At 38.8% G+C, this 69,039-nt stretch overlaps 9 protein-coding genes across 13 annotated transcripts in view; 3 read left to right on the forward strand and 6 right to left on the reverse strand.

The window, feature by feature from the left end:
- The window catches only part of tomm40 (translocase of outer mitochondrial membrane 40 homolog (yeast)), a 4,328-nt gene extending 4,317 nt beyond the window's left edge, over positions 1-11 (reverse strand). The window contains exon 1 of the mRNA XM_067509536.1: positions 1-11. This exon is cut by the window's left edge and continues 206 nt beyond it. Coding sequence (XP_067365637.1) covers positions 1-11 — 11 coding nt within the window.
- Positions 12-1,266: 1,255 nt separating this feature from the next.
- Positions 1,267-14,078, reverse strand: LOC137129982 (probable ATP-dependent RNA helicase DDX6). Its single transcript, XM_067509520.1, has 13 exons — positions 13,924-14,078; positions 12,217-13,003; positions 10,962-11,025; positions 10,742-10,846; positions 9,329-9,458; positions 6,416-6,562; positions 5,881-5,975; positions 5,664-5,786; positions 5,461-5,589; positions 4,364-4,544; positions 3,790-3,891; positions 3,428-3,646; positions 1,267-3,053 (listed from the first exon to the last, which is right to left on the reverse strand). The coding sequence occupies exons 2-12, from the start codon at positions 12,408-12,410 to the stop codon at positions 3,435-3,437; spliced, it is 1,482 nt and encodes a 493-aa protein (XP_067365621.1). The 5' UTR covers positions 12,411-13,003; positions 13,924-14,078; the 3' UTR covers positions 1,267-3,053; positions 3,428-3,434.
- Positions 14,079-14,772: 694 nt separating this feature from the next.
- On the reverse strand, positions 14,773-30,103 carry bcl3 (BCL3 transcription coactivator). The gene is made up of 9 exons (XM_067509519.1): positions 29,297-30,103; positions 28,416-28,536; positions 21,347-21,455; positions 16,936-17,131; positions 16,387-16,475; positions 16,194-16,271; positions 15,725-15,892; positions 15,162-15,258; positions 14,773-15,074 (listed from the first exon to the last, which is right to left on the reverse strand). Exons 1-9 carry the CDS (start codon positions 29,820-29,822, stop codon positions 14,956-14,958), a joined length of 1,503 nt encoding a protein of 500 aa, XP_067365620.1. The 5' UTR covers positions 29,823-30,103; the 3' UTR covers positions 14,773-14,955.
- A 4,638-nt stretch (positions 30,104-34,741) lies between these two features.
- cblc (Cbl proto-oncogene C, E3 ubiquitin protein ligase) lies at positions 34,742-47,561 on the forward strand. Of its 2 annotated transcripts, none has more exons than XM_067509031.1 (14): positions 34,742-34,900; positions 35,593-35,973; positions 40,941-41,087; positions 41,191-41,347; positions 41,671-41,792; positions 42,133-42,270; positions 42,353-42,440; positions 42,603-42,734; positions 44,795-44,974; positions 45,487-45,639; positions 45,863-45,918; positions 46,156-46,236; positions 46,375-46,430; positions 46,922-47,561. In XM_067509031.1, the coding sequence occupies exons 2-14, from the start codon at positions 35,597-35,599 to the stop codon at positions 47,053-47,055; spliced, it is 1,821 nt and encodes a 606-aa protein (XP_067365132.1). In that variant the 5' UTR covers positions 34,742-34,900; positions 35,593-35,596; the 3' UTR covers positions 47,056-47,561. The 2 variants fall into 2 exon arrangements, with proteins under 2 accessions (XP_067365132.1, XP_067365133.1); XM_067509032.1 differs by having other exon boundaries at positions 44,798-44,974.
- A 159-nt stretch (positions 47,562-47,720) lies between these two features.
- Positions 47,721-49,789, reverse strand: LOC137129775 (trypsin-like). Its single transcript, XM_067509037.1, has 6 exons — positions 49,631-49,789; positions 49,302-49,458; positions 48,991-49,089; positions 48,705-48,868; positions 48,021-48,157; positions 47,721-47,944 (listed from the first exon to the last, which is right to left on the reverse strand). The coding sequence occupies exons 1-6, from the start codon at positions 49,668-49,670 to the stop codon at positions 47,792-47,794; spliced, it is 750 nt and encodes a 249-aa protein (XP_067365138.1). The 5' UTR covers positions 49,671-49,789; the 3' UTR covers positions 47,721-47,791.
- An 882-nt stretch (positions 49,790-50,671) lies between these two features.
- On the forward strand, positions 50,672-52,474 carry LOC137129776 (trypsin-2-like). The gene is made up of 5 exons (XM_067509038.1): positions 50,672-50,827; positions 50,908-51,061; positions 51,169-51,428; positions 51,860-51,996; positions 52,106-52,474. The coding sequence occupies exons 1-5, from the start codon at positions 50,788-50,790 to the stop codon at positions 52,256-52,258; spliced, it is 744 nt and encodes a 247-aa protein (XP_067365139.1). The 5' UTR covers positions 50,672-50,787; the 3' UTR covers positions 52,259-52,474.
- On the reverse strand, positions 52,102-57,749 carry LOC137129774 (trypsin-2-like). 3 transcript variants are annotated; one of them, XR_010914764.1, is made up of 9 exons: positions 57,628-57,749; positions 57,357-57,507; positions 57,021-57,271; positions 56,760-56,896; positions 56,528-56,629; positions 56,336-56,432; positions 55,131-55,230; positions 54,241-54,291; positions 52,102-53,717 (listed from the first exon to the last, which is right to left on the reverse strand). XR_010914764.1 is itself a non-coding variant. In XM_067509036.1 (6 exons), the coding sequence occupies exons 1-6, from the start codon at positions 57,701-57,703 to the stop codon at positions 56,373-56,375; spliced, it is 777 nt and encodes a 258-aa protein (XP_067365137.1). In that variant the 5' UTR covers positions 57,704-57,749; the 3' UTR covers positions 55,561-56,372. The 3 variants fall into 3 exon arrangements, 1 of the variants encoding a protein (XP_067365137.1); XR_010914765.1 differs by lacking the exon at positions 54,241-54,291; XM_067509036.1 differs by lacking the exons at positions 52,102-53,717; positions 54,241-54,291; positions 55,131-55,230 and having other exon boundaries at positions 55,561-56,432.
- An 809-nt stretch (positions 57,750-58,558) lies between these two features.
- mrpl17 (mitochondrial ribosomal protein L17) lies at positions 58,559-60,749 on the forward strand. Its single transcript, XM_067509040.1, has 3 exons — positions 58,559-58,954; positions 59,541-59,609; positions 59,718-60,749. Exons 1-3 carry the CDS (start codon positions 58,781-58,783, stop codon positions 59,970-59,972), a joined length of 498 nt encoding a protein of 165 aa, XP_067365141.1. The 5' UTR covers positions 58,559-58,780; the 3' UTR covers positions 59,973-60,749.
- Positions 60,750-61,213: 464 nt separating this feature from the next.
- Positions 61,214-69,039, reverse strand: part of tmem145 (transmembrane protein 145) — a 32,137-nt gene continuing 24,311 nt past the window's right edge. For both annotated transcript variants that reach the window (XM_067509034.1, XM_067509035.1), the window contains 4 exons: positions 67,357-67,529; positions 66,552-66,672; positions 65,926-66,114; positions 61,214-63,603 (listed from right to left, as the gene is read on the reverse strand). In XM_067509034.1, the coding sequence (XP_067365135.1) occupies positions 63,364-63,603; positions 65,926-66,114; positions 66,552-66,672; positions 67,357-67,529 (723 nt within the window). In that variant the 3' untranslated portion in view covers positions 61,214-63,363. The remainder of the gene's footprint in view (positions 63,604-65,925; positions 66,115-66,551; positions 66,673-67,356; positions 67,530-69,039) is intronic.

Raw genomic sequence — 69,039 nt, forward strand, 5'->3', positions numbered from 1 at the left:
ACATTTCCCATACTCTGAGGCTATAGCAGACTAGAAAAAGAGACAGTTTATTATTTATTAAATAAATTCATTAACCTTAGTCATTTACTGACACTGCCGATGCGCGGCAGTAACTCCAAAAATGGCATTGCCCACTCAACACACAATAGATCTAATGCCCATTAATGCACAGTTAACGTTAAGCTAGCTACCATTCACTTGCTAGCTACAGTAAGTCGTTTGTATCACTGTCCTGCCACTAACGTTACAGCAAGTTGGTTGAAGCGAAGGCCCAGTGTAGTTAAAGATACATAATAGATCGACACAAACCACCAGAGCTACTAGTGGCCTGCAGGGGACACACCTGGAGACAAGCTTGTATTCATTAAGACTCTTCGCTAGGCACCTTTGCGGTAACGTTGTCCAACCTGTGACGATAATGTAAGCCGTCGGGATTGGCTAGCTAGCGAGGGAGCTAGCTAGCCATGTGGTGTCAACCACGAGATGTCCTGGCCTACATGTGGGGAAATACTGTGGCTAGGGATACGATACGTAGACATGAACATTATTGTGTTTTTCCAATCGGAATAAAACCATGCCGTTTTATAGTTTAATACAGCTACTCACGCTAACGGTTTGCGTCCAGGGGTTGAACACCGGCAAAGTTCACGTCAACGTCCGTGACCGTGGCTAAGTGCTCGCCCATTTCCTGTGTGTTTATGGTTCGATTGGCTAATGTGGTTCTAATTTCAACCCCCATTGGGTGAAATTACACGACGCACAGCCCGCTCCCGCTGACGTATACCGGCCTTAAATTCTTTAATAGTAGTTTAATTCAATCTCCTGTTGAATGACGTTCCAAGGATTTGTGTGGTTTTTAAAGCCATGACCGTGCTATAATAACTTAATCTCTTGCAAAACTGAGGCCTCTTACTAAGCAATAATGTTCTTGGTGTGCAAAACTTTATCACGCTGAAACCTGGAACATGGTCCACACTACTATTTACCTTTGTGATAGTATCCTGTCTGATTTAGTGAACCGTGTATACCATGTAACAGTTTCAGGCACTTTACAAAGTCACATAATTTCATAAAGGACTTGTCTGATTAGTTCTAAATACATTCTGCAGCATGGCAATGACCTAAAATGATCGGAAAACGGATCCCGTAACGGATTGGCAGATCTGGGATTATATGAAGAGACAGACTGTTGAGCAGAAATCTACAGACAGAACTGAGACAATTCGAACGCAATTCCAATTTACAAATACACTGACACAAAGTGTACACAGATTAATAAATCAGTTGGACTTTAATTCATTTGAATTGCTGGCATTGACACAAAAAGATTCTTGGCCATCTTTCAGCTTAACAACATCTATTCATCTAGTCATGAAAGCATCCATTTCTCCAGAATGCAATGGTCCCTGGTTACCAATCTACCTAGAAAATGTCCTCATTTAAATAATAAGTGCTGTTTGCAGTGAGCCCATTCACCTACAGTAAATTCTTGAGACAACAAAGGCCTGAGTAAAGTATATCTGACATTAGACTACAGCACTGTGGAGTGGAAATACCTAGAAACACCTTAATATAACATTAAGAAAATGTCTCTCTTGTCTTGTTAGTTTCTAACCTGAGAAAATCATGCTATTGCTTTATATGGCTTAAAGACACTTTACAAATGAATACTGACTCACTGTTATCAGCTGTGCAGTGTCACTGTATAATTTCAATAACATCGTTTCAGGTGCTCTGTCCTGGAACATCACAGTAGCCACCTTTTAAATATCTTTCAAGCTGTCATTTTGGTTGTTGAAGCAATCTGCATTCTAATGCATGTAAAATTGGTCTCTTATGTTCTTTCAACTTTAAATGTTACACCAAATAATCTGGTTAACTAAAGTTTTGTACAAACTTCCCTATGTAATTACGACAAAATGGTCACAAAGTTCAGTGATTCAGGCATGACACTCAGGACAAAATGGGACATGAGCTGTCTTATACAAACATCTAAGAAGGTTGCAAAATGGACTTGTTAATGAGAAAGGTCAAAGACATATGGTCGTATTTTAAAGCAGAGGTATGCAGACAAAGCACCTGAGGCTAGTTATGAGGTAGGCTTATCAAAACTGCAAAACAGAAAATTGAACTTGGTCCAAAAATCTCAACTTGTGCTCCACCATACAGATGGTCACAATTAGATATAAATTCCTGAATCTATAAACATTTCAGCCCAGTGTTGTAATGATGCTGAGAATACCTTTTGGCAAACTTTAACTATTTCATTCAAACTGAGAAATGGTCAAATTCTAGCTACTGGAGTATAATTGATAACCATGTGCAGATTAATAGTCCAATGGCACTTTACAGCAGAATAACATCCCAACTAATAAGTGGCCTCCACTATCAGAGCACTTTTCAGATTTGGAACAAAATGTGCAGCGTGAATGGTCAGCAGACAATTCTAAAGCAACAGGTGAGGCTTGTTCATGCCAGCATGAACAACTCCCCAAGAAATGTTTCCACGCCCTTGTTGAAATCATACCTCAAAGAATTCAGGATGCTCTGAGGATAAAGATGGAGAGTGTGACCAAAACAAGGTGTACCTAATAAAGTGGCCACTGAGTGTGGAACTTTTTGTGTTCAAAATGCAAACATGGCAATATGTAGATCATCTGCACAACAGATACACATCTGCACTTCTTCCTTTATGTACACCTTTGGTTTCACATTTTAATTTTTACAGTACAAGTGCAATGTTAATCTTTTGTCAAAGGTGGCTTAGTTCAGTGACGGACTCCAGAAACTGCAAAATTCACATGTACAGTGACCATCTCTAGCAGTGTGACATAAGGTTAAACTGATTAAAGTGACACTTTTCTGTTCAGCAGAGACCAGTATTATTGGCTTTTCTCACACCTATACAGACAAGTGAAATGGTGATAAACTCAAACAGAAGTGAAAGTAATTCTAAAATTGACCATTTTGATTGCAAAGGGGCGATCAGAAATGCTCACGTCTTGCGGCTAGTAGCCAGTATTTGGTGATGAATGCCAGGCTTCACATTTACCCTGAAAAGAAAACCACAAAAGCAGTTAAAAATACTATGTGAATGAGTCAAAGCTTTAGTAAACTTATGTGTACTAATGAGGAACATCCAATTTTGTGTCGACTCCTGTGCTTCTAAAACGACTGTTAATCCTCTTGATAAAAGCGGATACTATACATTTGCAAGATTGCTAGTGTTTGCTCTACTTTAAGCGATGCTTACAGCATTATAATTACTGTAGCTATTTAATGATATCGGTGTAAGCAGTGAAGTACACTGAAAATTGACAAGCAGACAGTTTTCATTATCCAAAGGAGTTGATCAGAGTTCAATAATAATGGCTTTAAAAAATTTATTTTAAAGTTTTAACTATAATGGCTAGTTATAATAACTGACCATTCATTCAGGCAGCTCCCACTTCCTTGTTTTTAGCTCCCCCATTGCAGTCTTCAACATCTGGGTCAACACAGTGAAACTCCGCCACATACAGGCTCTTATCGATACTGCTGGGGATGGGCTTAATGTCAGTACCCAGCTGATCCTCAACAGTCTTCAGGTTGTAGCGATCATCTGAAGTTATCAGATTGATGGCCAGACCCAGGTGGCCAAAACGCCCTAAGAAAAAACAAAAAGAGTGTGATATGTATTATGTATTGGTAGTAGTATATATTGCAAACCTGGTTGTGCCAGATTTTGTTAGCTATAAACAAAAATTTACTGTTAACAGTGTGAGAAGTTATAAATAGCTTAATGTTTACCTGATCTTCCAATTCGGTGCAGGTAGGTTTCTGCACTTTTGGGAAAGTCAAAATTGATGACCACATTTACTGCTTGGATGTCAATTCCTCGAGTGAATAGGTCTACAAGAAAATGTGTTAAGTAAATGTATTGTGTTGTTCACAATCACCATACACTGAATTCAGTCTAGCAGTCTGGATTAGCTTGCTCATCTGTGTGGTAGATGTAAAAGCTATTAAAAACACATCTGCCAGACACGCAACTGTACTGAGTGACATGTTTATTTATACCAAATGAGATGATCCTTGTATTTTGTGCAATTGTTGCCCTGCATACTCCAAATTTGCATTTCCTAGTACTAGAGTGTCTGGTTGATGGGTTTTTATATAGTATTTTATAAGGTTTATTTCACAAAGAAACAACACCTTGTCAGTGATCCAAGCTTGCTGGCTGACAAGCAATGATACTAGAGTAGAGATGATTTAATCTTGGTTTTAGCCTCTTTGTGGAGAGTGTAGACAATATGATTTGATTAAAATAAAATGACCAAAATTATCCTTTACATCTAAACATTACATTTTATACTACACCTACCTGTGCAGACTAGGTTTCTGCACAATCCATTCCTGAAGTCATGGAAGACACGGTTCCTGTACTCCTGCATCATCTTTGCATGAATGTAGAAGCATGAATAACCCAGTTGGGTAATTTTTTTGGCCAGAAGCTCAACCCGCTGAGTGGAGTTGCAGAAGATAATAGACTGATTGATCTGAAGCTGTAACAGAAACATAACAAAAATATACAGATATAGATTTATTAATTACCAAAAAAATAAATTTAATTCTTCACACTCTATCTCTGGGTCTACCCAACCTATAGTTCGTGGGGGATGGCTTGCGAGGTAAATGAATGGAATAAACCAAATGTCTTTCAACACATATCAATGTGTTTTAAAGAATAACTTTGGCCATTTTCTAAATAACCTGTATTCTCCACAATCAGCCCACATATGCTAAGGCCAACGCTGAATCTTCACTACTCACATTTGGGTAGTTGACAGCCTGCAGTCTGAATTCACTCATGCCTTGATGCCATAGAGATCCACTGTTGTACAAAAACCTAATAAACAGATGTCAGCTAGAATAACTTAGAGGGTGGAATTACAGAGACTAAAGTGTGTGGACAATATTTACAAGGGTCATGGGTTTTGGAATGAAGAAACATGCAATCACCAAGAAGAATGCTGTGTGTGGCTGAAGTTTTAAGTAGTTTTTGGACAACAACAGAGGTGTATGGCATTAATGAAAAAGCATATCCACACTGTAGGTTGTCAATTAACTAAATTAACACTTAATTAAGTGAGTAGGGAAGATTTCAATGTTGGCTTTATTGTGGAATACACAATTTAGAAAAAGACTTTAGTTATCCAAGTATGTTGCCACAATCATTTGCAATCTAGAGATAGAAAATGTTATCAAAACTTGAATGACAAAATTTAATTTTATTTTGAGGTATCACTTAATGATTGTATATTTCTGTATAAATTAACGTAGAAACAATTTATCAATATTAGGGAAGTAAAACTTCCAGTTGAACTCTGAATTGGAATCTAAATGGAAATCTGTGGTTAGGTACAGAGTAAGAACTATATTTTATCACTAGGATTCAACAGACAAGTGTTAAATGCTCACTCTAGAAAAGAGTGTATTGAGGCAATGGACTTTCTGTCTTTCAGTCACATAGGCATAGTACTGGGTGATGCCTTTCAAGGTCAGTTCCTCCATCAGGTTGATCTCATAAGGCTTCTTCAGGTGGTTGCTCTGAAAAAGACCAAATACTGTTAGCAAGTATTTTAATATCTTCAGAAAATTAAATTGCTGTTTTGAGTTCTTACCATGAATTTCTGCACATTGACTGGAAAAGTGGCAGAGTAAAGCAGGATTTGACGATCCTTTGACAAAAAGCTGATAATATCTTCAATCAGGACTACGAAGTCCTGGGAGAGCAGCTTATCTGCCTGAAAAAAGGAATATTTACAGTAAGGTGTTAGAGGTGGAATGGTGCAAGTAAACCTTACCAACAGTCAAGATTGAAGCTATAAAAAGCCAAACCTCATCCATCACCATCATTTGGGTTTTATCCACCTTTGCCACACCCTTCTTGATAAGGTCTAGTAACCTGCCTGGTGTAGCAATCACTACATGTACTATAAGGATAGGAGACAAGCAAATCACAACAAGTTCTCCTTTAAACTTTAAATCATCTTTTGTATCAATTTTAAATTATGAGGAATAGTTTGGTTTATATTTATACATATGCAATAGGGTCTCACATGCTATTAATGTAGTTTTCCAAACTGGCCTTCAATGTTTACAACCAGAACGTGAGTATACAGTAAGAAATTCTTCTGTGCATAAAATGCACTTTAAGGTCCACCTAAGATTCATGTTATTTCAGCAGTCAAATGGAATTAATCAAAATAATAGTGTTTCAAGACAAATTTCACTCATTTCTCAGAGTGCTTGTGTTCTGGGTGGAAACAGTCAAGGACACTCTGGAAATATTTAGTTACTGAGACCCATTATCACATGCATAAATAGCATTCTAGTTCGTATCAAAAACAGCCTGTAACTGCATGAGAAGTACCTGTCTCATCAAGACGCATGATGTCATCCCTCAAGTTGGTACCACCTGTGGAAGCCATGATCTTAACCCCACTCAGGTGCTTGCTGAGCTGAATGCTGATTTGGCTCAACTGCAGGGCCAGCTCTCTTGTCGGCACTATTACCATGGCTGGATTGAAACAAAAATGGAAAAGGCCGTTAAAATGCTTTCTCCAATGAAACCAAGACTGAACCTTTTGGCCTCAATTCTAAATCTTATGTTTTCGGAAAAAAAAACATACAATCAAAAAAAAAAAAAAAAAAAAAAATTCAGGCCCCACTCATCACCTGCCCAATACTATCTCAACAGGGAAAAATTATGGCACAATCATGCGGTGAGGGTTTTTTTTTTTAACAGCAGGGACAAGGAAACGGGTCAGGGTTGAGGGAAAGCTGAACGGAGTAAAGTACAGAGATATGCTCAATCAAAACATGTGCTCCGGACCTCAGACTGGTCTGGGGGTTCACCTTCCAACATGACAACAGTCCTAATAACATAGCCAAGACAACAAAGGAGTGGCTTAGGGACAAAACTATGACTGTCCTAGAGTGGCCCAGCCAGAGCCCTGACTTGAAACCCATTAAACATTTCTGGAAAGACCTGAAAATGGCTGTCAACCAGTGGTCATCGTCCAACCTGAATGAGCTTGAGAGGATTTGCAGAGAAGAATGGCAGAAAATTCAAGGTGTACAAAGCTTTTTGCATCATACCCAAAGAGTCAAAACTGCAATTGCTGTCAAGGGTGCTTTAATAAAATACTGAGTAAAGGTTCTGAATACTTATGTACAACTCCAATTCAAAAAAAGTTGGGTCAATGTGTAAAAGATACACATTGATGAAACAACCCTTCATCAACCTCCTCTTTCTTGCACTTACATCTTATGAAACAAACACCTCTTCTTTGTTTTCTCCTTGACTTAGATTTTAGCTTGTACCTCATTTGAAAGTTGCTTTGGATAAAGAGTCTGCCAAATGATTAAATGTAAATGTACATTTCATTCACAATAGATAACATAACATAAAAAATATCACATGTGGAAACAGACGTTTTACTATTTCATGGAATATATTAGCTCATTTTGAATTTGATGGCAGCAAATTGGCTTGTTTAATTAAAAATTACTGTCTGTAAGCATCTGGGAAGTGAGGAGATCAGTTGCTGGAATGTCGTCCATTCTTGTCTGATGCAGGATTCTAGCTGCTCTACAGTCCTGGGCCTTTTTTGCTGGGATTTTTGTTTTATGATGTGCCAAATGTTTTCTACTGGTTAAAGGTCCAGCACCCAGACTCTTATCCTCTGAAGCCACACTGTTGTGATGGACGTAGTATGTGCTTTAGCATCATCTTGCTGAAATATGCAAGGCCTTCGCTGAAAGGGACGTTGTCTGGATGGGAGCATGTTTCTCTAAAACCTCTATGTACATTTCAGCATTGATGGAGCCTTTCCAGATGTGTATGCTGCCCATACATTAAACATCTTCACATTCGAGAAGCTCTGCCTCTCTGAAATGCTCCTTTATACCCCCTTATGTTACTGACCTGTTATAAATTAACCTAATTAGTTGTCAAGTGCTCCTCCATTTGTTTTTTTATTTGCAGCACTTACTTTTCAAGTAGAGTTAAAGTTTTAAAATGTTTATTTCAAAATCTGATGTTGTTTATGCTCTATTGTGAATAAAATATGGGTTGATGAGATTTGCTGTTTTGTATTTATTTCTGTATTTTGTATTTATGCTTTACACATTGTCCAAATGTTTTTTGAATTGGGTTGTACTTGTGTTGAGCAAATGAACCAGCATTATAAACTTCAATTCTGAGCAACTTAGAGGTTATGTTCATCTACAAAAACAGAGGACAACTGTTTTCTGTACTATTTAACTTTAGCTTGCAACACAGCTATAGTTGCTGAGAGGTTACTGGCAAGGTGGGCTTGTTTTTTACATGCTACTCAATGCACATGGTGAAGCGGTCAAGCCACCTTAAACACCTTTTAGTGTAACAACTTTAATCATATACATATCATATACATATTTTTATTGCTTCTATTGGACAATATAGACTTTACTGATGACTGAATCTACAAGCGCTTTCAAAAATCTAAATAAAATACAAGATCATGTTAACCTAAAAAAAACCACAAGGTGTTAGAGCTGCAGATTGTGTGCTCTAGCAGCACAACACCTTGTGGCCCCATGAGACTAACATCACAACCACCTACGCAAGAATTATGTCAAAGAGAACAGAGCAGAGATAAAGCCAGCCAAGAGCCTCTGCTTTATTTGCAGAAATTTCTTTTTCAGCCCTTTGTTGCCCCTGTTCCAACTTGCTGCCTTAAAATTCAAAATGAGCTAATACATTTCCATGAAATGGTAAAATGTTTCAACATCTGATATGTTGTTTATGTTGTATTGTTTATAAAATATGGGTTGATGAAATTTGCAAATCATTATATTTTGTTTTTATTTAGGTTTTACACATCGTCCCAACTTTTTTGAATTGGGGCTGTACATGTGATATTTCAGTTTTATTATTTAAAACATTTACAGACATTTCTAAAATTCTGTTTTTATTAATAACAGATAAAAATGAATCTAAACAACTGTAGTATCAGGCTGCAACAAAATAAAATTGAAGGGGGTCTGAAAACCTTCCGGCTGTACTACGTGTGCATGTGTGTGTATCAGAAAGAAACTCATAAGGGGTAAAGCAGCGAGATAGACTACAAGACAAAAGAAAATAAATCTGTGTCCAATGTGTTAACGTCATTCTGTATTTTCATAATATAACTATAATATTAGACATAGACTGTAAAATCAAGCCTTTCATAAAATTATTTAGATCAGAATGCAAAAGTTTCAAAATTAGAACTATCAGGCAGAGGCAGCAGAATCTCACCTTGGATGTGATCCTTCTTGTGGTCTATTCTCTCCAGCAGAGGAATAAGGTATGCTCCACTTTTTCCTGTGCCATTCTTGGCCCGAGCCAAAATATCTCTGCCTGACAGAGCTATGGGGATGCTTTCCTCCTTTTGGCAGACAGACAGGTCCAATTATTACAATAGTAGGCATCACTGAACATAACAGACTTGTTTGAAAAACAGCAATTATCAAGTGTAACTTGATAAAAACTCATTTGGTAAAGACTGACACTTTAGAATCCTGAATAGCTCTATTTAAGTATCAAGACCCTTTTGCTGTTGTAGAATTTTAAAAATGTAAATATATTTATATATTTTTCTCCACCGCTCAATCTACACAAAGTGTTTAATTAATAGCTGTATATATTAATAGCAGATTGGATAGAAACATAATTTCGCATTTCATTTATATTTTCGAAAGTGCTTGTAGATTCAGTCATCAGCAGAGTCTAAGACGGCTAATAAATCCAAAAAAATGTATGATGAATAGTTGTTGTATTAAAATTTAAGGTCGCTTGAAAGCTTCACAACATGGGCTCAAACATTGAGCAGCATGTAAAAAAACAAGCCCACCTTGCCAGTAGCCTCTCAGCAACTATAGCTGTGTTGCAAGCTAAAGTTAAGTAGTACACAAAACAGTTGTGCTATGTTTTCGTAGATGAACATAACCTCTAGGTTTGCTCAGAATGGAAGTTTATAATGCTGGTTCATTTGCTCAACACAAGTTAGTACAACCCAATTAAATCTTCTTTTTAGGCCACTCAAACACAGACACATGCCATTGCAGCTTTGTCTTGGCTCTGTGTTTTAGATCACAGTCATACTGAGCATATTTTCTTACAATGAAAGATCTGACTGGTGGATTTTATGGGCCACTTCATACTTTCTGCATACACTTGTATGTAGACACAAGGACAGGGGACACACTCTAATTCATACTACTTTTAGGTCTACAGATACAAAAGATTTTTACTTTTTTTTTTACTTTGTCTTTATGGTTTAGTTTGTTGATTAATGGGGAAAATGTCATTTACATTTTAAAATAAATTTACAATGAAGTAAAATGTACAAGAAGTAAAAGAATCTGTAGACTTCTGATCCTATAAATCATGTAAATCACAATTTAGTTCATCAAGGGCATCCTATGCAATAGTCCTTTGTGTTGCCAGTTTATGTAACTAGAAATTCAAAATTGTTAATAAGGGTATAAATCTGAAAAACCCTGTATTAGGTTATGTGAATAACTTTGGTTAGAGAAATCTGTAAACCTCTTAGTTTTAAAACCATGGACTGAAGTAGGAAACTACTGTTCTTGGTTTTTGTGATGGGAGTTATATTTTTAGTGCATTTTCAAAGTAAATACATTAACCTCACTTCACATATTTATTTACCTGAATGGGGGAGGGTTTCTCCCACCCCATTTCAAAGATGCCCATTAGAAGTTCTCGCTTTAGACAGTAGTCTTCAAATTCGTTTCCCTTTGTAGATGTTACATCCTAGAAGAAACAACTGTTAAAATGGATGCAAATATGACAGGACACACAATGTGTCAAAACATTTCTTGGTTCATGAACTGAATTAGGTATGCTATTCTACTAAGAATGACCTTACCGAAGTTTTCACCCTGTTGTCTTTTGGAGGCAGCTCCAGACACTTCTTCCAGTCATCACCAAACCTAAGTGTAAGAATTTCTATCATGAAATCTGAAAAAAACAAAACTATATACAAACTGACAGAGGATGTTCTAGAATAAACTGAACCTAAAATACATTTTTAATCCAAAAGCTATAGCCCATTTCACACATGCACTTGAAGCCTGGCATTCTCCTGAGTTTGTCAGTAGGTGGCATAAGTGAGAATTCAAATATCTGAGTGAGAGGCTCCAGGTATTATCCCCCAGTACCAAGCTCCCAAATTGTCCCCATTTTATTTAAAGCGAGCAAATGAGCATGTTGACAGCAGTGTCATACAAGTGAGACAACTTTTTTGTTGTTGTTTTTAAAAATACAAGGCTCCAATATGCTGTAAACAAAAGACTCTTTCCCAGGCCCTCAGTTTTCTATTATGTTGTGCCTCCTGTGCACTGAAATCAGGTGCAGTTTCTCCTGTAAGGACAATTCTGATTAGGGACAGTCTCCCTCTGTGTGTTTCATGTGTGACATGCAACTCCGGGCAATGTCTGGGGCCGAATTTTTAATGACATTGTATAGAGTTCTATGTAAAACAAGCTTGTGATTCTATAGGCTCTTTTACACATGTTCAGGGATCATGATCCTCCAGAATTAGTTTATGATGCAAGCCCACAGTACAAAGTCTGGATTATGTGCATGGAGCATGCTGCCCTGTCCAGAATTGTCAAGATGATTTACAGCAAGCCAATGGCATATTGACGACATTATTATCACGCAACTTTGTCTTTTATTTTTTTGGACGCACAGCTTTGTTGTGTCGCATTGAGTTTTGATCATGTTGTGCCTAACCACATACTGAAATCAAGGGGAGTTTGTACTGTAAAAACTCTTCTCACTCAGAAAGACAATCTCCCTCTGTGTGTTGTTACATGTATGAAAAAACTCTGGACCACGTCTGGAATTCATATCTGGAAGAGGCGTAATTGTATTACACACAAGCACACATACAGATGCTTGGCCAGGTAAAATAACTAGACTAATGTTCTTGACAAAGCCATGTAAAGTTGTTAAATGAATACAATAAATGTTTGAGGTGTGAGGACTGGATGTTTGTCTGTCAAATTTAGGGGGAAAGGAAGGTACAGAAGTTATTAACTGAGCAACCTAAATAAAAAAACAAACAAACAAAATCTTTCAATGTGGAAGCAGAAGTGAGTGTATATTGGGATGCTTACTTGATGCCCCCACTGCTTTGAGGAATGCTGTTCCTTTTCTGGATGGTGCTGTTCTGTTGGGCAGTTCCCAAGAGTCCTGATTGTTGTCCAGCTGGCCTGGTTTGTCCTCTAAGTTGCCCATTTGCTGGCTTGTTCAACTTAATCATTTGTGCTGGGTTTGCTGTAGCCATGGGTTCAACACATTGACTAGCCATTTTCCTCCGTATGTAAGGTTTATTTTACCCTGATCTGTTTTGCTTAAGGCACCCTTTGTGTAGAAGATACTAAAACCTGAACAAATATAACTTCTACCTCCTTTTTTAAGAATGTATTGTGCACACAGTCTGGCATTCAGGCTTCTTGAAAAGAAGAAGTCTGTATGAATTCTATATACAAAGTAACTCTCCAAAAATGGGAGAAATGTACAACTATATGTATAAATAAATCAATTGTGACCAAAATCAAGCCTTACTTTTCCTTCAAAATGCTAATATCATTGCACTCCTATCTTTATTGTAACAACACTGAATCTCATTTGTGTGTTCTTGGAGAATCGAGTATCATCCCTTTTTAAGTCGAGTGGTGTGTTTATACATTCAAACCGGAAAATCGCTTATGGGGAGTTCTTTTGACGTCAAGAAGCTTTCAAACCTTTTTGCTGAAGCTCAATACTAGCAAATCATTGACTCTAAAAATCAATTTTCCCCCCCACAAAGGCCAGTGAATTTTAAATGTCTGTAGTTTCCTTGTTGCCGTGATGTTTACGATACTTCTGCTGCAAAAGTTGAGTTGAAGTCTTCACAGTGTTCTGGGAATTACAGAGCAACACAAATATCCAGGTCACCTGTCAGCAAGAAACACCTGTAGATAGTAGATTTTCGAGGCATGAACTAACACAATAAACAGGCCAAAACTAACGTTGCTCATAAGCACCGGAGGAAAAAAGACAGAAAGTGAGATTTCAGATGTCCGCAGGAGTAGGCTTTTTGAATATTAGAAACACAAGCAACGCCACCGAGCCCACTCAAACCTCAATACTTTTACGTCGTAAACGTTAATGGGTGAGAACGTCCAGGTAACATAAATATCTGGAACAAAATAACAGTCCACAACTTACTTTTGACATTAATCGCTTTGCTAGTGCGGCTACGTCAAAAGGTAACGTTAACGCTTTGTGCCAACATAATGCAACACACAAACACAACAGATGCAAGCTAGTATCAACTGACAGAGAAAGTTCTTGTAAACCAGCTAACGTTACTGGACTTCGGACTTTTTATTTAACAACGTAAGACGTAAAGGGAGCTGTGAGTTTGTTGTTCTGTGGACGTCTTCTTCCTGGAAAGCTTTTTCCACTGTTGGTAGCAAGGATGGTCTGACATTAGTAATCTCATTAGCCGACATGACCGTACGTGACGTTACCGTTAAAACATTGTGCAGGTCAACGTGGCTTGAACCATGCCACAAATTTAGCCAAGTTAACACAAGCTCCCGTCTCTCTTTACACGAGTGGTCACCTGGAAAACAGTTCACTGAGAAACGATGTGCACAAAGCACAACTGAGTGGATCTTGTCATTCCGCACTTCGGAACTTTCATTCAACCTGACAACGCTACTAAATTAGCACGCTACCGTTAGCTTAGCTCGTTTAACGATAGGCTACTAGTACGTTTACTGTTAAATCAATACGCGTTAAAAGTGTCTCTGTAGCCAGTCGGACGACATTACCTTCACTTTACTATAATCCACCCAAGGAATTCCCTGTTGTGCCGTTACCTAACCTTGTGTTAGCACTTAAATAAGTTTAGTAAATAATCTCAGTCTACATAAATCCACTGAATCGTTACCCTTTTGTCTCCTATTTCCGACTATTGACAGTTCAACATGGCCGCGCATTCGTTTTGGGCTGGTTGTTTGCTCCACAGTAACTCCACCGGACCAATCACAACTCTGTTTGCAAACTCACAGAGGCCACTGTCCGATTAGAAGAGAAAAAAAAACATGAAAAAAGTTAATCTTTTTTTAAATAAAATTTTTATATAAAAAATATCTATGTAACTTTGCTAACAACACACATCGATACACATATGCACGCAAACACGAAAAATGTACAGCGGACATTAAAAATGCTTGACGATAGAAATTGACTCTGCAATGTTTTGCATGTCAAGTTATATCGTCTAGCTTTACAATAAGCAGATTGCGATTTCTTTTAAATACTAAGCTGTCAAGACATTCCAGGTTCAAGGCTGGCTTGGTACGTCTGATGCATGCAGTCCCACATCTCCCTTAATGTCCAGACATACCTCTACTGTCCTCTGCTACCTTATTTTCAAGCCTGTTTTTTACTGATATCTTCAGGCAATATAATAACAGTACTTTATTTCAGTTCTGAGTGCAATCAGTGGCACATTCTTGATAATGCATACATGTGGAGAAACCAGCGGATTTATGCAGCAGCTTGTAGGTTCAAGTTTGTGCCCTTTTATTTAGGGAGTCCCCACAATAGCACCTGGATGAGCACAGAAGTTCCAGGCACCAACATTCTAATGCCACCTATCTTTATTTATTTATTTATTTAGTCATGGAGTCCAGGAAAAGAAGTCCGGTTTTTAGAGAAATCTAAATTCAGGTGCTTTCTGTTGGTGGTCTTTCTTCACATTGGCTAAACCTTCTCCTGGGTTTCCTTTGGGGCACTGAAGTCTCCTTGTAGGTTGGCTGTGTAGAGGTAGTTGCAAGTTGCACTAGACAATAAATGTGCTAGTAAAATGGAAATGCAAGCATAGATGGAGTTTTGGGAGAGAGGGAGGTGCTGTGATGAGAGGGTTGTGGTGTTGTCGAAGGTGAACATCCATAACTGTGGTTAGGTGATGGGGACCCTAATAGAGAAGCAGAAAGTATTCACGAGTTACTGTAACTTTACTGACTGTTTGCATTTCTGTGTAAACATGTGTAGATGTTCTCACCATTTTCCATTAGGCTGCTCCCATGTGGTGAGACTGACATACAGTGCGGATCTTGGCCTCTTGGCTTGGAGCCTCTTCCTCGTAACACATCCGCTATCTGGAAAATATTTAAATTCCGTTAGAAATGGACCTTTAGTGAATATAACAGTGATCTGCTATAAGTGCTCAAAAGTCATAAGTTAAACAACATGACAGTGGTTGACAAAACACTGCACCACTCAGGTCCAGCCTCTAGAGGGAAGGATAACACACATTTACTTTCTATTTCTGGCCCCTACTACTACTACTGCCGACCTATCCAGAGCTTAGTTAAGTAGGTGCAGCTGGTTACATTTGTTGTTGACATAACTTAAGTTAAAAAAAAATGGGTGTGATTTTACATTATAGAATTACAGTGATTTATTGAAACGGTGGACAAGCATGAGTCAATTTGGTAACTCAGGCTCAAAATTTCTTGACACTGAAAGGACATCTGAATTGTCCTGAAACCGTACTCACAATTACAAAACTGTAGTAGCAGTACTGTAGTATACAGTATGTTCTTTAACTGTCTGATTACTCACTTTCTTGTTCTTGGCCACCATGACAGGGGTGTCATTGTGGTAGTTCTTGAGGCTGCTGTCAGCCCCGCTCTTCAGCAGCAGTCGCACCGTGTCCACCTGACCTCTGCCACAGGCACTGTGTAGGGACGTATTCCCACTGTATGATTGGCTGTTGACATCACACCCATTCTGCCAGAGAAAACAGAAGTGATTCATAAAGAAAGTCAAAGTAGACTCAGTTAAACATAGAAAGTGAAACAAAAGTTCAAACCATGGAGTCACATCAGCTAGAAGATGTGGATGAAAAGAGAATGCTTTGAAAAGACAGCTAAAGGAAGGAGAACAGTTTTTTACAATGTACAAAAGAGCTGCTAAGCTCTGTTTTATCTCTAAGCCAGAAATAATAATTAACTGTGTAAATAGATGAGCTGGAAAGAAATAACCAGACTGATCAAATAGAGCTGACTCACAATCCACACGGCATCATTACCTCAATGAGGAAGTGGACCATGTCTGGGTTATTACTCTCCACTGCATGCATTAGAGGAGTCTGGCCACTTTTAATGTCCTGATTGGAAAAAAGAACCATGGAAGAAGTCAGTGGTCAGAAGAGGGGTCAAAGCAAAAATTTGTCATGTTGCAAAATTTTGTCAGTGCTGACATAGTGCTGCACATGGACTGACCATAGCATTGATGTCAGCTCCTCCATCCAGTAGCATTCTGGCTAAATCCTTATGTCCTCGCAGCACTGCGAGATGGAGAGGGGTGAAACCTGAGAACAGTGACAAAGCAGAACAGGACTTTAAAATAAGCAAAATATAAAACTGTAGGACATATTAATCTGACTCCTGCATATAAACTCAGCTCTACTGATAGTTACTGCAAAAATAGGAGCCAGTGTGTATTTGGGGGATCTCTCCTATACCCAGGCATGTAATTCATACTAAAATATTTTCTGTGCTGTGGCATAAAGGACATATTGAGCGTAATTGGTAATGTGATGTTATAGCAACACCAAACCAGAGAGGAAGGAAATGTCCTTTACTACCCAAAAACCCACATAAACCAATGCAACCCCTACCTGAACATTTTTCATATTAAATGCAATATGTGGTAGGTATTACATTATCAGAAATGAGCAGTGTTCTTAATGTCATTGAAATTATTTTTTACATAGCACTATTGTGGGTATGGTTAATACTCATCCCAAGGGGCAGTGGACCACAACGTACCGTCAAAGTTTTTGATCTCTAGGCAAGTAGGGGATGAGGAGAGCACTACTGACAGACACTCATACTGGTTGTATTCACAGCAGAGGTGGAAGGAGGTTTGGCCATGGCGGTCCAATGCAGCAGGGTCTGCCCCTGCTCTCAACAAAGCATCCACCATGTCTGGCTGCTGAGTTATCACTGCTAGATGAAGGGGAGTCTAGATGGGGGGGATGACAGAGAACAAACAGTTTAGACCAGTGTATTTATCTCCATACCCAAAATTGTCACATTGCAGCAATTCCTGTTTATGGTATTTGTGCTATTATTCTTTTCATCCCTGTATAAATGCCAGCATTTCAAAACAAAACTCTGACTCATGCTCATAGTGGATTTTCCAGATTTTCAAATGAACCTAATTAACACAAACCTAATTAAAACATTGTTTAATTCAGAAATAACAAATTGTATAAAAAGATAAATTCCTACAGTGGTTTTAGGGTTTAAGAGTTTGTATGTACTATATTTAACTGTATATGTATATAATTACATTATGTCTTGTTTTGGCCAGCTAGCAAAGCTAACCGTATCTCTCCAATCTCTATGCCAAGCTAGAAAATGTTACGTGGCTTTCTGCTTTAGCTTCACATTTTGCATTGTGGAATTAATTGGCACCAGACAGCAGCACTGACAAGCTTTAAACTTGAAAAACCATAAAATGACCACATCGTTGTGAGTAAGGTTGGAGGAAAGGTGTTTCCAGTAAAGCCCTCCTTTTACCTCTAACCTGTTCTACAGATTAAAGGTCAGAGACACAATAAAACAATCCCTCTAAGGAAAGGCCAACGCCTAAAATAAATAAAAAAGTAAGAACATCTAGTTTGAATATCATTAATGCACATCAGAAGATCTTGAGATACCAGCATACTTTGTGCTTATTGCCAATAAAAATCACATAGTCCATACACAGATACACAGTTCATAGTTGTCAAGTCCTAATCACCATACAGTACACCATACAGACTCACAGCCGTGAGACAGTCCCATGAAGATGAACCTGTTCTGAGAGACACAAAGTCTGCAGTGACAGCAAAAAACAAAAATTGCACACAACTCAATGGGTGTTTTCCTGAATGAATCTATGGTTTGGTGAACTGATTCACTTGAAAATGTTTGCTGAACTGATTCACTTGAGCAATCCAGGATGATCCTTTGGGTGAGGTTAGCATGTATCATCCTGTTGATAAAATGTTAACTTTGGCCATCATCAACTTGCTGTTTAAATTAAGCAACGCCATAATTCCATCATAAAGGGAAGTCTTTTAACCTGGACTTAGCTGCTATTCAAGTTGCACCACAAACACAGCAATCAGGAACAGATTGTTGCTCCAAGTTTCACTTTTGCTATATTACTCCATTGTGTGTGTGTGTGTGAGTGTGTGAGCTAAAGGTTTGTTCCAGTAAAAACTATAATGAAGGTAATCCAGCAGTGGGATAGCGTCTTTGTGAAATTCCTCCACTGTGTCAATGCCAGTGTTCCTCCCTTCAACTCAAGTTTCCCTGAATTTGGTGACTCACTCACACACTGACATAAAAAAACACACACAATCACACTCCCCTGTACACTTCACATTGTTTGAATTTCCTATACTCAGGATTCACCTTGTGAAAAGCAGCCATAGTACTATTTTGTTCCTACGTATGGTTGTATCGTAAATAATTACCATAACCCAAAGAATGACCACCTCTACTAAGACACTCAAAAAGACCTCTCAGGTCAGTAACTATGGCTTCCTGTAAAGAATTTTAGAGTGACTAATACAAAATCAATCAAAGATAAGGTTGGGAAAGGAGGAATAGGGAAGAAGCGGAAGCAGCAAAAGGGAGTCAAGGGGAAAGACAGGATAACAAGGGAAAATCCCTTCTTTTTCCCTTTGGTCTGTCTTTGCACACATGCATTCCTGCAAAGAAATAGATCAACACAAATTAAGTGAAATAATAAGAGTAGAAGCAACATTTCTAAAGAAAAATGGAAGGTGTTTTTCCTCTGCTTTTAATACTAGAGGGTAAAAGCATACCTGTTGTACAAATAAACACTGCACATTCTTACGTCAGCGATGTTGACAATAACACTGATAGCATCAGTTGGTTTATCAGTTATGGTTAGAACCCCCAAATTTTCTTAAGATATATGCAGTGAGAGATATGAAGAAAGACGCAGTAGTTTGCAAGCGACAACATAGAGAGAGCACAAGAGACAGAGAGAGAGAGAGAGAGAGACACGAAGGAAGGGAAAGTCCCTGTAAACCACCATGCAAGGTATGTTGAGAAAGAGCCCAGAGTAAGAGGGGGGGGAGTCATGTGATTTCTTGTAAAATACTAAAGCACACACAAACACACAGATGTCTCGCTTGTGCACGCTCATGCACACACACTCACACTAAAAATATAAAATGGCATGCCACCAGCACGCAGATGAACAAAATTCAATGAATGTAGAGGATGAATAAGATTAATAAAAATGTAAAAAAAAGTAAAGTGAATGTGGCTTTCAAAGAAATATTTTAAAAAATGAATTATTAAAATGTGAAAGATCATCTACATATCGCCTCGTAGCACTAACTTACAGTATGTGCTGTAGTTAATGCCTTTAATCTAAACCATATGTAAATTGTGCATGTAGTAGTGTACCTGTCCCCAGGGGATTTAGTTCCCAAACTCAACTGGTGTCAGTGCCACACTTTGCACAATCAGCTGTGGCAACAGCAGCAAATAGTACACTACTATAGCATGTGTTTGTGTAGATGCACTGATAGCATGACCAGTGTGGGAGTATCAAACAGCTGTCTCTACCATCATAGTAGTTTAGGGAGTGGAAGTCAAATCCAGTACTGACACTTGCACAATTGTTGAGTTACAGTACTGATAGTAACACTCTGTCAAAAAGTTCCATATGCAAACCACAGAAATTTAGGATTTGCAATCAATATTAGAAAAACTGTGTTTAAACATTTCTTCAGGTTTGGAAAGTTGGCTAGTGCCAGAAAGTGTTCTCGTGCAGGTCTGGTACAATACATGTTTTGAAAAATAAAAAAGTTCCCTGGCCTCTTTTTGTAAAGTATCTTCTTCATGCCTGGTATTCAGTCAAAACCACACAATCTGGTAGGCAAATGACTGTGACGGGACCTGTGCCTGAAAATCTCCCTTTTTGGGTTGTAACTGTATATGGCATTATGTGTGTGAGTGTGTGAAAAGAAATGCTGTGTGTGTGTGTGTGTGTGAGTGCGTGTGTGTGTCGTGTGCATGAGTTTTCATACTCAAGGCAGACACAGGATATCACAAAACCTTTGCTGTCAAGCCTCAGCGATGAGGAAAGACAACAACTGATGATAGCACTAGCGTTATTTCTGGTAAGCAAGCCCGTGGTGTCCTGTGTGGTTTGAAACCCCAGCCCTGAGAACTAAAGCTTTGCGAGACTCAGGTGCTTTCTTTGTTGAAGGATGAAAGAGAGCATGCTGGCAGACTGCAGGGGAGGAGGGCAAGGAGGTGGAGACAACAGATGAGAAGAGAATGTGGAAGTATTGGCTTAAAGCCAGTGGTTGGGGCAGCCCTGGATTGGGAAACACTCAAGACAAGTGCTTTTACACATTCCATTAATTTACACTGTAGCTGATCCCTTATGTTGTTATGTAGCACATTTTCAGTAAAACCTCATTAGGTCCTTACATGCAAGTAAAAGCAAACTATATCTTGGAATACCATCTAAAAGTGACATGTTTGAAACTCATATTAAGGGAAGGACAATGGTTCAGTGTTCATGTTACACTTAGCTTTGCTTAATCATCTTGGCTGTCTTCTCTGAATTTCACAACATGGTAAATCCTACATGTAAACCCTGAAAAATCCCTTCATATAGGGAAAGCGAGTACTATAAAACCATAAGCACAGTAAAACAGAACTCTGGAAAACACACTGAGTCCTTCCCAGCATATGCATGGCTTTGGCTTGTGGCAAGTACAGGTGGAGAAACCAGGATGGGTGAATTCCAACACATAACCCTAAGCCATAATGACTGTAAATGTATGATATAACAAGGTTCAAGGCAAGAAGGAAACCAAGGCACTTCCTCTTTCATTCTTTTCCATGTCACTGTTATTAAAAGGGTGAGGCAGGAGAACGTGTTTTACACACTTGATTGTTGGGGCAGAAGTCCTCTGTCACACTTGTACTCTGTGTCTATCTTTTAACTTCTTACACTGACCGATGTGACATCTTGTGTCCTTAAACATTAATAAATAACTATTTTGGACAGAACATGATAGTAGGACAGTAGTAGTAGTAGGATTTGAGAAATTATCATAATTATGCATTTGTTAAAGTTATCATAGCAGCGATGTATGCATGCATGTGTGCATGTATGCTTTATTAGATGTACCTGTCGGAGGTTGTTGTAGATGTCAGGGCTTCTCTGAGCCAGCAGCAGGAAATGAATCAGTGTGGAGACAACCGCCAACTCCCCCTGCACCACAGCTATATGGAGAGGTCTGTAATAAATTAAAAAACAGGTGTAAAGAATAGTTAAGACTAATCTGAAGTTGAAAAGGAATTACAAAAAGATAACTACTAATACAAAGGGCATCTAAATAGGGCACTTTTTTCGGATATTATGACACACTGAGACTTTATATCACCCGAAATTTCAAGAGAAATTTTCCCTAAAAAATGCAGCACTTAACATTGTTTGACAATGTTTAGTAATGATAAGAATGTGCTGTGTTGACTAATGGCAGTTAGAGAATTTACTCAAAGGCCATGTGTGAACTGTAAACATATTGCACTAAAATGCTGAGCTGCAATATAGTGAGTCAAAAAGTCAACTTGAACAAATAGTTAAATATTCTAGAAAATGTTCTTATTTGCTGTTTTGCCCAGAATAGCTCAGGTAGCTTTGCTAAAAATAAAGACAGGAAACAACTTTTTCACCTTTGGCTAGTCCAAAGGAAAAAACAGCCACCTAACAGATATTACATGGTTTATCATCGACTCTTTATGGGCTGGGAGCGGGGACTTCTGGAAGTGTCGGCTTAGCTAAACTAACCAGCTGTCAAGCTATTGTAAACGAATTAAGTTTATATAATTTGGGGTGAAACAGCACACATTATCTTAGTGAAGTAGTTTATTTTGTAATTAGAAGATGCAAATTCCACGTTAAAATGACCTGATTCAAATGATACTGACAGTTGTACTAGGGAGCTTCACAGACATGCAGTCATGACTCACAGTACACTTGTCACGACTTTATCAAGATTTAAAGGGGAAACCACTATCTCTGGTCTCTTTGTGAAGAGAAAGAACAAACGCAGGCCAAAGTTTAGGACAAGGAAGGGCAGAAGGATGAGTGGGGGAAGGGTAGAGTGTAGAAAAGGGCACAGTAGTTTTCAATTTTTTCTTTTCACTGCTGTCAGAGGCAGCAGCTTCCAGTAAGGGCCATACTAGTTTTATGTCACTTCCTGTTATTAGTAACAATGGCAGCATTAGTTCTCCTCTTGTTCTCTGTGCTATGAGATGTGGCAATTAACAATTAACATGGTTTTCAACAAGGTCTTTCTATAGGTTTACCTCCATTTGAGCGATACGAAATAAAACAGACATATAGAACAATCAAGGAACAGGAAACAGGGATGCTTCTTGAGAATAAATTAAAAGCACCCTTGCATAGAGTGTGAGGTCAGAAAATAAGTCACAGTGATAAAAGCACTTGCAACACTTCCCCTTGGTGATGTGTCCTACTTTCATGGAGTCATTAAATACAGCAATTTCCTGCCTGCAAAAGTATAGATTGTATAGATTTCTGTAGAAAAAAGAGAGTCATGATGCTATATAACAACTACTACAGCTATATTTTTTAAGTTATCTAATAGGTTCTCTTGTGGAAATGATTGAAAGTTTCTTTCTAATGCTCATTCGTGTCTATATACATAATTTAACAAACATATAAAGCCAATAGGAAATGAAAATTCCTGATATACTGTGTGTGCATGTGTATATATGTGCACTATTCCTAAACATACATGGATAAGCATGGAAATCAACCCTACAGTGTGAGTTAAAACAATACATCTATGCAAGAGCAGGTTGATACTGCAACTATAATAAACAATCATGATTTGCTCCTGAGCGAAAAGCAGAACTTTGTATGGTGGAGCAGCACTAAGCATGGCGGGTGTTTCCTCAGCTGATCCCTATTCCTGTAACTGACCTCAGAACAGTGAACAAGTCTGTATCAACAAAGATCTCTGGCCATATTCATATACATCTTATTAGCTGCCATCCATTTGCCATAAAAAGCCCCCCTAGTGTCTCGACAACACATTTAGGCCAAATGTAGTATAGAATATGCACACTCAGCCTGTAAAAATATATCGTTACAGGCTGTTTAGGAATGACTCAACAGAGACACAGGTCAGCTGCACATGGACAGTGTGAATAACTACTGTATAAGAGCTCATGTAAACATTGAGATTATTGAGATCATTAATTGCCTTTGTATTAGTTGCTGTACTCTATTTGTATCCATCTCTCTATTTTTCTCTTAAGATGAAACTGTAATGTTTTCTAGTTCCTGGAAGTTGGGCAGACCACAGCCCCAGATAACCTCAGGCACAGCAGCACTGACGCAGACAGGAGTCCCAAGTTCGCCGCATTATCACAGTCAGGCCAAGTGTAACTGTGTGTGTGAAAGAGAGACAAAAAGAGAGAGAGAGAGAAGGCAGCATATGTGCGGTATCCTGTTTGGTATGGAGGGTAAGGCTGCAGTCAAACTGAATGATCAGACTGAGGCCTAGCATATCCTGTGGTCTGTGGACCAGCTGAGCAATGAGGTGATGTGTCAGTGTGTGAATAGTAAACAAAGGGAAGCAGAGACGCACTGCAGTCCAGTTAACAAGAAATGACAGCTTAGTGTAGTGTGTATCATGAAGAATGATGCTACTTCCAGACATTGCTGTGATGAAGGTGTTTGTGTCTGGGCAAACCTAGATGAGCAAGTCTATCTGTGTTGTGTGTTTTGGATTTATTTTACCAAATGCATTCTGCATTCATAGTTCCAGTAATGTCTACATCTCTCAAAATTGCTCACAGTTCATTTCACAGTAATGCACTCATTTTTTACTTTGAATCAGCCAGAGAGTGGATGATTGACCATATGAAGCTCCATTATGAAAGCAAGCAGTTTTACAGTAGTTGGGCAAGTTTAGTGTAAACTTTTTCATACTTATCTCGAGCATTGTGGGGCAATGCTTGAATTGGAACAAATGAAGTGCTGTTACGCCACAGGTCTGGGATCAGTCACCTAACCTAATGAATACTTGATATTAATAGACATAAATAGTTGGTTGAAACTGTCCAATGCGTTTTCGGTTTTATATTTACATTACTGATCTTGTAAAAGTAATACCTACAGCAATATTTGATTAGTTGCATTATTTTGTAAACACAGTGAATGGTTGCGCTTATTTCTACTGTCCAATAACTGCCTTCAGAAGGGGACATTTCATTAGCAGCTGTGCACAAAACACTGTGTCAATAAATCAATCACATAAATGTATAAATCATTAGGGACCACACCAGAATTCCTCGCACACAAGCAACAACAGAAGCTTGCTTTGCACTGCTATTTATCAAGGTTTAAAACAGTGTGTCTTTGAGGTATGATGTCAAATCCAAGTTCACCTGCACTCTAGTTGACCAGCTACTTTACCTTAACAATACCAGTTCTAGCCAGGTTAGCAACACCAAGCTATACCCAGTCACTGGTAACTATGTGTATAAAAATGCTGTAGTTACATATCCATAGATAGAAGATAGACAGTACTATGTGTGTGACTGTTTTAAAGAGACACAAATATTTCAGAGTTGCTATTAATCTTATATTAGTACAGGTTTCGCTATGCTGATGAACTGAGCAGCCATGTTGGAGTTTGAGGTTGGGGTGGTTCAGGTTCATCAGACTTTCCAAATAGGAGATCCAACTTAAGGGGGCGTTCAATTTGAAATTTCTAACAGGAACTTGTAATTTTGGACTTCTGAGTACAAATGTAACACGCTACTGAAGCCACCAATTACCATGAGGTCAAAACGGTTTACTTTATGTTTTTTTTTAGCTTGGCTTTTCACTTTAGCTGTGCGTACCCTTGTGTAGTCTATGCAGATCTCAGCAAACACATCAAACTCAGCACCAGCAGCTTGTAAAGTGTCAGTAGCCAAGAAAACGTCCTGGTACGCCCCCTTAATTCAGACAATCCCGAGCAGCACCAACCTCAAAATGCAGTATGGCTGCTCAATTCTTCAGTAGAGTAAAAGCTGTAGCAATAGTATTATATGCACTTCTGTCTTTTTTGTGTTTCATTAAAAAATGCGCACAAATACCTTCCAACTTCTATCTGTGGACATGTTGTGCAAATTAGCTGTCTACCACTATGACTGAAACCATCATATAGAACACTTAGAGAATATACATCCTAATAAACCGTTGATTACCTGGCTTTAAACCCAGTAACACCAGCAAATTGTAGGCATTCATGGTCCCCCAGTAGTACATCCTAAGGATCTAGATGATTACATTTACTCTCCTGCACAAATGAGGGTAACATATGTTGTCCTGTAGAGATCATGGTAAACATTACCTGGTAAACATTTTTATGTTATAATAATGATTGTGACCACGTTGCCACGGCAATTTTAGCATTATGTTCATTGCACGGTTGTGCCTGGGTGCACCTTCACAAAGACTACAGTGATTGTAGAAACAAGTTTGATATTTACCTCTGGTTCACTACGACTCTACAACTGTGCAAGAAATATAAAGACCCATTCAAACTTATTGTGTAACAATTTCAGTTGTAAGTATTGCATAAGTCTGCATATTGCGTTATTAAGCAGGTAAATGCACAGAATGACTGGAAGTGGGCATTTGGTTATAGGAGCTGTAAAAAAAGTGCACATCTGCAGATATGTATACATACAAATGAGTGTGGATAAGCAAGTCACACATAACAGAGAAAAGGAGAGAGAAGAGAGAGAGAGATAGAGCTGATAGAAAGAAAGCGGTAAATGAGGAAGTGAGGAGCGGATGTTTGGGTTTTTTGAGCCCATTCATTTAAGAACACAGAGAAGAAAAGAGAGAAAGAAACACCTGAGAAAAACCACAGTGGTGTTTAAAAACTGAGCCTCTTACTGATTCCCGAAACTAAGGGGCTTTGAGAACAGAGGATGAACACCCCATTGACGTAAGAGCAGGCGCATGCTCACATTATGCACATACGCATGCACATACACACTAATGTATATACAGACTGTGTAAAAGGACAGAGGGGCTGAGAATGAGTCTTTCTGCAGAATTCACACAAAGTTTTATGCAACCACAAAGCAACAAGTAGGTACTGCACAAAATAACTGAACTGTCAGTTTTATTTCAAGGTGTCTTAATTTAGTGAAAATTCTCTGCACTGCATTGTACTAATAGAATAGTTTTCATATCACTTTTCATTTTGTTGTATCTGCCCTGCACTTTTGAATAATATACTTGTTAGTCGAACCAGAGAGGAAGTCAAAAAATTAAACAAAATTGAGTTTAACACTTTACCAGTGTTAAACAAAACCACAAAATGTATATTGTAAATGAATACTTTTGCAATTAGAAAATGTACATTCATATTATATTTTTGCTATTATCTGTTAATAGCAGACAATAGCAGCAATTATGAGTGACTGAAGTAAATGTAAATGTCAACATGACAACATGCAGCTGTGACATGTCACCAGAGGTATGACTTTGCTAAATGTTGGTCATCACGAGTGTACTTTAAAATTGATGCAAATGATAGTGATACTTTTTGAAACCACAACAGCAGAATGTCATTTAATTCCTGGACATGCTTTGTTTTCAGTCACATGACAACACGTGTGTGTGATGGGATATGTGTGTGTGCGTGTGTGTTCTCGGTTTATAATTTCAGTTAGTGTGTGGGTGGGCGTTAAACCTTTAGACAAAGTCAAGTAGCCATGCGTTAAAGTTTAATATTTGCATTCACATGGTCTCAAAAAACTCCTACGGTGTCATGTACTGTATACAGTTTTGTCTTTCCCAGCCCCCCACTGCCTTATGCCTTGAGAGACTAGTCAACTGAAAATAAGTAAATTGTGACACAAACACATACAATATGCAATGACTATTTCATCCTGCAGTTAGGCTTCATGTGCTATAGTTCCAGGGTTAAGGTGCTGGATCATTGTCTCCATTACCCCTTAGTGAATCATGCATCATTTCTATTGAAGGAAGTGAACTGATGGCAAAGAATTTGGTTGGATATGGGGGAGGCCACTGATTGTACCTTAAACAGAGATGATATCACAAATGTCTCATAGATCACATCCAGATTGTGCAACACTAAAGGTTTTGTTTATGAGAAGGTCACAGGACAACACTAATGTTGGTTGGGACCAGTCCACTCAAAAACTTGTATGGTCATGTTGTTTATTTTACCATTTCAGTGCCACTTTATGTGACAATGGTAAACATTTCCCTTAGGAAAGTAGTTTAGGTAATTTAAGGTAGATAGAAGCAATATTTCTTAACAATACAGATGTTCAAATTACATCTGTATTGGTAAGATTCCCTGAAAAATGTCACTTTGTCTGCTTGTAGATGTGATTGTAGTCATTGTGTTGTGTTATAGTTGTTATAGTGCATACAAAAGAAGAAACCATATATATATATATATATACCTTATCCCTGCAGTTCATGTTTCAATCTGCACTTTTGAACAATTTCCACAGTAAGTACAGTAAGTCTGGTACCTAAAGCAAACTTTCTAGAAAGCGGGTCACATGAGGTACTGCATGGCCTGTTGTAAGAAAATTAAGTAGTTTCTGGAATTGTAAATCAACCAAAGCTATTCCAGTAGAACCCCGGAATAAAAATATTAACCTGAAATCATACATAATGTAGCCTCTTTAAAGTAAAATATATAATTTTTAAATACTGTTTTAGCCGAGTCTTGTTTTCATAGCAAGTTTGTAACTTATGAGTCACCACTTCTAAGAATTTAAAATTAAACTTATCCTTCTCAGAGACAGGGTTCATCACAAATCCAAACATTTGGACTCTTCGGAGGTGAAAATGTGAGCCGGCTTTGTTTACTTGATACAAAATGTCAAAGAATCCTGTCAATCTGCTGTTATCTCCTGAATATTTATATTTTCTGGTAACATTTCAGATCTCTGAATTGGGCCAAGTTTCTCAACTGTCAACTGAGCCATCTGAATAAAATGAGATGGCTATGAAAATGAATGAGATAGATGAATCATAGTAACGTTTATGTTTACAGTATGAGTTTGTTAATTGGATATGTGATGGATGGATGGATGGAGGCATGAGTTAACTATACATTAAGAAAGTGACACCCAAACTTCTAATATTAGGCATTTAAAAAATATCAACATACGTGTCTCCATCTTCATCTTGATGTGTTGCTAGAGCAATACCACTCAGCAGGTTTTCAGTTTGATGGGCCAGAGGGTGGTTTGGCTCTGGGACTGGGGGCAGATAGTACACTGGGCAATGACCTGAACAGGAATGAATAAGAAAGAAAGGCAAACACAAGCAGAAAGAGAACAGTCATGAAGATACTGGAAAGGCTGACCTTGCAAACAAGTCATTCCATTGTTTAAAAAAAAAAGGAAGTGTGCACCTCAGCATGCACTGTAAGTCCCTGTGTGCAAACTATTGAGTTATGAGTAAACCAAGCTACTTGTCGCAGCAGGAGAATGACTGAAGAGGAATAGATTGAGAATAGCTGACTGGAGTTTTTCTAATTGATTCAGCAGTAGCCAAGACATCCACTGTAACACGGATTTTCGTTTCTCTCTCTCTCTCTCTCTCTCTCTGTCTCTTTTCTTTTTTTGAGGTGTGACACACTATTGACCACTACTGAATACACGGGGTGGGTGTTGTGTGTCGCCTCAGTTTCTAAAATCAAAACAGCATTAGCGTCATTCATGTAGCGTCATGTTATACCACAAAATACATGAGAGCTCCTCCTGCTTTTGCCATGCTGACTTCACTTGCCTAACAACATTTCTTATCACTAAACAGTGTACAGAAATGCCATTTGTACACCAAATTAATGTCCAATTGCATTAAAGAACAGGATCCCAAACAAGCTGATTACAGATGATAACTATACATGTTGTACAAATCTCTGCAAACGTTGCAATGTTGTCTAATAACCTAATACGCGTTTAATACGTAGTAGAAGTTTAATATGTAGTAGAAGGTATCCCAATGATGTAGCTAAATGATTAAAAGTTGGCTAGAAACACTTACCGAAATTAAACTGGAGGAAAGGGTGAATGGCATACGCATCTAGACTTGGTCCCCGCTCCTCAAATCTCCTGGGAGTCCCTGGCTCGGTCCTAGTTTCATCTGGGGATCTTTCCAAACGAGCAACTGGTCTCTCTCCACACTTAAAGCCCGTATTGTCCGAAGGGGAGAAGCGGTCGCCACCAGCTGACGGAGCCGGTGATTGTCTTTGGGTGTCTGGCTCGACATGAAACTGGCGTTTCCTAAAAGGAAGCTGACTGGAAGATTTGTCCGCTGGCCGTTTGCGAGCAGCAACGCTTTCTGAGCCCGGTGGGCTTCTCACAATGGGGGGATGTCTTTCACGACTGTCCGTCCCTGTGCACGCTGGGGGAGCAGGTGAGCCCCCTGTCACTCGAGCGTCACTAGGGCGAGCTTTGCAGTCCGGAGCTCTAGACCCAGCGCTCCCACGCTCTCGGTTAGTAGTGCGCAGATCCAGCGGCGCTGTGGCAACCGACTGGCGGTCACCGTTCATGGTCATGATCCTCGGCATCAACTGGTGCGAGACGCTCAAGGTCTGAAGTTTCAGGTGTGTGGGAGTGAAAACAACTTGTCCACACTCGGTGACAGTTCAGTGGGATCGGTCCATCCAAAGTGACCAACGGCGCGCAATTCCCATATCCATGAAATCAGCTGTGAGATCGGATCATCACTCTGGTTCCTTTTGTGCCACTTGTGTATTTTAGCTAAGTAAATGTAAATGTATTTCAAAGAGGAGCCAATAAAAGTTGGGTGTAGATTGTGTATCCTAGCGCACCTATGGTAACAACTGCAGGTACACTTCAGCTGCGCCAGCGATCATCTGCTTTTAATGAACGTAATCAGTAGTCAGACTTTGCGGTGCTTTCCCTTTAAACCGAAACAAAGCGATTGCAGCACAACTATGCAGATGAAAAGGGTTAACTTCATAATAATTCTGCATTTCCGACTTCTCTTAGATCTGTCTGTTTTGCGCTCGAGTTCATAACATTTAACACTCTGCTGAATTTCTCAAGAAGCTCAAAAAGGAAAGACGGATCCATGGGTTTGTCGAGTCTTGTACTATAGGCATGCACAGAATGTGACAGCAGGTTATAGGGAACGTTGATCACTGACTTACATTACTACTGTGTTTTAAACTTTGATTTCAATTCAGTCACAGTTGTGTTTTTGCTCATATGGCAACACTGTCATGTAATTTAAATCGCCTGTGTACGTTTGCTCTGAACTGTACACTCATGTTAACATTAAAATGTGTCTTCCTTTGCAATGAAATTGTGAATGAGGATGAACGACAGTGAAATAGTTATATAAATAGTTATGTTATTAATTTTTTTAAATTATTAAAATTTTTTAGAAAATTTTAATTGAGCATCTTACCACACACAACCTTTGAAATAACAAGCAGGTGTTTGTCAGATTAGTGTAAAAACAGAAAAACAGTATGAAAAAGGTAAACTTCCTTTGTGAACTTTCTGCACCCTAATAATGATGTCATGGAAGATTTTTCCATGACAGTGATGTTGTTTTGTTGTTTTTATCATATGCAGTACACCTCAGGTCAGCAGGGGTTATGACAATTTTTACATCTCAGTCAAAAATATTATATGATGCCTCACACTTTATGATCCTGTTACAATGTACAGTTGTAAGAAAAAGTAAGGGCAATGTGATCTGAATGTCACCAAAGTAACAAATATCAACAAACACAATATTAAAACACAAACAGCCATGATCTTTCTTGGCTTTATTGAACACACCCATTAATCATACAAAGTAATGGTGGAAAAGTAATGGAAAAACTAAGCTTCTGATGTCACTAAACACCAACTAGAGTCAGATGTTAACAAACCTGGAGTCCGACCAATGAAACAAGAATGGAGATTTGGTTTAGAGCTACTTTGACTTATAAAAATGCAAACTGTGTTAGTGTGCTATTAACAAGCAGCATCTGCTACTGTGAGTCATGCCTCGCAAAAAATTAGATCGCAGGAGGCCTACAATCACGAGTTTAATTTAAGGGTTACAGGGTAAGCCATAAAGACTTTAGATATTCACCAGCCCACTGTTAAACACATTCTCTATAAGTGGAGATGACACAAGTAGAGCAACAGCTAAAACTTTGAAGGATTCACTGGAGTTGGTTAACATCTCTGTTCAAGAGTCAACCATATGCAAAACACTGAACAGGCTTAGTCTCCATGGCAGAACACCATGGAGGAAGGCATTGCTGTCTCCATGATTTTTGCCAAAGAGCAACTTGACAGTCAACAACGCCACTGGATAATTTTCTGGGAAGTAAAAAGGAGAACCGCAAACAAAGATTAAAATAACATAATTTAGTGAAGGGGGCATCATAATATGGGGTTTGCCTTGCTGCCTTTGGACCTGGACCACTTGCCATTTTGGAGGGAAAATTAATTCCCGTTTATCAAAGTTTCCTCCAGGGTAATGTCAGGGTGGCTGGAGTAGTTCTATAAAGAAAGAATGGTCCAAAATGCGTCCTCCTGAATGTTGTACAGGTCTTAATCTTAATCCAACTAGTTAATAAAACACTGTTACCATTACCTTTTTCCAAAACCACTTTATATGTTTAAAGCATTTGTTTAATAAAGGCATGAAGGATCATGGCTCTTTCTGTTTTAGCAGCTTATGAGCATTTTTTGTTGATCTTTGTGATTTGAGATTAAAATCACATCACATTTCATGACCAATATATGCAGAAACCCAAGAAATTGCCAACAGTTTCATTAATTCTTCTGGCATATCAAACATGATTGCCTGATGTCCATTACAAGTGGTTGTACTCTCCTAGAAATGTCACTTTAGAATGCTGAACTGACATAAAGTTACAGGTACTTTTTTACGTATGCAATTATGTGAACAAGTAATATTGAAAGGAAACAAGATATGAAAGCTCAAGTTTGGAAAATGCTGAAGTGTAGAATTTTCTCATTTTATTTTAATCACTATGGTGTTGATTAGAGGACAGATTTTGCAAGTGGCAATGCTGCCAATGCACAGGTAACATGCAGAACAGCAGTGACATGGCATCAAGGAATCAGTCAGTCAATTTGGATAGTGATATGATACATAAGTTATCTGATGCTCACTACCAACACTGATACAAAGCCTACATGTGCATACACATGCACTGATGCACACAAATCACACCTCTTCTCCTTGTCTTAAATCTCATCCCACCCTCAGACCAGGCTCTAATTACCAGGGTCAATTTGGGACTTTCCTCTTTCCACTGAAGTGTATAGCGGGCAACGGAAAGTCAAGCTTGTTGTTTAAAGTCCCTAAAACACCCTGACACTAGAAAAACATGCTCAGCAGCTGCCAGGGCACTCAACCATTATGGTCTCCTCTGTCATAAGGCGCAGTGGAGAAAAACACTGGCCCATGTCTTGTGCAGGAGGTCTCATTTGGAACCCACACATTGAATTACACTGGTGAACTTTACTGATCTAGGGGCATATGTAAACAGAAGAAATCCCACAGCTCTTTAGTTTTTAGCAGTTCAGTATTCTGCATGGTGAACAGAAAGTTCACATTAGTCAACTCACGAGCTAACCTATTCAACTACAAGCAGTGAAACAAGGCCCCCTTGTGGCAGGAGACCAACGGTGCAACTATATTCATAAAAATAAAACAAAGACTGAGCGTTTTGAGATATAAATATCTAAAACACTATTGTTTTCGTTGACTTCTGAATGCTTGGCTTTGGTATGCAGCAGATGGAAGAGCTGCTATTCCAGCAAGTAGTCTTAATATTTTAAAGCATTTGTGTGCCCTTCGTAATGTCTTCTTCCAAATTAGGCCAGAAAAGGAAACTAACTTTGCACAGGTAAAGTCATTAGATGCAGGGACAAGGAGGTTCATGTCCCTCTCTGATGGGTGTTGAAGCATGTGTTCAGATTGTATGCCTGCATGTGCCACAATAGATAAAAGCAATAATCTTTGTACTCAGTGGGACTGAAAATAAATACATTATTCACTGTAGGTTTTAAAATACTTAGTGAAGTAACATTACATTGCCTTAATATTACAAGTTCTGAACTCGTGATTTATCAAATTTTGCTATTTCTATTTACAGTTTTGTACAAAATATGCTTTTATTCATGAATTTCCTAAACCTCAGATATTTGCAATGATCAGTATTTAAATGCTAACGCTAATGCAGTTTAAACTTTGCGGTGTCCCAAGGGGTGGTTATCACTTGTCAGTAAAAAAAAAGTGTTAAGCCAGCCAGTGTTAAACGGCGAAGCTGGTGCCTGTGGCAATATCATGTTACCTTATGTGCCAGAAACCAAAAGAGTGGACATATAACACAGAGAAAAAAAATGAAGGACCCGTGGTACTGCACATGCTGAATAAGTTGCATAAGTAAAGATAATTGAGGAGCCATGAACCTACAGGTAGATAACTGGACCATTAGCCTGATCTTTGCCACAGTGCCACAATTTAAAAGACTGGCATTCAAATTACTCAAACTGCTTAGTAAGTGGGCTATGGTAATGTCCTCTATAATTGTTGGATTTATAGCTATCATAATGTGTAAGCATCACTTTAATATTATAGAAATTTGCAGTAGGCTTCCTTTGAACTATTTGATGTTCAGTGGCTAAATTTAAAAATAACTTGATTAACTAGGTCTAGATTGGTATGTTTTTAACAATATCCTCATATGCAAAGCAAGTACACGGTAAGCTATTAAAACAAGTTCAATATGCTTCTATTAAATAACATATACAAGTAAATGAGCAAATCTTAACTTAATGTAGCTACTTTCCAACTGGGGAAATTATTATATAAATAATACTAATTATTAAATAATTATATTTTAGTTTATTTATTTTAGTTTAATATATTTCATGAAAAATGCAGTACATCTATGTTACAGCACATCAAATGTTACAAATGACTTATAAAATGCCTTAATTGTATATTTATTTCCTCATTATTGGGGCACTCCCTATTCAGTCAGTTTATTAATGGAACTTTTATTGGTTTTATTCTGTCATTTCTTTTTCTTTTGCTTGATCAGGCATTTTTTGGCCTGATGATGGCGCTCAACAAACAGTTTAGGAAACACATAGTGGTCCATCTAATACCCTTTTAATCAAAAGCACCAACGTCAGTCTCATAGTGTCAACAATACTGGGGATCACCTAAGTGATTAGGATATGTCATCTATTAACAATGAGTATCTTTTTTCTTTTTGTATTTAAATGAGTATCTTAGAGTTTTAACTTTGTTTTTATTTCACAGGCACATTCTCTCTCAGCCAGTAGTATACTGTTTATCAGGTCTAACAGCCTGCTTTTATTCTTAGTAAATGTTTAATTTTAAGTACATACCTCTATGTCTTCCTCCCTCCCTCTCTCTCACTCTTTCTCTCTCTCTCACCCTCGTTGTCTAGCTGAGCAGTAGAGCAAAAAACAAACCTGTTTGTCTGGCTGCAACCAGGAAACCAATCAAAGGTTGCACCAAGAAAAGAAAGAGAGAGGGTGACATCAAGACAACGAGACATAGAAGTAACAGCAACATTTGAGGCCACGATGAAGAACATGTTTCCGCTGTGTTGTGAGTAGATGATTTTGCTCAGTTGACCATGAGAATGTAGGAATGCTGTGCTGCAGAGATGTACATATGATAATTGGTACGAAGAGTGCTGTAATAAATAGGGGACAAGAAAAGTGGAGCAGAGAGTGGAGACAGAAACGGGTGGGATGTACAATTCAAAAGGGTTCCAATCAGTCTTAAAGCTTCATTTTTAGTTCACTCTCATTCATGGTGGCTTTTGCAGTGTGTCTTTTGCAAAAATAGACCTTGTATTTTTTTGATTAATTCTGAAGCTTTGACACCCCAGAGGAAAGAGAAGCTATAAACAAACAGCAGAGCTTTTTTTTAGTAAAAGAGTGTTAAGATGCTGTTATTTTACAAGCTGTCCATTGCTGGACAATGCAATGCTGTTGGATTATTAATAATTTTATAAGGCTCGAGAATGGAAGCTGTTTGACGACGTTAACGGGTGTGCTTTTGACGTGAAACTGAGAAATGACAAAACTGACACCCAATTTCATCGTAAACACTCAAAAACTTGAGCCAGTGCTAAAAAGCGCTCGAATTTCTGCTTATAACTGTCACAAATATGTAAACACTGAGCTTTCACAGCTTGTATCATAGCAGGATTGCTGTCATTTGCCCCTCCCCCACACATACACAAACTGACATTTAAGGTAGCTTTGCTTCACATCCCTTTCTAACACACACAGTGAAATGATGGCGGCAGCAGGCTCAGGAGCTTCCAAGAGCCCAGAATCGACCTCTCAACCTCCTACCAGTGGAGACCGTCGGCTGGTGGAAAGGGCACTGAAAAGACTGGATAAGCTCCACGTGCTTTGTACTCATCCCCGACTGGGCCTCAGAAACAGTCCACCATACCTGCCAGATCTGGTGTTTGATACAACAAAACTGCTCACGCTGGTTTGGGAGCCCTACAGAGGCGCCAGGGCAGCAGGTGGCCATGTTCCTCGTGGGGATGAGGCCAACTACCTGAGGACCCATGTCAGAAACCTCCTGGATAAGACAGAAAAGGCTGTGCTGCTGTTTAAAGAGGGACGGGAGAAGATATTTGAAGATTCATCCACTTACAGGTAAGAACACTCAAGGTTGACAACAACGTGTACATACATACACAGTTGCAGCACGTTAGTGGGACATTTTTGTTTTTTAAATGCCTAATCACTTCAAAGTCGACAATCATTAGCTATTTTAAAATTATTTATGGATGTGACACATTCCAAAATGCAAAACATTATGCTGAATCACATACCATATGATGCATAAACAATAGTGATATAATGATTGGTCAAGAACTTAAATCTTTCATTCATGAATCTTACAGTGTTGAAATAATGAATTGGTTGAAAATGAATTAGTAACAACATTAATTTTACCTTAAATTCCCATATTGCCTGATTCCAGCTTTTTAAATGTTTGCTATTTTTTGTTTGGACATTGAATGAATAATACAGGCACATTTGAAAACATCACCTTGACCTTCTCTGTCTAGCGATTGGGCATTTTTTCACAATTTTTGGAGACTAAATGGACTAAATTATTAATTGGCTCAAATAAATTATTGACATTTTAAATAGATATTGAAAATAAGGGTTGCTCTGGTAGCCGAATGGTTGTAGTGCATGCCATGAGATTGCAGAATCCCGGGTTTGAGTCTGATTGGCGGCCTTTGTTACATGTCGCAGCCTCTCTCTATTTATGTTTCCAATCTACTTCTTCACCAAAAACATTCAAGTAAACACAATCAAGACCCAAAATGAATATGACAATAATCATTAGTTGTAGCCTTAAAATAATATTACAATATAGATGTTACCTCACATAAATTACAAAAAAGCACACTAATACTACTACACTAATAGTATGTAGCAGTGAGGACACATTTCAGATATTGATTCAGTTTTTTAAGAAAGATGAATGTACATATGAATCTAATATTTTTCTCTGAATTGCAGTGGTGTAAATAAAACATAAAATGGAAATACTGCACTAAATTAATTATTATTTTATTTTTAATTGTTTTTTTTTACATACAGCACTTGACTAAATGAACTTATTTGCTTACCACCTCTAGTTAGACTTTATAATCATTAAAAAAAATTCATTTTAATTTCTTCTGATAAAAAACAATTTGTCCAATACATTTTTGGCCGAATGAGTTGTTCTCTAGATCCTGAGAGTCTCTTTGACAAATAAAATGACTGCAGGGCCAAACAAAGCATCTGCTCGTCTCTAAAAATATATCTAGAACCATATATCCAGTACCATGGGACCAGGTCAGGGACTATTTATCCAGGTTTCTTTTTTGTCCTTTTGGATTATCCAGTGAGTTCAGGGTCGCCACAGCGGATCATTGTCCGCATGTTGGTTTGGCAGTTTTCAGCCGGATACGCTTCCTAACGCTACTCTTCCCAATTTCTACCGTGCTTGGACCGGCATTGCACAGCTGGGGATGGGAATGGGCTGTTGGGGGTTCAGTGTCTTGCCCAGAGACACTTTGAAATATCCCCGGTCCCCGGCATCAAACCACTGACCCTGTGGTCTGTGGACGCCTGCCTTACCATCTGAGCTATAGCCCAATATTTATAAAAAGGTTGAGCATCTAAAATTAGTATTTGCAGGACTCAAAAATTACTCATAGAGGCTCTGATCTTTTGAATAATAATTCAAATAAACTGAAATAACAATTTTACCTGAGATGCATTGTTTTGTCAAAGAAAAATGAAAGACCATGTCTCAAAAGTTTGCTGCTTAGCTAAGTGGATACAGTGAAACAGCTAATAGAGTAACTTCTATCCGGAGTTTGGGTCTGCGATCCCTGATCCTGTTAGGACTACTAATGACGGAGATGGAGAAAGGGCCAATCCTGCATCTTTGTGATGCTAATATGGGAAAAATTGAAAAACAATAACAACCTCTGAATGTGAGCCACTTGGGAAAGAGACTGTTTGGCCTAAAACACAGATCACCCCCTGCTTGTACTGTGTTTTTGTTTTCCTATTCTCTAACATACATTTGTACTAAAAATAAGACTGTATGACCATTCAACTCCTCTAATACTGTGTTCATTGCAAATGCAGCATATAGTATAAGAAGTACAACATTTGGACAAAATAGATGTAAGTGAAGTGAATCTATCCATTTATTCAGTTAGTTAGTTGCAGCGGAATTATACAGTGAGCAGGTGATCACATCATGCTATCAATTTACACAATTCTACTAAATTTAAAGGATTTAGTTCAAGCAGCCCTTTTTTTTGCTTAGGCATCAGGTAGCAGTGAAAGACATTGAAGCCAACACAGTAGTTTGATAATTTTGTAACTGATATTATTTGATATATCAGCATTACAACACATCATCACATACATTTAATGTCATGTTACTGTAATTTCAGCCACGTCATCTAGGACTTAGGTCCTCCTAAATATAGTTTCTGTTCGTTGAAACACCACTGAGCTTCAAGTTTCTTAATGCGTGTGGATTTCACTCAGTTAGCAACAAAAATGTATTATACTGTTGACACTAGATTGGGACTAGCGTTTGTCAAGAGGAATCTAAAAATCAGATAAATTAATTGCATCATCGTGAACAATCATCTGCACACACAAGATAACAGATGGCTTTCTCACCGCAGTCATGCCTGCATGGGCAGCCATGTGGAAATTTCATGCAATGTTATGCGTAATATGGCTTAGATGTCAGAGCAAATGTGCAAATATCTTCTTTTGTGTTTTTTCAATGTCCTGCTCTAATGTTTGTTTGTTTTTTTCGGTCCCACAGAATCAGACCAGTAGTCTAGATGAGCTATTAAATTCTGTGTCGGTGCTCTTCCTCATAGCACATAAGTTAAATTTCTTCCAGGCTATCATGGTTACAAACAGAAGTGGGATGTGTAAGTGAGATGTTTAAGACCCATATAAACTCCATGTTGATTTATAAAGTTATAAAACTATATATTATTGAGTGTTTTCGCTTATGCGGCCATGTGAACTTAGCTTTTTACGGATGTTGATTGAAGTTGAGCGAGTAATGTAGCATTATGGTTACCTGCCGTTACACTAATTATCATGTGTTGTTTAAATACCATTTTATGTTTGTTCGACTCAAACAGTCAACACTCTTTTTGTAGTTGGGAGACCCTTGACTTCTAGATAGATAGAATTCTATTCTAGAATGGATTAGAATAGATTTGCACAGCAAGTGGTCTCAGGTTTACATGGTATGTAACGTCTATGTAGTAATTAAAGAATAACCAATAAAGCACCAATAAAGTGTGTGGACGTTGTTTTTTGTTTAATTAGTTAATTTTTTTTTACCCACCAACTGCGAAAATATTTGTACAAACACACACGTTTCCGCTAGAAATAAATGTCAGTACAAAATAAATGCACCTCTGCTTCTGTATTTAAAGGGCATTTATGCACTCATTTTAAAATGGTGAGGTCGGGAGCAAGTGTAAGTAGGTGAAATGGTAAAATAAACTGAAATATTGGCTCAGCAACGAATAACTTTCCGTCATGTTCAGGGCGTGACTCCAGATGTTTTACATGAATTTCAATGACAACATGTAGTTTTTCCATCTTTTTAGCAAAAACAAACACGGTCAATAGATCGCAATTGCTTTTAGAACTGCAAGTTGATTTGAATTTAGAAACTATAGAAATGGCTCAACGCACCAAGTATAAAGTAAAAATTAATTATCACACTCAACTTACTAGCTCGACAAGTATATAAGATGACTTTCAATGAAGTGTCATTTCATGCATAAATATATGAAAACCAAAAAAATGTAAATGTGGCTGAACTTAGGAACTATGTTGTTTTCTTTCTCACAAACATCTAAATTCTTCAAGCACACAATAAATTACATTGTCCAGGACGTACTACTGCATACAGAAACACAGCAGAGGCATTTTCACTGGTGTATGACTTGCAAGTGGCACCACCACTCCTCTTTTACATTATTTTAAGTACTGGCCCTCCCAGAGTGAGAGATGTGGCTTACACATTTCCTACCACCTTACTCTTACACTGTTTTCAACACCATAGAGGTTTCTTTTCCTCATTGAGGTGGAAAGTTTATGACCAACTTTCACACAACCAAATGTTAATTTAATGAATGTTGGATGCTTGGACATATCAAATTTTTGTTTGTTATTGTTTTAATGTTCGACCTTAAGAAAGTGGAATAGACACATGACAGATAGTTTGGTGGCAAAACATTTTTAGTTTGTCATTTTGAATGCGTTTTGGGTGTTCTGGTATTTATTTATTTTTTCTGTTAGAGTCTGCACGAAGATTTTTATTTTAAAAATCAGGCTGCAAATGTGCACACTTAAATGTTAAACTGTTGAGTTAAATGAACAATTGAAAAACTGATTAGACCATACAGGCACCTGAAAGGAGTGCCTCTAAATACTAGCCTGAAGTGACACTGGCCACTGGAACATTTTGTGGTATTTACTGACGAGCATGCACCAGACAGCATCCTGTTTGCTAGCTGGACTGCCTTTTGTATATGTGTGTTTTGTGTTTGTATTTGTGTCTGTGTGCGTGCATGTGTGTGTGCGTGCATGTGTGTGTGTGCAGAAAGTATTTGCAGTGCATTTTCTAGTTGTAACAACACAAAAAACACTGTCAAATTTATATATTTAATTATGATTCCTTTACAGTGTATCCATTGGCTAACTTCCAGCCTATAGTATACCAAACTGTGGATTATGGTTGCAATGTTTGAAGCACATGATGAAGTCATTTGGTACACCCGTACCATCTAATGCAATCCAATACAGCACTTCTGCCATGAATTCTACTTTACAATGTTTACATTTTCTCATTTTTTGCAATTTCTCAAGTTGTAACTGTCTTATATTAATAATCTTAATGTCTTATAGTAATAATTAGTATTAGTATAGTAATAATTATATTGTATATACCACAAAGACACTTTCACTCACCATCATTTCAGAGTAAAGTCTAATCTATTTCTGTTTTGCAAACCATAACTGAAAGTCGGTCATGTCCTGTCTGTCATTGTAAGGAGGAACTTGATCAAATTGTCCCTGCTGTTCAGTCACATGCTATGGGAGCTGAAAGCAATGTTCCCAGGGGGACGTTTTCAGGGTGACACATACAGGGTGACTAAGAACGAGGCTGAGGAGTTTTGGAGGCACTCATTTGGCAGCAAGTGAGTGTGTGAAATGTTCACGTAGTTAATGAGTTTTGCTTTTTGTTCTGTTTTGTTTGTATCTTGTGTACATGGATTACATGTTAACAGTGTGATTTAACAGGTGTATAGTTCAATGGAAAATATTTAAAGAGCAGCTGCGGAATGTGCATGCATTTGAGGAAGGGATGGAATCCATGGCTCTAAAGTCGACTGTAGATCTCACCTGTAACGACCACATATCTGTGTTTGAGTTTGACATCTTCACTCGGCTGTTTCAGGTGAGTTAAAAATTTCCAATACTGGTTCAATATTTTGAGAAATATGCTAAATAACTTTTTTTTGGTGAGAGTCATGTAAAAAGAACAATGCTACTTCTACATCTTTCTAGTAAACACTAAGCTTTGTGAGCAGCCAGTTAGTTTGGCTTTAAACTGGAAACAAGGAGAACACTTTCATTTTTCAGTCTTTATACTAAGTTAGATTATAGTGTTAGTCCGAGTGGTATTGATTTTCTAATGTCCCTGTGAGTAAGAGAGCATGGTTCCAAAAATTTTGTCATGAAAAATGAATAATTACCTGAAGTCCCACCTCCTTTTTTTAGCCCTGGAAATCACTTTTAAGGAACTGGAACCAGCTAGCAGTGACCCATCCAGGCTATATGGCCTTCCTCACCTATGACCAGGTTAAAGCTCGGCTGGAAAACTACCTGCATCGACCTGGAAGGTGAGAATGAAAATAGGCACAAACACAAGACGTGCGTGACATTAAATGTGTCAGCTTTGAATTGGATCTCAGTTGTAGGTAATGACCTACTTGAAAAACGTCAAACCACTGAACTCCGACAAGTATTTTATTATGTTATCATTATAAAAGGTTTACATTTTTTTAAGGGAAAGTGTTTAGTATGAAGTACAATATTTCTTTTGTTTTCCAGTGTCACATTTGGAGGATTGGAGAATTGGATTTCAATTAATTGCACAAATTCAGAACAATTAAAACCAATAAAGACAAAGTAGCAATATTAGCAACGAGTATGATTTACGAGCATATCTTTTCCTCAAAGCTATATCTTCCGCCTGAGCTGCACAAGAATGGGGCAGTGGGCTATTGGTCACGTGACGACTGAAGGAGAGATCATCCAGACCATTCCTGAGAATACACCTCTCTACCAAGCACTCATTCAAGGCTTCAACGAGGGCTGGTAAAGACAAATACACTCAGGTCACCAATGTATTTCCCCTTTGTGGACTTTTCCTTAGTGCTGTGTGTTTCTGTGCATGCAGCTACCTGTACCCAGATGGCCGTGATGTTAATCCTGACCTGACAATTTTATGTGAACCAGCCCAGAAGGGCAAAGTTAAAGTAACAGAAGTAAGTAGGTACACATTAAACCTCTTTATCAGTTTTACAGTGGAGTGCCATCTACATTCTAAGGCTTTGCAGTGACAAAACCTACATCATATCTGAAGATATGCTGTTGTTGTTATCTGTCTTCTCCATCTGACTAACCCTCCACTACCCCCACAACAACAGGAGGAGTATGAGCTCTACTGTGAGATTGGCAGCACCTTCCAGCTGTGCAAGATCTGTGCAGAGAGGGATAAGGACACTCGTATCCAGCCCTGTGGGCATCTCCTGTGCCAGCCTTGCCTCACAGGTTGGAAGGTATTGTAGCTCATTGTCTGTGCATCCTCAAAAAAGCACAAGCTAATCTTTTCCTACCACATGCTTTTACTAATTTGTGAAAATGAGACAGACTGTTACCGTAACAGTAGTTGTGTGTTTAGTGAAGGGAGACAGTCAGGGTTCACTAATCTACATGTATTTGTGTAGGCCAATCTGAAAATCAGCGTGGCTATGGTTTGGTTGATGATTGTAGCTCCACCATAATGTAACAATATTGGTTATTTAAATGTGGTTTGGGGTTGATGTCAAAAATACGCTCTGTGTTTAACAAAGAGTGACTTTCACATGCTATATGAAAATTTTTGGTGCTTCAGCATATCTGGGGTTTAGATAAAATGACCTTCAGAACTCAGTGTTAACATGTCAACCTTGACAGGGAATGTAAAACAGATCCTGTTTCTGGATACACTTGACACCACTCCTTCACTAAACAAAGACACTTTTCAGTGTCTCCAATATTTTCAATATTTAATTGAAATATTAAGATTAGATTAGATTAGATTAGATTAGATTAGATTAGATTAGATTAGATTAGATTAGATTAGATTAGATTAGATTAGATTAGATTAGATTAGATTAGATTAGATTAGATTAGATGACAAATTTTTATATTGTCTTGATAAGGACATTTGGTATGAAGGAGTTTTATATTACATTGCATGAGTCAAACTTGTTGAAACAACAAACATTTATAGAAAACTCCATTGCACCTGTGCCATGGAGTGCACAAGCAAACATGTCAACTCTCGGGTCAAATGAGAAGCTGTGGAACCAGTCGGGTGCATTTCTTTGCATAATTACATACTTTCATAGTTTACAGGAAAATTTCAATGATTCAAAATGCAAAACGGTTATAAAAAAATAGATGCCGTATGTCTAATTGTGGAAGTGGATATACAATGCAACTTTCATTCTGGTCACAAAATTACATTTTTACAAATCCCAAGTCTGTCTGTAAATCAGTTTAGTCAATACGTGAAAAGCATGTGCTCATGTGCTTTCGCTCCAGCAATGGGGCTTCCCCCCGCTTCCTACTTCCTCGTGTGGAGTGACAATGTAGACATCCAATCAGAATAAAAGCTGCTGTTGGCAACTTATAGCTCAAAGTTGCACTACTCTTACTCTTAGCCAGCCAGTGAGTGGCCTCACCTCTATTTGGAAGGTGTTTATATCTTTGCAAAGGTGCAGAGCAGCATGTCCTGACATTTGGCTGAAGCTTCCTGTGCGAGCAAAGCTTCACATCCTCCTTAAACTGTACCAGTCACACTCACTTTGCTAGAAAATAAGTGTGAGAGGGGGAGAAGGAGTGAGAGACAGAGGCATATGCATGAGAATAAAATTAGATATGCTTCATGGACCCCAAACCACAATGGGAAAGCTGAATCTAGATCAGGGTCAAGCAAACTGCCTCCCGCAGTAAGTTTACATACAATGAGCTTCATCCAATTTCAGAAGTAATACAGTAACAATCTCAAAAACATCTACACAAAGTTGCAGTTGAATGCGTAGCTAATAAGCTAAAAAAACTGTGGAAAACGAGAGTAGGAGATAAGATTGGAGATGGGGAAAACACTGGTTCACTTCAAAGGTAATAACATCCACATACCAGCATCTTAAGCTTACAGTATACCTTGTTTGTTTAATTATAAATAAAAAACACACTGCCACACTGCCATAATTTACTGTAAGAAGGGACGTTGGCAGCACTGTAGTCAGAGAAATGAACGATATGAGCATCACACAGCTGACGAAACACTAAGCCTATATGTTAGGCCAATTAAACAAGAGGTAACTGTTGCAACGATTCACCTTCATCTGGTTTACAGTTGTGAAAGCCTACAATCTACAGTGTCTGTTGAACATGGTATTTTCCACCTCTTTCATCTTTTGAGAAACTGGTGGCTTTTTGCGTTGAAGGCAAGCCCAACATATTCCACTACATACAGTTCAAAAGACGCAAAGCCGCTCTCAAGGCAATTGGTGACAGTGGTCAGTGTTTCCATGACTCTGCCTGTGACCTATCATTCATAACTCTCTAGCAGAAGTCAGCTGGTCACACCTGCCCATACTGTCGCTGTGACATCAGAGGAACAGAGTCCATACACATCGAGCCCTTCCTGCCAGGCAGCAGTTACTGGGAGGAAGGTGATGACGACACGGAGGAGGAGGATCATGAGGACATTGAAGAGGTTGTAAAGGAAATGGCTGCCTTCAGGAAGGTGTGTGAATGCATTTCTGTATATGTGTAATTTATTAATAATTTAGTAATATTGGGCTGTTTGTCTGCCACTTTCATCCAAATTAATAAATCTCAGAAGCTGTTGTTTGGATTTAGTGAATTAAATTCCAGTCAAAATGACTCTTACAGACTTTGTTGATACCCGGGCTTTTCCCAAACCTCTGGCATGAGGTTTGCTACCATTATTCTGTTGTAGTTAAACTTTCTTTATTCTGAACTAGCTTGCAAAGCTACGGTATGTATTCAGAGTACCTTCCCCTGTTACTGCCAGTCAATTGCTAAATGCACAAATAAGTCGAAGAAATGGATGAAAAAAGCCACCCAACATGATAGGATAGTTGAAATTTAGATTTGCCTCTATTTACAACAGTATTTACAACATCCAACCATCTTGATGTTTTTTTGCATTGCTCTCCAATGAAGGAGAAATTAAATGTAAAAAAAAATTCCTTACTGACTGCCTAATACATTTTCTCTCCCTCATATTAACAGTTCTCAAGTCTGGACAGCCCGATTCCAGGGTCCAACCACAGTCCTCCACCTCGGCCCCCTAAAAACAGCACAGCCCCAAACTGTCCAGCTTCCTATAGTCAATCCCAGACAGCCGAATCCAGGATGCTGGCCAGGCCATCCCATTCCGATTCAGTACGTTCCTGCAAACATACAATCAATTATTTGCATACTGTTCTCATATTACAGCACATCTTGGCAGCGTGATGGAAGCGATCATTTTCTCCACTGCCCATAGCCACTAACTCTGAGGAGGGTTAATTCCTGGGTAGTACTGCAACAACTCACCAACTGTTGCACCAGTATATGTAGCAGTCAGTGTCTGCAGAATATATGTCATGTTTTGTCTCATCAACAGGCTCATGGTCGCAATGAAGTACAAAGAAGACACAAACAACAGACATACATGAATAGGTGAGCTGGACAAAAGTGGAAATGGTTGAGAGTTTAAAGCTGGGCATGTGAAAATTGTATAGACTGACTCGTTGCTATTGAAATTAGGAACTTGCCATTTTTAATTATTTGATGTTTGTTTTATACATCAAATTTGAGCTTATTAAGTATAGTTTTCAGTTACAGACATACATGCGTAATCATCAGTTGTAACACATAACATGGGGAATATAAGTTGTGATGTGCTGTCTCCATTAGGAGTCAGGCAGAGGAGACATACAACTATGAGGAGGAGAAAGTCAGTTGGCAACCACTGTCACAACACTCACTGTCCCAGAGGTAATTTACAGCTGTCTCCTTTGACACTCAGAGCAACAAACCAATATTTTGATCATAGGCATACATTTAGTAGCATCCAGTAGGAAATGGTTTGTCACTAATTCTTTTCTATGTCTATGTCCACGTTGTGTTGAACAGTGTTGAATATCTCACAGAAGCAACGTTTCCTACTTCATCTCAGAGGGGCGTTGATAGTAAGTTATGGCATGTTATAACTTTCTATTCTGAACTCTGACAAACTACATCATGTAGAGGACCTTTTTTTTTTTTTATTGCATCAAGAAGTGATATTGTTACATAGATTAAACACCTACTCTGGTCAACTTTGCTATATTTCTAAAGCTATATTATACCATAATTAACTACTACTGTAAAATTCAGTTGCCAGCCAACATCCCAAAGCTGAACCTGGTCTGTATGAAGGAATAAGCTAAAATCCCTCTAAAGTGTACATTAGGATTAATTACCAGAAAACGGGTCACACTAGTTACTAAAGGTAAACATAAAGATTTGATAATGGGTAACAATCAATAAAGAAGTGAAATGTTTTTGTTTCTTTTGTTGAATTAGTTTCTCTTTATGTAGTTTTAGGAAGTTGTAAATGTGATTTTAAGAGTTTATTGTTTAATCTTTTCACTTTCAGACTTCTCATACAGTTTGAATAAGTAGTTGTGTTTGTGTGTAGGCGTAGCAGCATGGCTCGGACCCCCCACCGCAGCCAAAGAGAGAAGAGAGCATAGAGAGAAGGAGGACGGGAGAGCAGGTCTTAGAAAAGACAAATATGGCCTCGGTGAGATGACGAGAGCAATGTCATCCTGACCAAGCAAAGCAACCACGACAATATAAAAACACCTGGTGACCTGGGAACTGAAATCAGCTTTCAGTAAATGAAAAAATCGTTCATCAACTGTAAATGACCATGTGTGTGTGTTGCCATGCTAAAGATAAGCATGTGGGTGCGCCTGATACAAAACCTGTCCACTGAGGCCCTCTACTGTTCAGTATTTGCACATTGTGATGATTATTTCCTCAGTAGGTTCAATACAGATTCTAAAATACAGTCTCACACACTGTCTTCTTTCTAATTATAGTGTTTTCTAAGCCTCCATGCAAAAATAAAAATTAATGAATCCTTGTTATTTGATTTAAATATACAAGTGAGGGGAAATCGAATGCCTAGGGCAAATATATAAAAAATATTTCTATGCTACCTCACCATTTAACCCATTGCATAAGTTTGTTTTATTAATATATCTGAATAAATAAAGCCTATTTCCACAGTATTTTTGTAACAAACCTAAACAAATAAACATGTAACTTCTCTATGTAGTTTCATTTGGGCTTTTTATTCTCCTATTATAGACATGAACATATGAACACTCAAATGAAAGTAAATATATATCAAGTCGTTTTATTTTGTTTACTATATTCTGGCACCTGTGTGTTGTGTGATTGTGCGAGAAAGAAATGAGACAAAACATCAGTGAGAGGCAGACAAATTTAGGTTGGGCCTGTATTACAGAACAGGGAAGAAAGGTGGAAATTGTGAACTTCTTTAGGGATAGGCTGCCATAACGTCTTGAATCCAGAAAAGGAACTCGCACACTTTGACATAGACCCCAGGGTAGTTGGGCAGGGCACATCCCTGACCCCAGGACACCAGGCCATGGAGCTCTCCAGCACACACCAGAGGACTGCCAGAGTCACCCTGACAAACACACAGGGAGTGAATAATCCTTCTACATTTACATGAGTTCAATTACTCCTCAAGATTCAAAACTCACATTGCATGCATCTCTGCCTCCAGTCATGTATCCCGCGCACATCATTCTGCGAGTTATCATGCCAGGATAGGCATTCTCACATTGCTGTTCGTTCATTACGGGCACATCCAAACACTGCAGTCGGGCGGGCAAGTTCACTGTAACAGGCAGAAATACACAAAACCTCTGACATGTCTGGCAAATCCCTTAGATACACATATTTAAAGGATAATGCTGCATTTTTAAATTGCCAACAAAACTACTAATCTAACTAGTTTAGAACAACTAAACTAAGGGCTTTAGCAGGATTGCTGAAATTTGAGTATGATACATTTTTATGGTGCGTGGTGTTCACAGCTGCTTTTGCAGCTGTAATGTATGTGCAAAGCTCCTCCTTCACACTTACAGGTTGGCGATAAATCTGCAAACTCTGCCAGGGCACAGCGTACTGGTGCTGTGCAGGCCTGTCCACTGTGTTTATGGCCATTACAACAAAATCCCTAACAAAACTACACACACTGGCCCGGTTCACTATGACTGTTCTGAGGTGTTGGATAAGGTCCACAGAGTGAACCAGTTTCCCTAATAGTTTGAAAGGTGTCATAACAGCAGAGAAATTCAGCATAAAATATATTGGCTTTAAGCATTTTGTGAGCCGAGCTATGTTCAGAACTAATAATAAATTAAATCAGCCTCGTCACTCACCTTCGCCATCCATGGCAGTGTTACCCCAGCCAGATACAGTGCAACGGAGCCCCTCATGTGGGCACCCTGATGGCAATGAGACGGGTGCAACTGCTTTTGTCACATCCACAGGGCGGAAAAGCTTGATCAGCATGATATCATAATCCAGAGTCTGGTAGTCATAACTGCACAGAGATAAACATAAAATAAACCTTCAGTGTTTCCCAGCACTCACTTAATGAATCTAGTCATTGTAAAAATGTGTAAAATACAAAGGCGTCTCAGGGTGGTTCCCTTTTTGACTCACCTAGGGTGCCAAATGATGGTGTTAGTCTTCATAAGCTGCTCTGTACCCTCAAACACTCGCACATCATGCTCTCCCAACATGATCTGCATGTAATAGGGACTGTGAGAGAAGACGTCAATTAATCAGAATTATACTGCTCATCGCTGCGCAACAACATTAATCTCCCATTTGAAACAAATATTACATGTAATATATATTTAATTAAACATATGTGTCCTTCTTGTATTTGATAATGTTTTTAGTTTTTTAGGAGTCATGAGCAAAAACAAACAAACATGCAAAGAAATATTCATAAATCATTGTAACCTTACTTGTACCAACAGTGGGCAACAGAGAGCACCCACTGATTGTTGATAAGTACCCCACCACAGAAGTGGTAACCATAGTTGAGGGAGGCCATGTATGGACGAGAGTTAGGCCCACACTCATGTCCTCCGATGATCCGGCCATCTTCACGGGGAACTGCCACTGTTACACACACACGAAAAAAGAGATAGCTTTGTTTCAATGCTTGCCATCAGATTGTGTAAATTTGTGCCGTTACAGTGCAAACGCATGGCTATGCTAAGCATGTGTTCTTATTTGTATTCACATGTGTGTTGGTGCCTGTCTGTGAATGTGTGTATGTCTTTGTTTTTACCAGCAGCTCCGACTAGCAGCAGCAGAGCCAGGAGTCTCATGGTGTCTGGTGAATGATCAGAAGACACTTGGACACACCCCAGCTCATATTTATATCCCACAAACCCCACTCAGCTCGACCTGCTCCTCCTACCGTCCCTCTTTCTGTTGACCCCACCTGTGTCTTTCCACCGTGTTCCTACATTTTGGCACAAAGGATCAAGCCAGCTCCACTTGGTTATCAGTTTGTTATCAGGCTCCACTTCTGCCCCATCATAACGACCTCGGTGTCGATCTGTCATCCATGCACCTTATTAGCAAATGTGAAGCAAGGCCTCCCCACATTTAACACCTGTTTCTGGTTTGGTGTCGGTTATGGGTCTCTCATGGATCACTTATTGCTGGCAAGCCATGATATGCAAACAGTGAAAGCAGTTACACAACCTTCCTTGGGCTTTGACCAATAAAATATATAATAAATTGAAAAAGGAAGAACATTAAAGCAGAAAGTATTCACTATTACTGTTTGTTTAGATTCCACTGACCAGCATGTTAAAAATGACAGTTCTGCTTTGAAAAGAAAGCAATGCATGTGCTGTGTAGCTCCACGTTTGGCCATCCTTGAATACAAGCCAGGAGAGGTGAGAAAAGAGTCATCTGGCATCTCAAAGGCAAATAAACATGTTATTTGGTATTTTTCTTTTCCTGTGTCAGGCAGGGCTTGTGGTTTAATATGTATGGTTGAGTTCACTGTAAAAATACAATCCATATTATACCTATAAGTAATGATGCAGCATTGCTGGATGCAAAAAAGTTTGCTGTATTTGGTTAAAATCCAATTAAACTTGTGTCACCACTAAAAACATGAAACACACTCATTTAAGTTAGAGGTAGTGAAAAGCTATAAAATGATCCTCTGTGAAACAGTGATTAAAAAAAACTTCATCCAGCTACAAAATTGAATGCGGCACATAAAAAAACACAATGTTTTTGTCTACAGGGGGATAAGGTCAGATAGGGTGTAGGAGAGTCAGAAGTGGGTGGGAGCAACTGGATGGAGGTATGGAGGTGAGGAGAGGGGAGGGGGGTACATGGAAAGATACAGAGGGGTTAAGGTATAAATGCAGTAAGTGACAGATCCTTCACATTCAGTCTGGCTGTAGGAAGGCTTGGGACAACATGATTGGTCTTATTGTTCTCACACTCCTGGGAGCTGCAGGTAAACCGCATCTGAAGTTTGTAAACGTTTCAGAATAAAAGAATTTCAAGTTGAATTTTGTGTTTTCCTCTGCACCACAGCTGCAGCCCCTGCGGACGACAGGATTGTAGGTGGCTACCAGTGCGAACCCCACTCTCGACCATGGCAGGTGTCTCTTAATCTTGGCTACCACTACTGTGGTGGCTCACTCATCAATGACCAGTGGATCATCTCTGCTGCCCACTGCTGGCAAAAGTATGTATTACATCATTCTATTACTATCTGTTAAAATTTCATGACCGATATAATAATAATTATAAAATATAAATAATAATTTATTTTTCTTTTTGTCTTAATTTCAGCCCCTTTGCCCAGATTGCAATCTTAGGTGACAACCACATCTGGATGCATGAAGGCACGGAGCAGTATATGTCTGTGGATGCCATTTACTGGCATGCAAGTTATGATTACCAGACCCTGGACTATGACATCATGCTGATGAAGTTGGCACACCCTGTCACCGTGAATCAGTATGTCAAGCCTGTCGCCCTGCCCACAGCCTGCCCAGTAGCTGGAGACATGTGCATGGTATCCGGATGGGGGAACATCTACTCCGATCAAGGTGAGCTGCAGCTGCTCTTGACATGGGTTCATTTCACTTGTGATAACGTATGTTTATTCTATAGTCATGCTGTTCTTTTCTGATGTTTTTCTTAAGATAAACTGTTCTGATAAAAGTCCCAAACATGATAAACTATGACACACATCATTCATGTGAAATCGAGTAAAAGACATTCGAGACAATTTCTCGACTGTTTCCCCTCCATTTAGAAACCTGTCTTACTTATTTTGAGCCTAATTGTGCAGGACAATGCATGTGCAGAGCTTGATACCAGAAGGCTGTTTTCACCACATTTGCCAAAGGTGGAAAGTTTCTCTGCTCTCACCTTAAATCAGCATTTGACAAAGCAATTAATGCTGCCACACTGAAAGTAAACAAGTGCTGCTACATCTATTCTGCTTTTTATCTTTTTGTGCTTTGCTTTTGTGCAGTGTTCAACCCATTTTACCTTCAGTGTTTGGACATCCCAATTCTCTCGGCCAAAGACTGTGAGGGTTCGTACCCTGGCATGATCACTGAACGCATGGTGTGTGCTGGATACCTGGAAGGAGGCAAAGATTCTTGTCAGGTACTTGTACAGTAAATGAGGCTCGGGAGGCTTTGAACATGTAAAAAATATTGTGTGGTGAGATGATGAAGACAATAATCTCCCTTTGCTTCCTTTTTCTCCTGCTCAGGGTGACTCTGGTGGTCCTCTGGTGTGTAATGGGGAGTTGCAGGGAATTGTCTCATGGGGCCGAGGTTGCGCTCAGCCTAACTACCCAGGGGTTTACACCAAAGTCTGCTCTCTGATGCCCTGGATCAACGATATTCTCTCCCGATACAGCTAGACTGTGATCCCCCATCACAGAACTACATGAGAGAGGGGAAACGAGAGAGAGATTGAAATGAAAGGAGACAGAGACATGAGGCTGTGGTGGGTGGTGTCAGAGAGAGGAGCAGCAGGAGAGCAACTGAGAGAGAGTTCCAAGTAGAAACAGCAGCAAAACGAGAGACACAGAGATGTGTTTGGTCAGGGGATCAATAAAACACAATTTTGTGACGCATCAGTGTGTTTATGATTGTTGACAACATTGTGCAGATTCTCATGGGCAACTCAAATGTGCAATAAAAAATTGTAATGTTTCTCAAAACAGTATTTTAAGTCAAAGCAAAACAAATACACACTCAGCTTTATTAGGTACACGTTGCATTTCCGCCCAGAGAACTACCACTCACTGGATAGTTTCTCTTTTTCAGACCATTCTCTCTAGACATGAAAATCCCAGATACAAGTAAATCAGCAGTTTCTGAAAATACTCAAACCAGCCTATCTGGCACCAACATTCATGCCAAATTCAAAGTCATTTAAATCACCTTTCTTCCCCATTCTGATGCATGGTTTGAACTTTCGCAGATTGTCTTGAATATGTCTGCATGTCTTGTTGCAGGCGTGTGATTGGCAGATTAGAAATTTGTGTTAACATGCAGCTAAACTATTACAGCTGTTGTAATTTACAGAACAGCATCAGTTTGTAAACTAATCCAAAATATTGTTGACAGACATCACTACAGTGGCGACAGATTCCCATCAAAACAAGACACACAAGCTAAGACAAACTGTAACTATGTTAATGTTCATTAGGCCTAACGCTCATGTTTAGTATTCAAATTCTGTATCAGAGTTAATAAGATTCTTTATGTATGGTTGATGCAAATTCATAATGCTCTCATTTTGATTTTATAGCAGAATTGCTGCTACTCCCATTTATCAATATCAGTACACCATGGACCTGTAGAAAGGAGTCACACTTAATATTACATTTTGTCAGATGAACCCTACTCAGAAGTGAGTACTTGATCATAAGCGCATTTTTTTTTTACTAAAAAGACGATGTCAGGGAAACTCAAGACAAAGAACTGATGCAATACAAGCTGTTTTCTTGACATATGGCAAGGGTGGCTCAGAAGAAATGACTTCACACCTTCAGGTTGTCAAACTAGTGTCATGATTCAGACAAATATTATGATGCTCAAAATCACTGCAATTACTTTTGCTCTTCAACAAAAAAAGAAGTGCTTCCTGCAGCTGCATTGTTAGCCCGTCCAAGGTTGGCTGAAGATCTCGATAGAAAATCAGCCATCATTTCAGTCAGTTGTGCTGAAATGATGGCACATATCTTGTTTGACACTTTTGCAGCTCTGCCGATAGACTGGCACAGAATTATCTCCCATCTGCTCTCCACAGATGGAGAAGATTGCACTGTCCTCCCTGCTCTGTCCAGGAGTGTGGCATGTCCTTCTTCATCACTATTACCGTGACACAAGATAAAGAAAGAGATGAGATAATAAAATGGAATATGATAAATTTAAAATGTAAAGTCCCCTTTTTAAAAATGTGCATGTTCATTTATAATTAATGCATCATCTAAATGCAGGGAAATGAAGCTGAATTATTAATTTACAACAACTACAGAAATCTATCTTTTTAATGACTTGTAAGACTTATAGTTCTGTACACTGCTCAGCCACAGCAGTGACAACATGTGGTGTTTTTAATATTGTGGCAGACAGGAATTAGCATGTAATCATTGACAGGGCTAAGAACACACAGTGCACTGCAGCTCGTTGCATATAGCTGCAGACTTGTCACCTGTTTGCTACCTGTTTGCTGACTTTTTACCTGTTTGGTACAAACAGGCTCGTGCTTCTCTGGTTGAGACTTCACAAGTACGCAAGTGTACAGAGCCCTGTGTTTGGCTCTGTGAACACAGTCTCTCACAGCTGTGTATTTCACACCTCCACACATCCATTTATTATCTGAACCACCTACTCTGTTCAGGGTCACGGGAGGCTGGAGCCTATCCCAAAGGCAGGGTACACCCTGGACACACACAGACAGGCAACCATTCACGCTCATGTTAACACATACGGGCAGTTTAGAGTCATCAAGTAACCTAACAACCATGTCTTTCGACTGCGGGACAGTTCTAAGACTAATATTAACGATAATTTCATGGAATAACATCAATTATGCAAAACTAATTTTCAAAGACTGTTGTCTGCACAGTTTGTAGTTACTTCTTTTCACTTTAAAAATCAACAAAACATTGCATGTAATTTGCCTCAGTGTTGTCCAATAACCGTGGGGTTTTTTTTTTGTTTGTTTTGTGTTGGTTCACAAACAATGGTGAAATACATAAATACTGACAGTGGTACAGAAATATTTTTTGAAAGTCTTTGTCACCTGGGAGATGAAAAATGAGAGATGAGATGAGAGGATATATTTATGGCATTGATCTTTATCCTCAATTGATGTATTTATTTGACTTTTAATACAATCATGGCCTGGCTCCTGCAGAAAATCAAAATAGTCTAAACTGAGTCAATCAGTGCTATATATTCTGTATTGAATTTCATTTCAATAGATATAGATTTTAATAATATAATAATTTCTATATAATAATATATAAATAATGCAATTCATATATTTTATTTTATATACTGCTTAGACTCCAGCACAAAAGGCATTTGTGCTGCTGAAAATTTTAGGATGTTTGTCTAAGGTGACGTTTGAATGTTTGAGTTAATAGATGGTCATTGTTTTCTGCAGCCTCTCAAGATTATCACAGACTACAAAATGGGAAGACATCAGTCAGCCTGCTGCAGTGCCACTACATTAAACAGTGTAAGTTTTATATCATAGATGAAGTCAAATGTTACCTTGGAGTCGACACCTGGGTATTTCTTGGCAACACATCCAAAGTCCCAGGACACAATACCCTGCAGCACTCCTGCACACAACAGCACCACCAGAGTCACCCTGAGAGAGAAAGAGAACTTTATTTGCACAGTTTAAACCTTTGTGATTTCATTTTTTTTCTTTATGCCAGTACTGCAAATTCTGATGTCAGAGAAGAGAAACATTTATGACATACAAAGACAACAGTACTCAGCTATTAACAGCCTGTATTTCCCTCAAATTTTTATTCAGGCAGATTTAATTACAGGATGAAAATCCCCTTATTTCTTTTTGATTGAAGCCAACTTAAAAACAGTGAAGTATCAAAGATGTGATGACATCATTACACCAGTGGGAGGCAGCAATGCACTAAACTGCACCTGTCTGGGGGCTGAGGGGTAAGAAGTGGGGGGGGGGGGGGGGGCGAGCAACCTGGTGTACGTCAGACCTGATGCCTTGACACCTAACTGACCCAAGCAGTTCGAAAACTAAAACAACTGACCTGCAGGGCAGAGCAAAACAGAGATGTTACACATATTCTGTTGACCGGCTAAAGAGCAGAGAGCGAAAACTATTTTAAAAGTCAGTCTATTGTAAAATCAGATTCCAAAAAAATCCAAATCACAAATTTGCTCAAGTCCATGTTTTAAAACATATTTTACAAATTGTATTGTCAGTGCTGATTAACAAATTATTTCATTTTCCAATTCCCAGAATATTTTTTCCAGATTCAACAGTGGTTCAAAAATGTATTTGAATCAATGTAGATGCCTTGTCTTGACAAATGTACTTTACATAACCAAGTGTTATACTGTTTAACTTAATTCCTCTCTACTAAAACACTTTATTATTCTATCCAAAAAGCTAAAGTGACCAACTTTGTCATGCTTACTGCAAACACACAAATCTAATCAAAAATAATGTCAATAAATTTATCAAATAATATTAGCATGTATAGAAATATTACTTTGAAGCGTGTTTGCTTAATATCAGTTCCTGAGAAATGTATGAATAAAAACAGACACATTGTTTATCATTTATCTTCAGTTTATCTCTGTTTGAACTCCCCGTTGGTCACCTGCAGAAAATTTCGACTGACTAAAAAAGTAATCGACTGTATATCCTGCATTAATTAGACAAATCATTTGAGTTAGTTAGTTCCTTTTAAATACTTTATTTGTTATACATCTTCAGCTGTCAAGCTGTTTGTCTGAGGTAGAGGTTTATTGGTGGAGTTGATAGATGGCCATTATTTTGTGCAGCCACTCAAGATTCTCACAGACCTGAAAGTAGAAGGACACCAGTCAGTCAGTTGCAGTGTCACTACATTAAACAATGAAATCATTTTTGATATGCTTTACGCGCAGGAAAATGTTACCTTGGAGTAGACACCAGGGTTGTTCTTTAAAGCACATCCATAGCCCCAGGACACAACACCCTGCAGCTCACCTTTACACACAACAGGACCACCAGAGTCACCCTGAGAGAGAGATGATTACATTCGCACAAAATTATTTTTCTAACGTTGTAAGCCTTTAAAACCTTTAAAAATTTGAACATTTCTTTAATCATGCCAATACAGCAAGTATGAATCACAGTGAGACGCAAACCTGGCAGGAGTCCTTTCCTCCCTCCAGGTATCCGGCACAGAACATGGTGCGATCGATCATGCCAGGGTAGGAATTCTGACAGTCCTCATCAGGCAGGATGGGGATTTCCAGACACTGCAGCTTGTTACTGTCAGCAGCTGCAAAAATAAAAAATAAATAAATCAATCAAATGTGTAAGATTTTAAAAAAATGTATAATGTGCATTTACTGTGTGGAAAATATGACTTTGTCTGAAAAAATTGTTTTCAGAAAAATACTCACTAGAGTTCAGGGTGTTGCCCCAGCCAGAGACTGTGCACATAGTGCCAGCAGGGGCACAGCTAGTGGGCAGAGACACAGGCTGGACATTTGCATTGAGGGTGGCAGACTGGTTGAGCTTAAGCAGCATAATGTCATTGGTCATGGTGCTGGAGCTGTAGGCAGGGTGTATGATGATGTTATAAGCACGAAGAAACTGCTCAGTGCCTTCATTCTCTTCAGTGTTGTGCTCTCCCAGATGGACCTCTATATGCCTGAGAGAAATAAATGTAACGTTTTCATGTTCATTTCGTCTTCAGATGAATGAGTGAGGCCTCAACATATCGGGAGCGTGCTTACATCCTGTAGCAGTGAGCAGCAGACACCACCCAGTCCTTGTTGATCAGGGAGCCACCGCAGTAGTGGTACCCAACATTCAGCGACACCTGATGGGGCTGGGAACGGCGCAGGCACTCATGCCCACCGACGATCTTACCGTCCTCTGTGGCAACTGAAAAAAAACAAAACAGATTACGACACTCAGAAATAAACATAAGCTTTCACTGTAGGAAATATCCAACAGTATACAAGGCGTGAAAGTTCACCACCTCTTGAAATGTACCACACTCACAAGCAGCTTTAAGGAGCAGAACAAGGAAGAGAGGCCACATGGCTGCAGTGTGACCCGGTGAGTTTTGCCCCCCCATCTTATACAGGCTCCAAGCTGCCTGATTGGTCCAGTAATTGCCAAAATAAATAAAAAAAAAATAGTAGAGGATTCAGAGGCATGCAGTCCAACAATATTCAACCCAATATGTAACAGCTGGAATGTTCACATACAAGACCAGGTCAATGATCCGAGGATTCAGTGGGTAATAAAAATGTTTTGTGCAAATATTACTGCAGTCCACTGCCTTTTTGTAACACTGAATAACTGAATATCTTTTTGACTGCTAATGTATATGACATTTAATAATCACACACGGTTGCTGTGCAATAATAATATGATTTTTTTGGCTTATTTTAAACCTTACATTTAGGAAAAATTATTTTAAGCCAAACATGAACCAAAACACACTCTACATTCTTTTAAATATTTTTTCAATTACTTGGTGTTGCTGTCGTGCTGTCATTTCCCTGAATCTGCATTTCTGAAGTGCTGTATTTAAAGACTTGTTGGTTTTCTTGTAAATCCCAGATGTGTGAACTAGGCTACATACAGAGTTGCCATCATATCCATCCATCAATTGTTTTGACCACTTACCATGTTAGTCTGGCTACCGCACATGCGGAACAAATCTGGACCAGAGTGGATCTTTCCAAAACTTAGCTTTGTACACGCAGCATATTTTATATCGCTTTATTAATACTTATACATGAGTGAATATTTGAATATTTAATCATGTTTTGAAGTTGTTCTTCAGGATGTAGAAGAGGTTTTGTTTAGGATAACACTTGGAGTTTTACTTGTGTGTTGAGTTTTTTGTTCTTCACCCAACTCTGTCGGTTTCATAAATTCTTGTTCGAGATTGTAGCGGAACCAACGCTCCTCTGTTCCTTGACAAAGTCGGACAGATTTGCAGACGCACCACGAATGTCAACTCTGTCACCAATTTAACGTTGACATAACTGACCTCAGGACTCGCTTTTACATTGAGGCAATCTCTGCAAAATCTGAAGAGAGGCCACTTTGAAGAATATATATACACTCTTGCTTGTTTAGGTTGTATGTTTTGCCGTTTGTTTGCTGAGTAGCGGTAGCAGGCGAATCTAAACCGGACAAGATGCGCCTCACGTTGCAAATGTTAATCTCCCACGGCCGAGTGGCCCGGAAAATGGGTCTAGGTCCGGAGTCTCGAATCAACATGCTGCGGAACATTTTGACAGGACTGGTCCGGCATGAGAGAATAGAAACCACGTGGGCCAGAGCCGATGAAGTCCGCTTCTACGCCGATAAGGTGAGGACAACACCGCATTCGGATAGCTAGCTAACATGGCTACCGCCTGTTTTAATCAGCTAAATGAAGCAGTAAGGTACATTGCAATACGGTAATCAAGGGGATTAAATTGCAGTTTGTTAAATATCTAATTTCAGTAAAACTGTCACAGTATAAAGAACACGCCATCATCTGCACAAACCCTGAGTGAAAACCTTTTACTTTTTATGCAGTCAGTAGCAGAAACTCAAAACATCTGGAAAGTCATCGGCACAAAATTAACCAATGTCTGCCACAAAATGTTACATGATTATTACGAATTTATGGTGTCTGAGAATTGTTACAGTATTTCAAAACATATCACAATACTCGAGTGTGTTTTTTTTTTCTTTTCTTCCCACACTCCTGGAACCCAAGTTATGTGTAAATGATGTGCACCTCATATGTGTGAGACAATCATGGCACCACATGATAGCTAGATTTTTGCCCTGTTTAAAAATATCCATTAAACTGTTTTTATGTGTGAAGTCTGCCTAACTTGCAACATCTTCTGATTATAATTTGTCTTTCTTAATTGACTTTGTGTTTTCTTTTTTGGTTTTCCAAGCTGATTGACTATGCCAAAAAGGGAGACACTGACGAGAAGGCAATGAAAATGGCCAGTTTTTGGCTGACGGTATGTGACTGCAGCTATTACCAACTTTGTGAAGTTAGAAACTGCATCAGTATAAATGTAAATCAATTGGTATTCCTATGTGGTTTCACTATAATTTTTTTTATTCAGGAAAAGGATCTGGTCCCAAAACTCTTTAAGGTCCTTGCTCCACGGTTTGAGACTCATTCGAATGGCTACACACGAATGGCACGTATCCCCAACAGACAGAACCTGGACAGAGCTAAGATGGCCGTCCTGGAGTACAAAGGCAACCCCTTTCCACCTCTCTATCCTGTAAAGAAGCAGAATGAACTGACACTCATCAACCAGCTGCTCAAAGGGTACAGAGAGGAGAGGGCACAACAATTAGCTGCAAAAGATTAATACCGTCATGGTGTTGGATAAATGGTGAAGCATAATGTTTATGTGGGGAAGAGTCACTTGCAGATGGTGCAGACTGTGGTGATTATAGAGACTGATACCTTTCTTAATTAGAGAACAGTTTGAAAGCTACAGTGTCAGCGGAGGCTATCTGCATTTCTGTACAAGAACAGTGAACTGATTGTGTATAAATATCTTTTTTTTTTTTTTAATTAAACAATCCAAGTTTGCATTATTGGTAAAGGGAGGGATGGCTAAAGGTAAAGTCATACAAAACATGTAATTCAGTTTTTCCACTTAGTGGTTTCTCTGTTTGCTTTCGTGAGACCTAAATCTATAAACTACAGATGACAATGGTTAGGCTGTTAAAGGTGAAACTTTTTATTGTTGCATTTTGGTCAGCAACATCAAATCTAGAGCAAATGCTAACTATTACTAGCTACAGAAGCTACAATCTAAAACTAGTGACATTACACTCATTTAGCCAATTATATGGGCCTAAGTTGTGTGACTTGAATAATTATACTCTTAGGGATTATGTACCGCTGGAACACTTCATAAAATAATGTCCCTAACAACTCTAGCGTTTATTGTCCCTATTGGTGGTCTTCTCAGTTTAATTTGGTGAACATTGTGAAAACCTTTTAACAATGAAGAAACTAATTCTCTTATGTTTTTGTTTGTAACCCAGAGGGCAAATCATCAGCACAATGCAAGACTGTACTTGAACCAGACTACAAAAGACAATTTGTCAAATACAATAGAACTATTACATTTAAATGGATTGTGTTGGATTTATTTGGTAAATGTACAGATTGAAGTAGGTTTAGTAAGCAAAATTGTAGTAATTTCATCAAAACATAACATTGTTACCAAACAATGGCAGAATTTTTCCCTTTTAGACGGTCACAGATACGTGCCTGAAAGCTATTTTTAAGTTTAGATATTTGCTGAGAAACAAGTACAGACAGGCACAGTGTGTTGTGTCTGCACCTCAGCAGCCACAGACCAGGATGCTGGCAGCGACTGTAAAATAATTAGGCTAGCCTACATCAAATTGTGACCAGCCTGGAGTCTGTCCCTGTAGTGTTTTACTTTAATAGATTCTTGTAATGAGAACAGATTCTAAATATGATTTACAGACATTAAATTTACTCTTTTGGACACACGCCCTTGTCCTAACTGCAACACAAACACTTGCTTGTTGACGCAGGAGCCAAATAATGCACACGCCCAGGCAAGGCCTCTAATAAAACCATATTTATTATTTTGGCAAAAAGTGTTTATATACAGCATATTTAGAATTATTTGACACCGTTAAAATGCATTTGAACAGTTCATTGATGTGCTCTTAACCAGATCACTCTGAGTAGCTAAAAGCTGTGCTGTTTTCTGTCATGCATACATAATCTCTTTTCTGCAAATTCTCTCCCCCAAGTGTGTACTTCTCGGCCCTTTAATTTAATGTCGGTATACACAAGGTTGAAGCAGCGATACGGTGTCAGTAAGCCTGCCCATTAGTCCTGTCTTCCTATTCAGTCAAGTTATGGCAACCATATTAGGAAACAGCAGACAAAATGGCAGACAAATATAAGCCAGTCACCATGAAAAACAACAACTACTACTCTTAGTTCAAGTATTCTGTTTCACAGACTACATTACACCTCTGACTACACTTAAGTTACACACCACAGTCCCAACATTCTGAAGTACTCCATTACAGCCAAATTGCCACTGATAAATCTGTGGCCTATTAGCCGAGTACCACCATATTTATGAATCAGAAATCAATAAATTGTCTTTATAGAACTATAGAATTTGTTAGTTTCCTCTCACTGATGCTCGTCATTTTCTTGTAAAAAGCTTCAGTGGCATGAATCGTCAACTTCAGTAATTCGATTACATCAACAAAGCATGATACATTCCCTAAAATGTGTGGACCGCGGATTGACATTTTCATTTATAGCTGGAATACAACAATGTGGTATGAATGCAGGTTTTAAAGCAGTCTTATAAAGTGACATCATCACGAATAAACAGACTAAGACCAGGAACATTAAAGTGCTCCATGCAGGACAGACAAAATGTACAGTTGTGTTGCTGTTTTCACAGTTCATTTACAAGGCTTTTTTTATTTTAATTTTTTTTTTTATGTCATAGCTCATTGCTAGGACAATACAAAACTAGTAATATTTGTTCAGCTTTTCGTACAATTTCAACTTTCCGGTGCGAAAAGCAGCCAAATAAAACATTTCAGGAAATGTTTCAGGTACTAAACAGGGATGAGGAAAAAGTTACTAGTATTTTCTAAAAGGACGTGGACAAAAGTGTACTGTAGTATTCCAGTAACTTGAAAATCACCCGTCCTTGTGCTATATTGCATCAGTACATTCACCAACGTCTACAAACACAAAAATGACTGCACTTCAGCAAAGTTTCAACTAAAACTGACCGTGTACTACTGGTTGTCATGTTTTAGACAGAGCAAGGAGGTTTTTTGTTTGGAATGACAACAGAATTTATCCAGTCAAAAATAAACTATAGCCTATTGTATGTATTTACAGAAGTATAGATTTCAATACACACAATAAGCCAATATTGTATGATCGCGTGGAGTACATATATCAGCGTTCTGGAAGGGAGTACGATACAAACATGCGTGTTTTACAGATACCTAGAAGTGCCCACAGTAAAGGTGACATTTTACATTTACACATCAGTATATCAATCCAGAATAACCAGCTGCAATGAAGGCCTATAAGAATATGAACAATATTTCAACAGACTCCATAAAGGAGTAAATGTCTATGCTTTATCAAAATGTGTTTCTTTTGAATACATGAATTTCATAAATGCAAGTCATATAAGACTTTTGATGGTCACCAGCACCAACTAGAATTTAATGATTTGGAAAAACATGAAAAATGTCTTTTTGTTTTTAAATAAAAGTACATATAGGTAGCTATCTCCAGTGTTAGCTATTTACAAACTCTTCGAGGCACAACATCAATGCCTTATGAATTTTTGAGTGAAAGTATTTCAAGAATTTTGCTCATTTCCGCGTCGTGCACCGCTATCATTCTATTGCTCTGGCTACATCCACTTTGTCATCTTTCTCCCCGTGTGCCTTTTACTGGTCAACATCAAATATTTATTGCTTCTTTATTCTTTTACAAGCTGGACACTTCTGTTTTGCAGTCATATCCCGCTCACTCCTCCATTCAGGCCATTTCCACTAACCGGTGAAAAGGAACAGTTTAGGGATTTACTTTGCGGTTGATTTGTCTTCATTGTCCTTTCAAAGTTTTTTGGCTGTCCCTTTTGTCTTTACATCGCAACACCTCAATTGCTGGCGGTTTCCTGCATGCCTTTCCCCATCTTCTCTGTCTCCATTTCATGCCTTTGTTCCATACCCTGCTCCCCCTCCGCTCTGCATGCTGAAGTACTCCGTAAAGGAGGGGAGCCGGGGCGGCAGCGGGGGTGAACGTACAGCCGGGCGCGGGGGTATTGGAGGCGGAGGTGGGGGCAGTATTGACGTCATGTCAGCAGCAGTGGTGATGATCTTCTGCTCGCTGTTCCTCGGCACCTCTGGTCCTTTACGGGCCACTGTCTCCTCCACCGTCTTCACTGGGTCCTGGAATATATAAAACAATAGTTTTATACATCTGACTGATCCTTTGGGTTTAACTAACGGAAATGTTTTGCAGGTGGGACCTTGCAGACACTGACAAGTTCTGGGTTTCAACTTGTTCAGTTACTCAATTCTCCAAAAACTACAGCAAACAAGGATTTACTAGAGCCTCTTTGTAGGGATGGGAAATGTGGCTGAAATCATGGAGTTATTAGGGAGGACATTTTTTTCACATGGAAATATGTATTCCAAACAATGCTGAAAATGTATTTTAGTTTTTATTACAGATTAGTCTACTATTTGTTTTTGACTAATCATTTTGTCCACAAAGCATCAAAAAACTGAAAACCGTTCACCTCAAATGTTCTGTGAAAACAGACAAATCAATTCAGCATAATGTGTAGAAAGAAAGCAGCAAATTCATAATTTCATGTGGGTATACAATAACTGCAACTCTATAAAAAAACCCACAATATCAAAGTGAATTTCAAAGTAATGCGTAAAAAAAGACATTTTAGTTTTGTGTGTTTTACAGACTGCTTTTAATCAATCCCTTTTTGGTGATGAATGAACTTCTAAAAACACAAGATCTTGTTTGATTTTGCTGAAATTTGATAAAAGTATCGGAATAAGCTTCTGGCCCACTTTTATTCTATTTGAAAATTTAAAAAAAAAGTATTTGAAGTATTAGTTCCTGCAATAATTTGTCATGTTGGCATTACAACATAATTCAACCCAACCCTGGTGGATTCTGAGCAACCTTACAATTTAAAACATAAAAACATTGCAACATGCAACAAAAATTCTTCAGAAAAGCTTTCATGGAGTCAGGCATTGTAGGCTGCAACAATCACAAAAAACCCTGGAGGGACTGAAATCCAGTATGTGCCTCTTTAGGACTAGGATTATTCCATGCATTTCAATAAACCTGCAGTTATTTAAAACCAATAATCTAGGTGTTTTGATACTACACAAACACAATTTGTACTTAAACCAGACAAAATTGCTTTTGATATTTTCTGTTTGGTTTTTGAACATATTAGCACAAACTGCAGCCTCCAGGCCAAAACCGGCAAAACAAGATTGCATGTCTTGTAAACATCTACATAGACACAGATTTACTGCTGTGTTTCACCAAATAACCCTGTTCCGATAGACCTTGTGATTTCCTTCACTTGTTTTAACAGATAAGAAGATTGTGTTTAACAACAAAGTGGACAGACTTATTTTCTGCCCTGATTTTAGGGCTATAAGGACTAAAGGCCACATTGAAAAATGTAGTGTTTCACTGGACGTTTTTCAGCAGCTACACTTATGTCTGTTGTTACAAATCTGCTGCCAGATTTCTAACAAGAACTAGGAGAACAAAGCACATTACTCCTGGTTACACAGTGTTCACGTAGCCACAGAATTGATTTCTAAGTGCAAGTAGTGGATTTTAGGACAAAAAGGCTTTGCTACAAAAGGATGAATTTCCCTCCTACCAAGTCAATTTAAAATGTAGATTTAAAACTCACCTTCTCTGATGCACTTTTATTTATGTTATTTTTTAGACTATTTGTTTCCTGTCTTTGATTTTCATTCTTTGTTTCCATTTTCTCATACAATAAAAAGGATGCCTCTATGTTTGCGGGGTGCTACACATGTAAATGTCTTTCCTCTCATACCTTTTGTGACAATAATAATGCATACTGTCAAGTTTGTGCCAAGTATTTGTGCTCCCCTATAGTGTTTTCTGCTCGTTTCTACCCATTGTAGCAGTGTAATTGCTTTTTTGTCACATGTTTCTTTGCAATATGAAACAGCAACTTCCACAGATCTGAAGGTTCCCCGAGCTATTCAATTCATTAAGGCAAACACAACGCCTTAATTTGGTCTTGTCATCTTTTCTATTGAATCGTTATTTTATTGTGCCTAAATGTTTTCATATCAGTGCGTGTGCTACGTTATGCTGTGCGTACTGTCATTCACCCGACGCCCACAGGAGGAGATGGCAGGTTCCGCCAAGAAATAATCCCTATAAACATGTCCCCTTACAAACTTCATTGTTACACTGATGCCTTCAAACTTAAGGCATCTTTATTAGATGAGACACCAGTTAAATTCAAGTTGACATAGGAAAGTTTTCATCTAAAAAAGCATCACATACGAGTCCAGCTTAGATCAATCCAGCTACACACATACATGCTCGAATTCACCTTTGACCCCCCTTTGGGAATAGGGGTAGATTTATTTGACAGAATTCTACTGCGTCTACGTCAACACATTCAATGAAGGACATTAACCATGAAATCAAACACATGCACATGAGAACGTTAGACTCACTGATTGGATGGAGAAAAGTTCAGTGAAGTTGGGCTGAGAATCTCCTAAGAAGGAGCTGTTTCCATAGGCATGATGGGGGAAACTCTCACCCCCCTCACCCCCTTTCGGACTGGACAGCAGGATCCCAATCTGGGATGTCCGAACATGATAGGGGAAGTTCTTATTGGCTGCCGATGGTCGTGTGATAACCTTAGAGACAAAAAGGATAAATTATATGATTTCTACTGATTCTTGCATGAACATACTGTATATACAGTGGGTGGGGAAAAGAATCATCACCCTTAGAAGTTTTCACCCTTTTCTAAATCTTGGCTTTCTTTGGCAAAACCAAAAAACTATACCCACTGTTTAAAAGCAAACACGTAGCCAAAGTATATAAGTAAGTGAGGAGTACAATGCATGCACTGAGCAGGAATATAAAAAGGAAATTTACGTGAGCAGTACGGCCCATTAGTAAAGAACAACGTGTCGAAGGTGAAGAAGAGCTAGATAATGATGTGTGGAGGAGACAATCAGCATGAGGCATTTATGACGGAAGGATAGTGAATAATGTGTAACTGACAGCAGCAATAATGACTCCTGAATAATGTCAAGTATGCAGAAGTGCAGGGGTGTGTGGTACGAACGAGAAAGACGATGTGAGCGTAGAGGTGGATGCCAAGCTGAATGCCGTTGACGATTTTCTCTCGAGCCCAGCGAGGAATCCCAAAGTTGGCAATCAGGGCCATAACAGGCACTGCAAAAAACCTGAAGGAGACATGGAAAAAGATTTAGGATAATGATGTGGAGAAAAACACATTAAAAGAAAAGAATAGACTTCAATGGTGGGAGAAAGAGAGCAGAGAGAGTGGAACTAGATGTAACATACAGAGAGATAAAGATGAGACGAGAGGCATAGATAATGAGGCGGGGGATAGTGGTAGCAATGAGAGAGATAGAAATACAGAGATAATATTAGCCTTTGTAATCCACCGTTCATTTCAAGCTCATGTCATTATACACAGCGAGTGAAGGGCAGAGAAGCTGGGCAGTTTCTATAGACGGGTGTGTAATGGGAAAAAGGCCGCTTCCAGTAAAGCTTTAAATCAACTAGCACACACAGTGCATATAAGAACATAAATTATTCTAACAGAAGAGATCTCATCAGCTGAGTAAAAATAGACATTTACCTCTAGCAATCATTCACCCAAGTACAATTATTCACAGTGTGAGCAGAGCGCAGTGGTTGGGCAGTGTAAAATACATAACTTTACATTCTGGTATTGCTAAAGCATCAGCTATCTCATGCACATTTTCACAGAGCAGCATCAATTATTCAAATTGAAGAGACCTCAAAAGTAGAAATGTGTATTTTTCCTACTCTTGCAATTTTTGGCTCAGGTGCTATTATCTGCAGCCAAGGCAGAGTGGGGGAAGCTGTGTGGGGCTCACCATAGTGTGTATGTGGTGAAGAAAGGGACATAGAAGGGCTGTTTCTCAGGGTACTGTTTCAGGGACACCAGCACGGCATAGCAGAACCACACATAGGCCAGCAGCTGCAGGCCCATCAGTCCGTAACCTGCAGGGCTGTCGTAGGCGTAGAGCACTTCACCTGGGTCAAAGAACTGCCACAGATACATGAGGAGTTACACCAAAATAAACATTAACACAACCTCAACTTTTACACAAAGCATAAAAGAGTCTATTGGTTTTGTTTCACACTTTAGTCTGTGCCCCACTTACTAAGATGGATTGCTCACAGTTCAGCTGATGCACTGTGATGACCGAGCCAACGCTCAGCTTGTTGCATTCTGTGCAAGTCTTTGACATTGACACTTCTCCACAACTGGGTCATCAGCATGACTGCGCACACAGGTTTGTGGGTGTGTGTGGCAAATATACCTGTGTCTGGGGACACTAGATTGCCTTTCACAGTCCGGTGACTGGATAGGGTTAGCCATACAGGGTTACCCCTGCTACATAATGCATACTATAGGTATGCACTGCTCAGTGTGGAGCTTCTTGGCATCAAACCCTCCAACACAGGAACACTCCACTCCACTCTCCACTGCAGTTCCAATTGTAACCTAGTTTGGCGTATTTTTAGAAGGAGCTCCCATGAGTTTTGAGCTCTTTAATAGCAGGGACCATGTAAAAGGGCAAGCACCAGATAAATCGTACCGCTTCAGATCCACATATTGCAGTGTGAGAGATGGCTATAGGCTCCAGCGTTAAATATAGTACAGATACTTCCACTGTACTTTTCCCACTGGGTCATTACCATGCTATATTCAAAGACTGTAATCCACTGTCCCTGAATGTGTCATCATTACCTTTGACTTTGCTGAGGCTTCTGCAGTATGCAGAGATGTAAATACAACACTCCTAAGTGTGTTATTAATGTATTAATTCATGTGCTCAAAATCATAGCTGGTGAAATCTGTCTCCATCTTAGTGCACAGAATGTGAAGCATAGTATTAATAAGAGATCTCACAGTATGTTAATCAGAAAGCCCAACTTTGAAATCCCAGGAAACCCTAAAGAAGTGATGTAAAATTTATTACCTTATCTAGAAAGAAATGCCATTCTGTCGTGCTTATTGTTGAAAGTTGCATGATTGTTTCTGCCAGGATCCATTATTCGTAACTCATCAAGGAATACTATATATATATTTACAATCAACTTGGTGCATATTCATAATTTGTAATGTATCAGTGTAATGAGTAACTTGACAGAAAGGACCATTACAGCCCACACAGATATGTGGGCCCAATTCTACCATGAATATTTATGATATTATTAAAAAAGCCTTAGAGACCAGTAACATGCGCGTACACCGTGTTAAACATCATCAAGTCAGAAATGTAGCACCCAGTCATCTTGGGCATATTTCAGATGCTCCTTTTAAGTCACAACTGAAGAGAAGGAACTTGGAAGTTTACACGTTTTATCAGTTATGACGTGAATTTCTACCGAGAAGCAAAAACTGCAGTAGACTTTGGTTTTGGCCACTGTACAGATTAATTTGTTAGTGTGAAAATTAGGGCAAAAAATTAAATTTCCTGTTAGTTGGCAAAAAAAAAAATGTATCTGGCAAATCTGACAATCTTCCAACAGGTGAGAAAAGTGAAACG

The sequence above is a fragment of the Channa argus genome, chromosome 7, assembly GCF_033026475.1.
Source record: "Channa argus isolate prfri chromosome 7, Channa argus male v1.0, whole genome shotgun sequence".
Lineage (NCBI taxonomy): Eukaryota > Metazoa > Chordata > Actinopteri > Anabantiformes > Channidae > Channa > Channa argus.

Excerpts from the sequence above, each read along its gene's own strand:
- LOC137129775 (XM_067509037.1), bottom strand. The coding sequence starts at position 49,670 with ATGAGACTCCTGGCTCTGCTGCTGCTAGTCGGAGCTGCTG. Across the intron at positions 49,090-49,301 it reads GTTGCCCACTGTTGGTACAA|TCCCTATTACATGCAGATCA; the intron begins GTAAGGTTACAA and ends CTTCTCTCACAG. Across the intron at positions 47,945-48,020 it reads GAGGCAGAGATGCATGCAAT|GGTGACTCTGGCAGTCCTCT; the intron begins GTGAGTTTTGAA and ends TGTGTTTGTCAG.
- LOC137129774 (XM_067509036.1), bottom strand. The coding sequence starts at position 57,703 with ATGGGGGGGCAAAACTCACCGGGTCACACTGCAGCCATGTGGCCTCTC. Across the intron at positions 57,508-57,627 it reads TCTGCTCCTTAAAGCTGCTT|TTGCCACAGAGGACGGTAAG; the intron begins GTGAGTGTGGTA and ends GTTTTTTTTCAG. Across the intron at positions 56,433-56,527 it reads ACCCTGGTGTCTACTCCAAG|GTCTGTGAGAATCTTGAGTG; the intron begins GTAACATTTTCC and ends TTCTACTTTCAG.
- bcl3 (XM_067509519.1), bottom strand. The coding sequence starts at position 29,822 with ATGCCGAGGATCATGACCATGAACGGTGACCGCCAGTCGGTTGCCACA. Across the intron at positions 21,456-28,415 it reads CAAGATGAAGATGGAGACAC|ACCTCTCCATATAGCTGTGG; the intron begins GTATGTTGATAT and ends AATTTATTACAG. Across the intron at positions 17,132-21,346 it reads TCTACAACAACCTCCGACAG|ACTCCCCTTCATCTAGCAGT; the intron begins GTACATCTAATA and ends CCCCCCATCTAG.
- cblc (XM_067509031.1), top strand. The coding sequence starts at position 35,597 with ATGATGGCGGCAGCAGGCTCAGGAGCTTCCAAGAGCCCAGAATCGACC. Across the intron at positions 42,271-42,352 it reads CAAGGCTTCAACGAGGGCTG|CTACCTGTACCCAGATGGCC; the intron begins GTAAAGACAAAT and ends CTGTGCATGCAG. Across the intron at positions 44,975-45,486 it reads AAATGGCTGCCTTCAGGAAG|TTCTCAAGTCTGGACAGCCC; the intron begins GTGTGTGAATGC and ends TCATATTAACAG.
- LOC137129982 (XM_067509520.1), bottom strand. The coding sequence starts at position 12,410 with ATGGCTAGTCAATGTGTTGAACCCATGGCTACAGCAAACCCAGCACAA. Across the intron at positions 9,459-10,741 it reads AGAAACCCTCCCCCATTCAG|GAGGAAAGCATCCCCATAGC; the intron begins GTAAATAAATAT and ends GTCTGCCAAAAG. Across the intron at positions 3,892-4,363 it reads CAGAAACCTAGTCTGCACAG|ACCTATTCACTCGAGGAATT; the intron begins GTAGGTGTAGTA and ends ATTTTCTTGTAG.
- mrpl17 (XM_067509040.1), top strand. The coding sequence starts at position 58,781 with ATGCGCCTCACGTTGCAAATGTTAATCTCCCACGGCCGAGTGGCCCGG. Across the intron at positions 58,955-59,540 it reads TCCGCTTCTACGCCGATAAG|CTGATTGACTATGCCAAAAA; the intron begins GTGAGGACAACA and ends TGGTTTTCCAAG. Across the intron at positions 59,610-59,717 it reads TGGCCAGTTTTTGGCTGACG|GAAAAGGATCTGGTCCCAAA; the intron begins GTATGTGACTGC and ends TTTTTTATTCAG.
- LOC137129776 (XM_067509038.1), top strand. The coding sequence starts at position 50,788 with ATGATTGGTCTTATTGTTCTCACACTCCTGGGAGCTGCAG. Across the intron at positions 50,828-50,907 it reads CACACTCCTGGGAGCTGCAG|CTGCAGCCCCTGCGGACGAC; the intron begins GTAAACCGCATC and ends TCTGCACCACAG. Across the intron at positions 51,429-51,859 it reads GAACATCTACTCCGATCAAG|TGTTCAACCCATTTTACCTT; the intron begins GTGAGCTGCAGC and ends GCTTTTGTGCAG.